Raw genomic sequence first — 72089 nt, 5'->3', positions numbered from 1 at the left:
AAAAAACGCGGAATTTACAAAACTAAAAGTGTCGCAAGATCAAGCACTTACATGCACCGGGAAGAAGCAGGTGAACTTCGGTGCATCTCGGCGCAGCAGCGACACCTACTGGATATCGGGCGCACGACCTTAGTGAATCCCGGCAGAACCCGAATCCTCGTCAGAGAACGCGCCTCGGGATCGCGACTGGACCGGGTAAGTAAATTATCCCCATAGTGTAGTGCATAGTGGGAGCAATTCATGATCATATGATAAAAGACCTCACCTAATTATAGAGAAGAGCTTGTGAGCAATGTTTTGTGGGAAATATATTTTTGCCTGAACAAAGAATGTAAATGGACTTGGTTAGTCAATAGTATCATATTAATGCCATAAAGCTGAAAAGAGACAGGACGTACATCCAAAAGTCTAGTATAAGCGCAGTACATGCTTTTAGTTGTTTACAGCAGCTTTTAAGATGCTTGAACATACAGTTTTCTTTTAACATTAATGCCTTATGTTCCACATTCGTCAAGTTAATAAAACAGATGTGCATAAGACATCTAAAGAGCCCCTCTAAAAAATTGAGATCCTGCCTTACCAATATTCCTTTGCTATGTTGGTATTCTTGTGAGCCACAACTGTCAGGGGGCCATTATATTTAGCTCTTTTTAGTGGTTCTGTCATTAGGGTTGACGCTAACATTTTTACTTCAGGCAAAAACTAAACTCATTCTAGCGGCTGACCCAAGTGCCCATCAAAGAAACTAAATTCCTTAGATTTCAGACATGAAATTGCTTTGTGCCCCTACGTTATTTTCATTTATGTGGCTTTCCAGTTGGTCAGATGTATCTTAGTAGTTTTTACTTTTGACTAAATCTTTCATTTGAGGAGTCATTAGTGAATTTGAAACTTTTTTTAAAAACAAAAGTTGCAAAACTTCCCCAAAAAGTTTCAAACAGGTCGAAGTGATTTCCAAAAACCTAGTAAGGGGCAGGTATGGATCTTCTCCAAAATTTGCAACTTTCACATTTGAAATGGAGAACTTTGAAGGAAGACTGTCTTAGGAGCAAGAAAAGTAGGCATAGACACACGCTCACAAAGAAGAAAAAGCCAAGCCAAAAATTAGATACTCCCATTGACATTGTTCTGTTCCGATCTGCCCCAAATAGATCCCTGACACAATAACCATTGATAACTAACGGAGGCCCATTAATTAGTTAGTGTTTCCTCCATGGTTAAGCATACTAAATAAATACAATACAATTGATTGGCAATCCTTGCTTAAAATTTCTTTTAACAGTGTACTGGGCATTGTCATTGTGCCAAACACTGCCCTGGGCTATAAAGACAATAGTATATAGCAAAACACATTTTCGGGTGGAATCCCCTGCTGTAGGTTTATAGAATACTCAGCTTTGGTCCTATAGTTTTTTCATGTTTTCAATGTGTCCTGATGTTATAAGAATATACTCCATGACCTGTTGGCCGGATACCAAAAGGAATGGGCATGTAGTTCTTCTGCCTGGCCTTACCGTCTGCTGCATTAGCTGTATTCCTTCCTCCCTTGGGCAATAGTATAAAAAATAAAACTTCAGGTGTCTCCCCTGACCAGATGGCAGCACCAGCCTCCCACATTCTGGATGAGTTTCTACTCTAGGAGATGAGGTCTAGATCCAAGTTGGTGCCGGGTGACATACTTGCAGCTTATCCTCCCTCACTAGACCTATCTTTGCCTGATTAACTAAACAGAACGCAGTCTCCAGTCCTGCCCATCGATCACCTGCATTGCCGGACCCACTCAGCCAGCAAAGTGTCTCTGATCTTCAGTGAGCTGCAGTATTGCATCCCCTTGCTACTCCTGTACCCAAAGCACTGCTTATACATGACATTACAAAGCCTTATGGTATTAATTGCAAATTGTAAACTACCTTCCCTCGTCTTAGAGATGTTACAAATTTTAACTAGGATGTTATTGTAGAGGAAGTAAATGAAGTTATCAAGAATTTGCCAAAAGGTGATACACCCAGCCCAGTTGGTCTTCCATATTTATAATATAAGAGATATATTGTTGCCACATTAGGTTCAACTGTTTAATTCCTTTCTGTCAGGCGATGCTATTCTAGTTTATTCTCAAATAAGTAGATAAACGGCCTGGAGTTGATTTGAAGTGGTGTTTGGATTTGTAAGATTTTGCTGTGAAGAAAACATGCAGTCAAAGGAGCTCTCCATGCAGGTGAAACAAGTCATTCTTAAAGGGGTGTTCCCATGAAGAAATAAAATACTTAAATATACTCCTGTATACAAATTCTATCAAATTAATGTCAAAATAACATATCAAGAAAAAAAAATTATTAAAAATTGTTGTTTTGTAAAGCTGTTATTTAAAGGAGAGCAAAATTTGACTCAGACAATCAGACACCAATAACCCTTATTCATGAAAGGAAAGCATCCTTTTTATTCCTTTTTTCTGATCCTCTTTCTTCTACAGTGAACAGTGTATCTAATAGTATTTTGAAATGTGTACACTCCACACATAGAGAATATTTGTCTTAATTCCACTCAGAGGAGATTAGACTATCCACGGTCTGCCTGTAAAGACTTAACCCCTTCCTACCGATGCCCTTTTTCATTTTTTCATTTTAATTTTTCACTCCCCACCTTCAAAAATCTATAACTTTTTTGTCACATGTTGGTAATTGGTTAAAGAAAATCGACCATTTGTTTTTATGCACATTGTGAACCATTGAGAATTCTGTAGCTTCACTGATGCAGTAACATATCTTGTTTAATCCCTGAACTGAGTAGTTCTGATCAAAGAACAATTATAAAATTCAGGACCTTGAGAAAGCTGGGTGTCTACATAAACAAACAACACATGGAGCTTCCTGAACTATCCAGACAGGTCTACTAAACCTGAGCTGGATAACTCATACACAGAAGCTGGGTGATGGTCCAGCGATTGATTACCTCGCTGCCGGTCACAGAGGACAACACAGTGATGACTTATTCTTGGCTTATGCTGGGTGGGACAAGGCTGAAGCAGTGCATAATTATGGTGAGGAGAAGCGCTGAGCCAGCCAAAGGAGTGTCAGAGCCTTATAATCAAAATTTTATAATTATTTTCTGCAAAACCACTCGGTTCTGGGATTAAACAAGAAATGTTTCTGCATCAGTGTAGCTACAGCATTCTTGAGGTATGTTTGGTTCATAATGCAAAGAATCAATGGTAGATTTCCTTTAAGTCATCACATATTTCATCAGATTCTTTTATATCTAAGCTTTCAGTTGTGTACAGAGGGCGAAAGATTTACACAAACTGCTTAAGTAAGGAAGAAAGGCAGAGGAAAAGGACAGAAAAGTATATTACAAAGATCACTATTATCAAAGAGCACTATAGATTTATGGAGAGCCATCGGTATTATATCAGTGCAAAACCATTTACTGTATATGGCATGACCTTACATAAGCAAAGCTTTTATATTTTAAAGTGATTAATGGGGGAGATATACAGTGATTTATGGGATCACATGTGACAGTGATAAGAGGCAATAAAAGGGTCAGAGATAACATTGGACAATCTACCTGATCCTTAACTTCTATTATTTAATGGACCACTATTCCCCTTACTTATTGTTGAGTTTCTGATGATGGTCAGAGATTTTACTGACTATGGATACAGAAAAAGGAAATTTTCATTCAGCTTCTTCTTTTTCTTAAAACAATTACATTTGTTATTTAATCACAGAAAAAAAATGGTCAAGGTACATGACTGTGGATAGAAATGTGAGCACTAAAAACTACAGTTTGCACCAAATTCTTTGAGGCTTGAATATGAAAGAATATTATAAAAAAATCAATTGAATTTTTAAACTTAAAAATATATATTCTAGACCTCAAAATGATCCTGTTTCATGCTATTTGTGGTGTGCAATGCTTGTCATGCAATTTAATAATTAAATAAATGTAAAAATCCCAGATTTTTTTTCTTTAATCACTTTAAAAAAATGTATCTATAGTACAAAATTCCAGTAGTGAAAACTCCAACTCATGTAAATGCAATATATCTAGAGGTATGCTTAATTTAGGATATCAAGTTTCTTTTTATAAAGTAGTACCAGAAAACATGAATAATAAACATCCCTAAATGGTTAACAACAGTGTCTTTGCTATTCTTACTTGGAGCTTGCCATTGCACGACACAACGCAGGAAAATAAGATGTTATAGAGAAGATCAAAAATATGTGGTTTATGAAATCAGATTATACTTCAAAAATAGGTTAATCTCCAAAGATTACATCACAGATGCCAAAGTAATCTCTGGCAGAGTTAAGAATGAAGTTCTATAGTTCAGACGTCATTGAGAAATTCTCATTCTCAACCTATTTTAATACATCTGTCATTGTTACATAAGAAAAGGAATAATGTACTTACAATCTGATGACTCAAACGTAACCATTTATTGGGAGTCTGCAGCTTCCATGGCTCAGTCAGTCTTATGAGTAATGCGTGATTACTAAATTTAACTTAAACTCTATGATAACAAATCTAGAAGTTGCATTGATTTCTCTTCCGCAGATTGAGCAATGTTCAATTGCGTTAAGTTCTGGAGATGTCCTCTGCCAGGCCAGTACCTTTACCCTTAGTTCCTTTGGCAAGGTAATGGATGTCTTGGAGGTGTGTTTGGGGTCATTATCATGTTAAAATACTGCCCTGTGGCTGCGTTTCCAAAGTGAAGGGATCATTCTATGCTTCAGTATGTCACAGTACATATTTGCATTCATGGTTCCATCAGTGAACTGTAGCTCACCACAGCCAGCAGTACCCATAGAGCCCCAAACAATGACACTCCCACCACCATGCTTCTCTGTAGGCAAGACACACTTGTACTCCTTACCTGGTTCCAACTACATACACATTATAACATCTGAAACAAATAAGTTTATCATGGTCTCATCAGACTGCAGAACATGGTTTTAGTAGTCCATAGGGAAGATTTATCATATATGCAGGTGTTAAAGGGGTATTCTCGTATGGACATTTACATTTCAGTTTGATAAATCTTCCATATATAAACATTTCTTCAATTAGATGTTATTAAAAAAAATGTTCCTGTGTGAAGATAATTTCTCATAAATGTAGCCATTTTATCCCTTAGAAACGAGATGGCTTCCCCGGATACGGCCACCTCTGCCTGAGAGATTGCACAGATAAACAAAAAGTTTTTGTATATGAAATGTCCGGGAGTTACTGCAGGTCCTACACGAGTACTGTAGTAATGATTGCTGAATCCTGGTGGTCCGGCAGGACTCTATAGCGCATGTCTGGCCACCGCTGCCAGAGTGTGACGTGGTCGTAACCGAGGAAGCCATCTCGTTTCTAAGGGACAACATGGCTATGTTTTTAGGAAATTATCTTCACACAGGAACATTTTTTTTAATAACATCCAAATGAAGAAATGTTTATATATGGAAGATTAGTGAAACTGAATGTGAATGCCCAGATGAGAATACCCCTTTAAGTGTATAAGCATATGGTGTTACCCCCATCCTACCCGACCTCCTTATAAATTCTGGAGTGCAGCAGCAATGTACTGGGGGAGCAGTTCTTTACCAGTTTTGATGAGGGGTAGAATTGCACCATAGTCTGCGGATGAATAGGCTCAGGTTAATAGGCAGTGCACTCTGCCCACTCCTTCACACAGCTTGTACGCAAGGAATTGTGCTTATTTCTGGGATTGTATGTTGGATTTCAGATATTACAGTCAATGTATTTAAACAAAGAACATTCAGGGAACAGATGACGTTGTTGGATTTGATGTCCTTGGATACAGAGCAGCCCACGCCTGACACAAATTATAATACAAATCAATTTAGAGTAAAAAATTCTAATTTTTATCCTCTAATGTCTAGAACAGACTGTATAGATTTATTCCAGGAAAAAGTAGAGGCAGAACTCAGACAATTACAACACAACGAGGTCAAATCAAAACACAACTTATCCAATTCCCTGAGAAAAGCCCTAAAAGAAATATTAGAATGGGATGACATAGTTGTCCGCATGTCCGATAAGGGGGGTTCAGTTGTCCTTATGGATAAAAATATGTATCATGAACAGATTTTGTCTATTTTAAATGATACCAATACATACAGAAAGGTTGCAGAAAACCCTACACCTCTTTTTAAAAAAAAGCTTGATACAATTCTAAAAGAGGGAGTGAGCTTGGGAATCTTCACAGAAACCCAAGCAGAAAATATGGCAATTGACAAACCCGTGGTACCTATTATGCATGCCCTCCCCAAAACACATAAGGGCATTACACCACCCCGATGAGACCTATTGTCTCGGGCATAGGTTCACTTAATGAACTCCTATGCAGTTGGCTAGACATGATACTACAACCACTGGTTCGAAGAACTCCGGGATATCTCCAGGATTCCAGGGATGTGTTGGCATCGTTAGAGGATGTTACATGGTCCAATGACTTTCATTGGCTCACATGCGACGTGATCTCTCTGTATCCTTCGATCCCTCACAATGTCGCACTTATTGCCTTGGGGTTCCATCTAGACAAATATACAGATTACAACAGGGAATTCAAGGAATATGTTAAGGATGTCTGTTTATACTTATTGACTCACAACTTCTTTATGTTTGACAACTCCTTTTATATCCACTTGAAGGGAGTCAGCATGGGGGCCAAGTTTCCCCCTCACTGGCCAATCTTACCATGGCCTGGTGGGACTAGAAGGCCATTTTCAACCATGACAATCCGTTCCTGGGGGATGTGCACTGGTATGGCAGGTACATCGACGATCTCTTGATCATTTGGACCGGGGATGTGCCTGCCATACCAGTGTTCATTGAGTATCTAAATAATAATGAGTTTAACTTACGGTTTACATCCCTCACACATAAGAACAAAATTACTTTCCTGGATCTTGTCCTGGAGGGCTCCCCAGGTAATAAGATTTGTACGTCAACATTTAGGAAACCCACTGCGGGAAATACCACTCTACATGCAACATCTCAACACCCATCACACACCATTAAAGCAATTCCTGTGGGGGAGCTCACTAGAAGCAAAAGAAACTGTAACATGGAAGATCTATACAATACAGAAAAATACAAAATTTGCAATAGACTTATAAAAAGAGGCTATCCACCCTGGACATTGACCAGAGCGGAGAGTAGAGTAGACAAAAAGGACAGAAAACTCCTTCTAAACAAAAACAAAGGGGCCAATAGAAAAGAAACAATGAAAAGAGCTACAAATGTACCAACAGCAATATTTCAATATAGCCCCCTATTTAAACAAATATCAAAAATCATCCAAAATAACATCCCACTACTAAAAACAGATCCTATTTTGGACAAAATATTATCAGAGGGACACAGAGTTGTCTCACGAAAAGGTAAAACTCTGGGTAATATGCTGTCACCTTCCCTCTTTGAGTCAAAGAAACAAAATACAACTACGTGGTTAGAAACACAAGGATTTTACAAGTGTGCAGCTCCACGATGTACCACTTGCAAATTTGCAGTGAACAAAAAGAAATTTTTCACCAATAGTGAGGGGAATCATGAATTCCCAATAAAGGGTTTTATCAATTGTAATTCACAGAATGTTATATACATCATTCTATGTTCTTCTTGTGACCTCATGTATGTGGGTCAGACCACAAGAAAATTTAAAACCCGATTTTACGAACATCTGTATGACATTTCCCATCCAGAGGGACGGAATTTATCAGCAGCATCGAGACACTTTGTAAATGCCCATGGAGGCAACACTAATGATCTGAAAACATTTGTTATAGAAAAGATACACAAACCAATTAGAGGGGGTAATATCAGTGATATCTTATGTAATCGGGAAGCATTTTGGATTTTTAATTTAAACACTCGTTCTCCATTCAGTTTGAATATGAGAAAGGAAATGATGTATCATTATTGTAAGAAATAAGCTAACCACTAAGTTTGGACACTCAACTGCTGCTCTAATATATCAACACATATGGCGCACAATATATATTCCAAATAGGTGCTAATATAACAATACCATTATGTGTAATAGGAAACATTAAGTGTTTTCTAATTTTAAATATGTACTTTTATCTTGTCTTTGATTTTAGTCCTGTGACGCCGTCCCGCGACGTGATCGCTCCCCACGGGATGAAGAGGTAATCTCCGTCTCCAACCTAAGAGCGACACTGTTGCGGGACATTGGGGCACATTTACTTACCCGGCCCATTCGCGATCCAGCGGCGCGTTCTCTGCACAGGATTCGGGTCCGGCTGGGATTTAAGATGGTAGTTCCTCCGCCGTCCACCAGGTGGCGCTGCAGCGCCGAAAATAATCTTAACGCCCCGGAATGCACCATCCCATAGAAGGTGAATGTGAGCGCTCCCCAAGCGACACATTTTCGGTTTTTAAATGCGGCGGTTTTTCCGAATACGTCGGGTTTTCGTTCGGCCACGCCCCCCGATTTCTGTCGCGCGCATGCCGGCCCCGATGCGCCACAATCCGATCGCGTGCGCCAAAAACCCGGGGCAATTCATGTACAAGCGGCGCAAATCGGAAATATTCGGGTAACACGTCGGGAAAACGCGAATCGGGCCCTTAGTAAATGACCCCCATAATGTTTCCCTCACGTCATCCAATATCAACTAGATACGATGTTTAATAATTTAACCATACTCTAAATAAGAATTTTGAAACAATGTAAGTGTATGGTCACCAGAGTATGGGTACCGGCCCTCCACTCTCATACATATTCATGAACTGACCGGAAGTGATGTAGAGGGAGGGGATAGGATTACGTCACCGGGAGGGAATTTTAAATGTGTGTTAAGATAGTCTGTCATTATATGTTTGTCATGATTAAGAGCGGAGTCTCCGCTCGAAACGCGTAGACACCAAGACGCAAAAAATGTATTGGAACCTTCTTTGATGCATGTAAAATAAAGCCTTGTTGAATTGGAGTTTTGGCTGGACCGTGACCTTTTTTCGTATTTGGAGTGGAACAGTTGCCTGAGCAGCGAGGTGGTCCGTGCCGACCCAACTTCAAGCGCCCACTACCAAGGGAGAGGTGAGCTGGTAATTTTCCTTTTTAATGGATTTCAGATATACAAGCCCTGATAAATACAACCCATGTTTGCATGTTTTCATAGTACTGTTTATTGGCTTTCTTGTTCATTATCTTAAGAAGAGTCTTCAGTCTATCCCCAACTCTAGAAAATTCAGTCTGTGCACCAGAAAATTTAGTTCCTATGCAAACCAAACATTCTGACATAAACTAGACCAACTACAATATGACTCCACAGTTCTACCATATTCAGTACATATGAGAACAGCACAGTGCTACACCTCCTATTCTACATATATATGCTCAGTACTCCTACTCCTTCCCCACCAGTCAAATAGATTTTGGGGGCCCATCTACTGCTATAGGCAAATGTTACCTGTATATTTTTAGGCCATGTTTACAGATTGCATTTGCATTACATTTTATAACTGCAAATGCATCAGACAAAATGCATCCTAAAACACATCATTATTAAGGATGTAAAAATACAGATGTATTTTGAGGTTCATTTTTCCCACATACGGTCACATTTACTAAAAACAGTACAAACTGCACTACGTGCAGTTTGCCTGTGAAGTATGCAGAGGGCACCAGATTCATGAATTGTGTTGTCCGTTCTTCATGAATTTGGAGCTGTTCCAACAGACTGCACCAACTTTATTTTTGGTGCACCTTTCACATAGGTGCTATTTAACTATTTATGATGTCTTTTCAGGGCCGGATTAAGGTTGGTGGGGGCCCCTGGGCGCAAAATCTGGTGGAGGCCCCCACTGAGTGTAACGTACAAACGTCTTCCTGCTTCCTTTCCAATATGCTAGCAGTAACACAGCTACATACAGCCGTCTCGCCCCCAGTAACACAGCTACATACAGCCGTCTCGCCCCCAGTAACACAGCTACATACAGCCGGCTCGCCCCCAGTAACACAGCTACATACAGCCGTCTCGCCCCCAGTAACACAGCTACATACAGCCGTCTCGCCCCCAGTAAAGCAGCTACATACAGCTGCCTCATCCGCAGTAACACAGCTACACACAGCCGCCTCATCCCCAGTAACACAGCTACATACAGCTGCCTCATCCGCAGTAACATAGCTACATACAGCCGCCTCGCCCCCAGTAACACAGCTACATACAGCAGCCTCGCCCCCAGTAACACAGCTACATACAGCCGCCTAGCCCCCAGCAACACATCTACACACAGCCGCCTCATCCCCAGTAACACAGCTACATACAGCTGCCTCATCCGCAGTAACACAGCTACATACAGCCGCCTCACCCCCAGTAACACAGCTACATACAGCCGCCTCATCCCCAGTAACACAGCTACATACAGCTGCCTCATGCGGAGTAACACAGCTACATACAGCCGCCTCGCCCCCAGTAACACAGCTACATACAGCTACCTCGCCCCCAGTAACACAGCTACATACAGCCGCCTCGCCCCCAGTAACACAGCTACATACAGCTACCTCGCCCCCAGTAACACAGCTACATACAGCCGCCTCATCCCCAGTAACACCGCTACATACAGCTACCTCGCCCCCAGTAACACAGCTACATACAGCCGCCTCATCACCAGTAACACAGCTACATACAGCCGTCTCATCCCCAGTAACACAGCTACATACAGCCGGTTCGCCCCCAGTAACACAGCTACATACAGCCGTCTCGCCCCCAGTAACAAAGCTACATACAGCCGTCTCACCCCCAGTAACACAGCTACATACAGCGGCCTCATCCCCAGTAACACAGCTACATACATCCGCCTCGCCCCCAGTAACACATCTACATACAGCCGCCTCATCCCCAGTAACACCGCTACATACAGCCGCCTCATCCGCAGTACCACAGCTACATACAGTCGCCTCCTCCCCTGTAACACAGCTACATACAGCCGCCTCATCACCAGTAACACAGCTACATACAGCCGCCTCATCCCCAGTAACACAGCTACATACAGCCGGCTCGCCCCCAGTAACACAGCTACATACAGCCGTCTCGCCCCCAGTAACAAAGCTATATACAGCCGCCTCACCCCCAGTAACACAGCTACATACAGCCGCCTCGCCCCCAGTAACACAGCTACATACAGCTGCCTCATCCCCAGTAACACAGCTACATACAGCCGCCTCGCCCCCAGTAACACAGCTACATACAGCTACCTCGCCCCCAGTAACACAGCTACATACAGCCGCCTCATCCCCAGTAACACTGCTACATACAGCTACCTCGCCCCCAGTAACACAGCTACATACAGCCGCCTCATCACCAGTAACACAGCTACATACAGCCGCCTCATCCCCAGTAACACAGCTACATACAGCCGTCTCGCCCCCAGTAACACAGCTACATACAGCCGCCTCATCCCTAGTAACACAGCTACATATAGCCGCTTCGCCCCCAGTAACACAGCTACATACCGCCTCACTTCCCCCCAGTAACGCAACAACATACAGACGCCTCATCCCTAGTAACACAGTTACATACAGCCGCCTCACCCCCAGTAACACAGCTACATACAGCCGCCTCATTCCTAGTAACACAGCTACATACAGCCGCCTCTCCCTCAGTAACACTGCTACATACAGCCGCCTCATCCCCAGTAACACAGCTACATACAGCCGCCTCATCCCCAGTAACACAGCTACAGACAGCCGCCTCATCCCCAGTAACACAGCTACATACAGCCGCCTCGCCCCCAGTAACACAGCTACATACAGCCGCCTCACCCCCAGTAACACAGCTACATACAGCCGCCTCATCCCCAGTAACACAGCTACATACAGCCGCCTCACCCCCAGTAACACAGCTACATACAGCCGCCTCACCCCCAGTAACATATCAACATACAGCCGCCTTGCCCCCAGTAACACAGCTACATACAGCCGCCTTGCCCCCAGTAACACGAGTACATACAGCCGCCTCATCCCTAGTAACACAGCTACATACACACGTCTGGCGCGCTGGAGAGGAGGAGAGGTGATCGCGGCTCACCTCTCCCCTCTCCATAGAGAATAGAGCTGCATGGTCGTTCTTATGGCCATAGATAGAGCACGCTCTATTTCTTTTGCGGCCACAGCACAAAACAGTGAGTACTCGTTGTGCTCACCGTACCGAAGCACTAAAGACGCCTATGAGGGAAGTATATCCGGTAGCAAATTTGCGGCCAGATATACGCCCCCCATACATGTTCTTATACTGACATGTTTATACAATTACACACTGATATATACACACCTTTATATACTTATATACACACAAATAAAGTTCTACACTCGTATACTTGCACCCATATATACACACAAGTATATATTTATACACACACATTTATACACTCATATACATTTATACACTAAAACACAGAGTATATATAAACTCATAAAGTATATACACACATACAGCAAATACACACACATTCAGTATATACAGCAAATACACACACATTCAGTATATACAGCAAATACACACACATTCAGTATATACAGCATATACATACATACCATATACCCAATATATATATATATTTAAATGTACACACATATATGCTTATATAAATATATGCGTGTATAAATACAGTATATACGCCTATACACAGTAGATGCATATATACGCTGTACATACATATATACACAGTATATACATATATACACAGTAAATGCATATATACCCATGAACACAGTACAAACACATAAATAAACAGTATATACACATTTACACAGTAGATGCATATATATACACAGTATATACATCTATACACGGTAGATGCATATATACCCATATACACAGTATATACATCTATACACGGTAGATGCATATATACCCATTTACACAGTATATACATCTATACACAGTAAATGCATATATACCCATGTACACAATATATACACATAAATAAACAGTATATACACATATACACAGTAGATGCATATATACACAGTATATACATATATACACAGTATATACACATGTATATACACACTGTATATCCATATATACACACAGATAAATTGATATGTATATACTTACCTTTTAAGGTGACCGGCCATGGCTTCAGACGGGTGCTTGTTCGTGCGGGGGGTGGGTCTTTCGGTTGTTTGTTCGGCCGGGGAGGGGGTCGGTCGGGGGGGATGCTTGTTCGAGCGCGGGGCGGAGGGGGGGGTCGCTTGTCCGGCCGGGGAGGGGGAGGAGAAGGGGGGCGGCAGGTGCTTTTTCTAGCCGGGAGCGGAGGTGGGGGGGGGGCGCGGAGGGGGGGGGGGCGCGGCGGGTGCTTGTTATAGCAAGGGGTGGGGGGGAGGTTGGTGTTGAGCGGGGTTGCTTGTTTGGGCGGGGGTTGGTAGCTCGGCCATGCTGCATGCGGGGGGACGGGCGGGCCGGGAGGCGGTCACCTGTGCTGGGAGGGCGGGCGGAGAGGCGAGCGCAGTGTCACCTGTGCCGGGGCAGGCTGGGAGGCGGTGTCACCTGTGCCGGGGCGGGCAGGGAGGCGGTGTCAACTGTGAGGGGGGATGGCGGGCGTTGAGGCGGAGTTACTGTCACTTGTGCCAATGGAGGCGGGCAGCTCCTCCATGCAGCGCGATGCAGCGGGCATCTCAGGAGGAAGGAGGGGGGACGCGGGCGCGCAGGGGGTGCGATCTGGTGGGGGCCCCAAGGGGGGGCAACATGGTGGGGGCCCCGGGGCTCGAGCCCCGGGAGCCCCTCCTATAATCCGGCCCTGTGTCTTTTATATTTATCTAATATATTATTATCAATGCTGCATTAGCTCTTTAATGCATCTGTCTGCAGTGTTCTTCTGCATTACTTGCGACTAGAGATGAGCAGACCCGACGATGGGTTTGAGTTGGACCGCCCGACCCAGACATATTGCCGGATTGGCATCTGGACGACCAATCTGGTAAATTGACACGCCTAGCAACTAGCCATGGCCCTGATCGTTGGGTCCACTCATCTCTATTTGTGACTTTTTGTCAAAATGAAAAAGTAGCATGTGCTCCACTTGTGACTTCTATAGAGAAGTCAATTATTGTGTACATGATGGTGGTGGGTGCTAGACAGCAACAGAAAATTGGTGTTCAGCAGGTGTGGATCTGTCCCTACCGCAGCAAAAACAAAACTTGCAGAAAGATGAAAATGGATTGCTCTCCACAATTCAAAACAGATTTAAGGCAAAACAGATTTAAGGCAAGCGAGAAGGTATATATGGAAATCTTATAACGTAACCCCACAAACTTCTTATGGGCTATGTGTGGAGCTGAAAACCAATAGTGCCCTTTAACAAAAGGGGGGAATGGAGACACTATTAAATAAATAAAGCTGGACCAATGAAATTAAATGTAATACTTTATTATTTCAAAATTAAAATAAGCTGATAAAAACATCTATGCTTTTAGAGGTATACAGCACAGAACTGTGACACAGATGAGAAAAAGTCGTCACCCCGGACAGGATTGGAGACACAGGTGATCAGTATATATAAGCACAAATGACAAGGAACGGTAGTTAACATGTAATGTGCGAGAAGTATAGGAAAGCAAACAGATTTTTTCTATACTTGACAAATTTGGTCCACAACTAAGTTAGTCATAGACCTTACCAGTGACAAAATGAAAAACCTCCACTGTCCAGGATGACGACAGCCCCGATGCGCGTTTCGGCTCAGAATGAGTGCTTTATACCTCTTAAAGCACCGCATCTAGGGTGCCTATATATGTTTTTTATCGGCTTATTTTAATTTTGCAATAATAAAGTATTACATTTAATTTCATTGGTCCAGCTGTATTTATTTAATAGTGTCTCCATTCCCCCCTTTTGTTAAAGGGCACTATTGGTTTTTGTCTAAGATTATATTGGAAGCACTAACTGGTGCGATTACTATTCCTAAGATGCCAGCACATACATAAATATTTGTCACATTGACTACCAACAGTTATTCACATTGCTCTGGCATCTTTATTTCTCCACCCTCTTCCTGGTTCTTATGTGTTGGATTTATGTATGGAGCTGGTAGACTCCCTTTAACCATTCTCTGCTCCATTACATTTTTTCCAGTCTTACAGGTGATGATTACAAGATGGATATGGGTTACTCTTGGGTTGGACTAGCATGTTGAATGACTATGTGGGCAGTCTGCTTATACATCTGTTTCTGGGCGTGATAGACTTTTATGGTGAAGTGAAAAATGCAAGGTTTCTTTTCCCATTGTTTGGTTGCAAAAGAAAATTTGCTTTCACAGTTTGTTGCCCGATGTTGATGATGATTGGATGATTGCAAGTAACCTGTCCATGTGGATGTAACCTATATGCCACCTGAATAAGACAGTAGTTGCTGATTTCAATGCTAACTGCATTAGCAGTAAAGAAACAACAGAGCCATGTCATTTCTCATTACTGATCATTTGCATAAACTCTGCTGATAGCAGTGGTAATGTTACAATCTCTCTGGAAATAGTTTTCAATTGGCAACAATTTTAATATTTACTGATATCTTTGCTTAAGAGATTGTACATCTCCTACTAGTTTAAATAATTCAAGTTTGCCTACATGTAATTTCCATTTTTCATTTCGGAGTGTTGTCATCCTGCCCTAATAGTGAATAGTTCTGCTTTGTATTCAGAGTTATAAAAAAACCTCAACATTTCAAACGGTTTTATTTACTGGTAGAAAAGAGGAAACTTTCTTCAGCGTTTTGATTTTCTCTTACAGAGAATATATAGTTTTTCTACAATTACAGTTGACTCTAAGAATGAATGACTGATACTCTGAGCATGTGCTGTTTATGGCCCATTAGAGTCACATGCTCAGTGGAATTATAGGATCTGTGATCAATTTTGGGAAAGCAGTTCATGCTCAATCTCTGAAAAATGTTGACCATGTTATTTCTTTAAGTAGATTCTAGGGAATTTAGGTTCTGCTGTTGTTAGTCTCAGTAGAGAAGCTGCTCAAAAATAGAACAATTCCTGCATTTTAGACTTTAGACTTGGATCTTGGGGATCACACTATATAAATGTTTGTACATGTGTTCACATTCACAATTCCTTTGTGAGCTGTGTTTGATAAAATCTATAGAGCTAACATTTTCCAAGGTGTTTTACAATAAGTTATAGGCTAGAATGTCACAAATAGCGAAACAGGTGATTAAAGAGGTTGTACTTAATTTATGCAAAGAATACAATCTGATTAGAGGGGTCCAAATTCTGCAACTCTCACCAATTACATGAATGAGGCGATCCCAGGCTCAATAATTGAATGAGGTGGCAGGTCAAGCATGTATCCCCTAATAATCCATTCAAAATAAGCTGTGCTCATCAAAATGCTCCCATAGAATTGCCCCCACCCAAGGGTGTAACTTGAGGGGGTGTAGAGGGTGCAGTCAAAAACAGGCCCACGAAGCCTAGATTGTCCATATGGAGTATCTTTCCTATATGAAAAAAATAGCACTATAAACAATACATTAAAATTGGGGACCTGGCAGAGATTTTGCACTGGGGCCTGACAGCTTCAAGTCTGCCACCAATCTGATTCTTGCCCTGTCACATGTGGATAGGGAATGCTGTGTAAAGATCAGAAAACTGATTAGTTGATTTGATATGAATTGTCCACTTCTCCCATAACAAATCAAATCCATATCTTTGATGATTTGCTTTGGACAAATCTGTTAAATTGTTGGCTGTCATTCATTCCATAGCGGAGTAAAAGAAAATGAAAAAGTTTCTAAAATATTAATAAATAAGAAAGGAACATTTTATTAATAAAACTACATTTAAGAGGACTAGAGGGGGAAATATACAAATAGAGCTACATAGACTGAACCCATTTTGATTTGGACCAAAATCTATCTATTGAAAAATTTGTTGAAGCTTCAGCAAAGCGAATCTTGCAAGATTTGCTCATCTCTACTGCCATGCATACAAGCTGTAGTTCTTGGCCTGTACTTTCCTATGTATAAATATTCCATCGCAGCACATTAACAGCTATTACATTTTATCATCTAACTACACAATGAATACAGTAATGATAAGTAATGGGAAGCTCACAAAACAGTATTTCGAGGTATTTGTAACTCCCTGAGCTCTTGAATCAAAAGGGACAGAACTCAACAGCTTCAATTCCTCAAAGCAGACTTCCCTAGTGCTGTGTACTAAGCATTGCTATTAGGAAAACGGAATTAGGGCACATACTCTACCGGCTAAACAGATTAGGGAAAACATGGTACAGCATATATATATATATATATATATATATATATATATATATATATATATACACCGGCCACTTTATTAGGTACACCTGTCCAAATGCTCGTTAACACTTAATTTCTAATCAGCCAATCACATGGCGGCAACTCAGTGCATTTAGGCATGTAGACATGGTCAAGACAATCTCCTGCAGTTCAAACCGAGTATCAGTATGGGGAAGAAAGGTGATTTGAGTTCCTTTGAACGTGGCATGGTTGTTGGTGCCAGAAGGGCTGGTCTGAGTATTTCAGAAACTGCTGATCTTCTGGGATTTTCACGCACAACCATCTCTAGGGTTTACAGAGAATGGTCTGAAAAAGAAAAAACATCCAGTGAGCGGCAGTTCTGTGGGCGGGAATGCCTTGTTGATGCCAGAGGTCAGAGGAGAATGGGCAGACTGGTTCGAGCTGATAGAAAGGCAACAGTGACTCAAATCGCCACCCATTACAACCAAGGTAGGCAGAAGAGCATCTCTGAACGCACAGTACGTCGAACTTTGAGACAGATGGGCTACAGCAGCAGAAGACCACACCGGGTGCCACTCCTTTCAGCTAAGAACAGGAAATTGAGGCTACAATTTGCACAAGCTCATCGAAATTGGACAGTAGAAGATTGGAAAAATGTTGCCTGGTCTGATGAGTCTTGATTTCTGCTGCGACATTCGGATGGTAGGGTCAGAATTTGGTGTCAACAACATGAAAGCATGGATCCATCCTGCCTTGTATCAACGGTTCAGGGTGGTGGTGGTGGTGTCATGGTGTGGGGAATATTTTCTTGGCACTCTTTGGGCCCCTTGGTACCAATTGAGCATCGTTGCAACGCCACAGCCTACCTGAGTATTGTTGCTGACCATGTCCATCCCTTTATGACCACAATGTACCCAACATCTGATGGCTACTTTCAGCAGGATAATGCGCCATGTCATAAAGCTGGAATCATCTCAGACTGGTTTCTTGAACATGACAATGAGTTCACTGTACTCAAATGGCCTCCACAGTCACCAGATCTCAATCCAATAGAGCATCTTTGGGATGTGGTGGAACGGGAGATTCGCATCATGGATGTGCAGCCGACAAATCTGCAGCAACTGTGTGATGCCATCATGTCAATATGGACCAAAATCTCTGAGGAATGCTTCCAGCACCTTGTTCAATCTATGCCACGAAGAACTGAGGCAGTTCTGAAGGCAAAAGGGGGTCCAACCCGTTACTAGCATGGTGTACCTAATAAAGTGGCCGGTGAGTGTATATTATATTTCTGCTTTCTTTACTGATTTGTTTTTAAAAACACAACAAATTTATATATAATGCCACTCTCCTTTACTGTCACATGGAAGACAAACTAATTAGATACTATGTTTTACTAAGATAAATTCAATAATTGTCAGAAAACAAGCCGTATGATTAATACGCAACACAGTACAAAACAAGGGTTTCTGTCAATGTGGGGAGAGGTCAGCTTTGCTGTGTACTCCAGACTATCAGCATGGGATTTCTAAGAACACTCCATTTTTCCACTTTTCAGACAGCACACATTCATCACAAACACATCATTTATTAGGTTATTAGTCATTGGATACCTTATATACAAGTACAAGAAAGGACTTTGTATTATAAGAGGAACAAAGAACTGCTTTAAATCGATCTTTGCTCAGTCCCTGGTGATTTTTTAAGTTAAATTCATTTTTAGTGGTGAAAGTCCACTGAGATGTTTAGTCCAGTCCAATGTAGAAGAATCACTAACCTTCGGAAGCATTGTTTTCATTTTATATTAACATTATATTTCATCCTGTTATTCTAGTTTTTAATCCACCACAACTGGTTTCCTGTTATATTCCTGACTATTAATGGAAACCCTAAACAATCTATCATTTGAGTATTTGAAAAAATGCAAGATCGCAAAAGAAACCTTTAAAAAACCTACATTTTGCTTTAACCCCTTTACAACCACGTCTTTTTCTGTTTTTTCACTTCCCATATTCCAAAAGACATATTTTTTATTTTTCCATTTACAAAGTTGGATGAGGACTTGTTGTCTGCACCACATATTGTACTTCCTTGTGGGAGGGTTAAATACTTTGTTCAGTACAATGAGAAGTTTGAAAAAAATTCCAAATATGGTTGAACTGACCAAAAAATGGTTTGACATGTATTTAACAGGGGTTTGCGCAGGGATTGTGTCCCATGTGAACGGATTGTGCCGCAGCTGCGCACAAATCGAGGGGTGTGCCGTCAGATGATCCGACGGATTCGAACTAACCGCGGGATTTTACTTTCAAATTGTGTTGCAAGACAATGCACTTACATACACCTTGAAGAAGAAGGTGAACTCCATTGGACCTGAGCGGGGAAGCAACACATGCAGAATATCAGGCACACAATCTTAGTGAATTGCGGCACAGTGCATGATCATCGGACATGCGAACTCTGGGGGACCGGGTTAGTAAAGGTGCCCTCATTGGGCACATTTACTAAGGGTCCACGGGCCCCATTTTTGTTAGGTTTCCCTGGGGTTTTTAACTGGGGTCTTTGGCGCACGTGATTGGATTTTAGCGCAATCGCACTGACTTTCATGGGACACAAATCGGGGGCGTGGCCGTCGGACAACCCGACTGATTCAGACTAAGCGCGGGATTTAACATTCAAATTGTGTCGCAAGCCAAGCACTTAGATGCACAGGAAAAGATGGTGAACTCCGGCGGACCTGAGTGGGGAAGCGACCCATGCAGGAAATTGGCCGCACGATCTTAGTGAATCGCAGCAGCTCCGAATCCTCATCGGACAACGCACCTCGGGGATCGCGCTGGGATGGGTAAGTAAATGTGCCCCTATGTCTTTGTTATGTCATGTGTTTTCGGTTGTGGAGATACCTAACAAGTTTATGAATTTATTTGACAATTCATTTATACATATACCTTCCAAAGAAAAAGGTGATTTGAATTAATTTAAATTGAATCAATGGATGTCAATGATATTATTGGTGTTATTTGCACTACACTGTACTTTATGTAGCGTCATTGCAATTTTTACTTGATATTTAAATTAGGTATCTGTTTTACAGAGGACCTTAAAAAAGATAAAACAAATTAAAAGCATTCTTAAAGGGAACCTGTCATAAGGTTTTCACCCATAAACCTAACAACAGGGTTCCACAGAAGTCTTCTCACTGTTTCCTATTTAGTTTTTATTATAAATCCATTGCTCATATTTTTATTAAACAATTTTTAAAAAGTAATCACCAGTTTGCCACAAACTAATTAAGTTATAAGGGGTGCTTTCTCTTCTCCAATGTCTTCCTCGGTTCCCTCATTCCCTCGGGAATTTCTTTTCAGCTAGTCACTGTTTGACTCAACCATCATCTCCCTAGATCCCCCATCCTAGAGATGAGGGTCGAGCAGTGTAAGATGGCAATGACCCCCTACTTTCATGAACGGCCGCAGCTTGCGTCGTGGATCTGGCTTGGGGTGCTCAATCCTCATAGAAAAAAACAAGTACTGAACAATAATAAAAGGATGGGAGGGCACTCACCAAAGAAGCAGTTTCTGTTTTTTCCTTCTGGCATATCGTCTTTATTAAATGTCATAAAAGTTACCTACCAAAGGGGAGGGAGTGATGCACGCAGTCCACAGTAAAAACAGTGATGGCCGTTTCGCGTGGTATGCACTTCTTCTGGCTTACCTGTGATCATGCCCGTGGCATGGAGGTACTAGTGGGAGGAGTTAGGTAGGTTTTTTAATTGATTGAACAAAGATGTGAGCTATGGATTTTTATTAAAAAAATGGAATGAGAAACAATGATAAATATAGTTATACTTATATACTTATAATAGTACCAATAAACTGCATCTTACTCAACACAAATCAAGCTCTTATGTAAATCAATGAACAACAAACAAAAACAAAAAGGATTCAGAATACTATGCCCCAAAGCTATTTTAAAAAAAGGTATTTAAAACTATATAAATTTGTTTATAAAAAAATCACCATTGTCATTGTTATTGATAAGAATGCCATTTTTATGTATAGTGAACCTTATGAAAACAAATCCTTCCCCCCAAAAATGATGACATTGAATTTTTTTTTTCAAAATGTCATCATAAAAATGAATGATAAAAACAAAATTAAAACTAAATTAAACATTATGGTTGGAACCAGCCATGTCCACCAGCTTTTTTTTGGCAGATAAGGCATGTAAAAATCCACCCAAAAATTCAGCATGAATGCCCCTTGCCCTCCATATTCACTACAGCCAAAAAACTATTGGAGACTATGGGGGATATTTATCATATGCCGGTGCTCGTGCTCCGGCGTATGATAGCTCCTCCACTACTCTTGTGCAGCCCAACTCATCAAAAGGCAGCAGGGGTCCTGTGCTTCTAATAATCACAAGTACTTGTAATAAGCTTGCATTTGTGATTATTTCAGGGCTGACGTGGCACAGAGGCCCTGATGAATATCCCCCTATAGCTGAAATTTCCGCCAAGTGTATCCTGGCAGAGATTTTATTCTGGCTTGAAAATCTGACTTTGAAGGGGTATTCCTGTTTTAAATTAATTGTTTGTAGGATAAAACATTTAATAATTTTCCAAAATATACTTTTTGTATCAATTCCTCACAATCTCTGCTTGCTGTCATTCTTTAGAAATCTTCTAAGTTTTACTTGTTGTGGACAGAAATCTGACCATGGTCATATAGATGCACAGCTCATTATATCACTGAGTAATCAGAGATTTGTGTAATAATGAGCTGTGCACCTGTGTGATCATGGTCAGATTTCTGTCCACAGGAAGAGAACAATGAAGCTTGCTATAGCAGGATAGCAATCAGAGATCTAGAAAATAAGAATTGTTACAGAAAGTAAATTGGAATATTGTATAACTCTCCATAATCCAAACAATAACGTTTATTTGCTGACATTTGTTGGAATCTCCTTTGAGTTTGCCGGTGGGAGGAGAAATTCAATATGGAACTCTTAATACACCCCCCCCCTATATGTATCGCAAAGTGCCACAGACAAATTAAGGAAAGCTGTGGTTTTAAGATTGTGATGGCTAAAACAGCTAACACAGGTATTTAAGAAGTGTCTGCAGCGCTATTGTTACAGTCAACTCACGTAGGAGCAAAAGTGAAGTTGCCTGTTACCATCCCCTACATGCTGCAGCAGAGGACGGGAGCTCAAAGCCCATGCTCTGTGGCCCTCCATCTATCACATGGGCCTCCCACATGTGGGTACTTGCTCTGAGTAATGGGGCCTTAACATGACTTATGGTGGCATCGCTGTGACTACTTGCTACTGGGGGCCTCAGTGTGACTATTGGATTCTGGGGGCAAGCACTATGACTGCTGGCGGATGGGTTAAAGCACTGTGACTAATGGTGGCATAGCAGAAACTACTAGCTACTGGGCTCAAGCACTGTGACTACTGGTTGCTTGGTTCAAACACTGACTACTTTGGGCAAACTCTGTGACTACTGGAAACTGGCAGCATAGCTGCAAGCACTTGCTACTCAGGGCAGCCACTGTGACTATTTGGGGCAAACACAGTGAATACTGAAGGCCTCACTGTAACTGCTGGCTACTGGGGGCATCGCTGTGAGTACTGGCTACTGGGGGCAAGTACTGTGAATACTGTCTGCTAGGTTCAAGCACTGTGACTACTTGAGGCAAGCATTGTGACTACTGGCTCCTGCGGGCATCACTGTGGCTACTGAGGGCATTGCTGTGACTACTGTGTATTGGTGGCAAATACTGTGTCTACTGTGGGCAAGCACTGTGAATACTGGCTACTGAGGGCAGCACTATGACTACTGGCTACTAGGGGCAAGCACTGTGACTACTGGCTGCTGGGTTTAAGCACTGTGACTACTTGGGGCAAGCAAGATGAATACTGGAGGCATCACCATAACTACTGGTTGCCCAGGGTATCACTGTGAGTACTGCCTACTGGGGACAAGTACTGTGCTTACTGGCTACTGGGGGTATCACTGTGACTACTAGCTACTGAGGGCATCACTGTGGCTACTGGGAGCAAGCACTGTGACTATTTGGGGCAAGCAAGGTGAATACGGAAGGTATCACTGTAACTGCTGGCAAAAGGGAGCATCACTGTGAGTACTGGATACTAGGGGCAAGTACTCTGAGTGTCTGCTAGGTTCAAGCACTGTGTTCACTTGGGGCAAGCACTGTGACTACTGGATACTGGGGACATCACTGTGACTACTAATTATTGGGGGCAAACACTGTTTCTAATGTGGGCAAGTACTGTGACTACTGAGGGTAATTCTGTGACCACTGGGATGTCGCTGTGACTTCTCCCTTCCTCATCTTCTGGCACCCCACGAGGTACAGAAAGGTCCAAATGAAAGTCCCCATGTCTGTCCTGCTTATTTCACCACTCAATTCTGTCTCTGACAAGTGCATAGACTGATAATACTGGTTCTCCTCTTTTTATATCCTACAGAGGAGTGAATATATATTTGGTTTGGTTTCAGTGCTTTTCATTTAAAAGCATTTGTTGTTCATTCAAAACATTATATTGTTGTGACTATTTTATGCCAATTTCAAGTACAAATATGCAATTTCAGTTTCATGCATGTAAAATTTGGATCTGCATTATAGATACATTTTCTTCAGACTCCATTAACTTCTCTAGGCATGATGAAATATCCCTTAGGGAATCATACAGAAACCACAGCATTACATTTCCTGAAGAAGTACATTAAAGGAAAAGCTCTTAAAGGGGTTGACTAGTAATTAACATTAACATGATATACTTATACATAGGTTATCACCCAGCCCATTCACTGTTCACCTGATTGACCTGGCATGCAGATAAAGCAGGAATCATTTAGCTGCATACTTTTTGTATTGGCTAGAAGCTGTAACTACAGCCACAGCAACCATAGAAGTTAAAGGCTATCTGTCAGAACTGAATGAATTCATGCTTCATTCCATTTCTGGCTTTGTGACCACAGCCAGGACTATGCTATGCTTGAGGCTATGATTGAAAGCTTGCTACCTCTCTAAATTGGGGGAGGGGAAAAGGGCAGAGTGACAGCCTTTAGGTTTGAAGAAGGATTGATTCAATCAGCTGTAGGGACGGCGTCTAGGCACTCCATAAATACTCTACTACATGTCTATTTATTGACATTGGATCTTCTGACTACAATTGCTTCTGTGCTCACTGTTTCTTGGTTCCTCTGACTTTTGCTTGTTACCTTATGATGCTCTTGGCTGCTGTTTTGTGCCTTGCCACCATCTTGGTTCTGATGCAGTTTGTTTGTTCTGTCTATCAGTCTAATACCCAACCTCGAAAGCTCAAACATGCTCTTAAAACCCATCTCTTTAGGCAGGCCTATCACATTCCCTAGTTGCATGCAATTATAGCTCTCCTTTTACTAACCCATGTCACAACCTATCCAGTAAACAGCTTAACCATGACCAGACTTGGCACAAGCTGTCAGACTGGTTAAGTAGTGCTGAACTAACCCTGTGGGCTAAGGCGCTGCCTACAGCAGATAGTACCAGCCCGACCAGCACTGACTGGTTCCAGTGTCCATCACTCTAGCCACAGCTGCAGACAAAACATGCTCAAACTCCAACCCAACTTTCCCTAAGGCAAGATCCTTAAAGCTTTCAGTCAACACAGTCTTAGGTGTTATTTTCTAATTTCAAGCATAGAAACACACATTGGGGGTCATTTACTAGGGACCCGAATCACTCTTTTTTGTCGAGTTTCGCGAATATTTCCGATTTGCGCGGTCTTTCCCTGAATTGGGCCGGGTTTTTGGTGCATGCGATCGGATTGTGGTGCATCGGCACGGGCATGTATGCTACGGAAATCGGGGGGTGTGGCCATTGGAACACCCGTCGGATTCGGAAAAACCGCTGTATTTAAAAAAAAAAATGTGTTGCTTGACACACGCTTACCTGCACTCAGGATAGGATAGTGAACTCCGCCGAACTCCAGGGACTTCAGCGCAGCAGCGACACCTAGTGGACATCGGGCGCACTACCTTAGTGAATCGCCGGAAGACCCGAATCCCCCACACAGAACACGCCGCTGGATCATGACAGGACCGGGTAAGTAAATGTGCCCCATTATGTGTACATCTCTCATCTGTTATTTGGCATACACCAGATACTAGGTTACAGGCTTCTCTGCAGCCCCATTAGCCTTGGACTTTGTATATAAGATGGCGGCTGATGACTGGTTCAAGCAGCAGCATTTTTATTCAATAAATTATAATTATTCTATTCCATTAAAAAGAATTATTTTTAAACTTTAAGCTCTTGTGAGCAGGGCCCTCATTCCAATTGTTTCATGTGACAATATTATTACTCTGTAATGTCTTATTTTATTTGTATATCGGTAAAGTGCTACAGAGTTTGATGGCACTTTGTAAACAAAGAATATTAATAACTGTTTGTTTTCATATTTGTCACTCTGAACCAACCAGTTGTCGTCTGCAATTTAGTACATGTCTGGAAAGTAGGCAGCAACAGGGCTCACACTTTTTCATCCCTGTCATGACACCATCAGTGTTCATTTCCTGACATCATCTTTAATCATTGTATAAACATGCTAAATAATATTTTGAAGCTTATTGTAATGGAGAATAAGTAAAAAAGCTAGAAAGGTGAATATTAAAAAGGGTTTTAAAACTGTCTACAATCTTAAATTTGACTTTGAACCAAAGATGTTTTACATATTTTTTTCTCTGTTCACTTAGTAGCTTGTACACACAGACACAAACTTACATCTAAATAAAATTACATTTCATCAGACTCTAAAATATATCTCAGAATCATCCAAGTATGTAGAGTCTGTGGCCAGGAGCTGGAACAATGAACAAAGCAATCAGAGTAAAAGAAGGCATAAACAGTTTTCTTCAGATTAAGTTTATATCTTTTTAGAACATATTCAAAATATAAAAATATTTCATAAGTTTATTCACAAGTTGCAAATGTAATGTATACTACATATAGGAAAGGTCTTGTTTATATACTGTAAATAACTAACTTTTTATTGTATCTGTGTGTTATAGTTTGATATAATAAAAGCGTTTAACTGACAAAACAAGTATGTTAAAAGAAAATGGAAAATAATGTCAAGTTCTAGTGATGAGCGTACTGAACTTCAAAGCATGGCGGGTTTGGCACATATTTTGGGATAGTGAACAGGTTGAGCTGAGCAGCCAATCAACCAACTTGCAACCTCTTAGTAATCAGTTTTAGCATGTCTGTGATTGGCTAGTTGGTACATGTGACCCACGCGGGGTAATATCTTTTTTTGTCATGACAGATATTTGATCAATTCAGTCAGACTGCAAAGGAATTATCAAAAATGTGCAATTTCACTTTTCAGGGCAGTTATGTAGGGAGAGGCTGCTGTAATTAGCGACAGGTGGAAATTTGAAATTATCAACCTTTGCTACTACATGTTGCTACTCATAGCCGAAAACACAACAAGAAGAAGAATGCATTCAAAAGGCTCGTGTATGATACAAGAATAGATCCAAGTTTATTTCAAAAAATATTATTTGTTTGACAAGACAGACAATCAAAGAACAAACATTTAAAATCAATTAAAAATGACTATATACAGAAATACATACAGTCACCCAGTTTGGTGAACTGTAAACACCCTACTGACCAACACTGAGTGAGTGATACCAGGCCTGCCTGACTGTTCAAAAATAAAGGCTGTATTGCTGGATGCCCAAAAAACACAATAACACCAAATAGATGTATAAATGCCAAAAAAGATATATTTTACCAACCTAGAGACCCTAATGTAGAAATGAGGTGAAATTGCTACAGGGTAAGCATGTTGACAAGGGCAACAGGAGGATGGAAAATGCGGGTACCCAGACAGGATGTCAGCGGTAAGCTTAAGAGCAGTCAGGAAAGGTCCAGGTGGTCAGGGGTGGCGGGCTCCCCACGCGTTTCGTCGTATAAAAACGACTTCCTCAGGGGTCTGTAGCCCATGAACAGTGAAGCTCACCTTATATGCAGTACCTGTAATTGATGAAGTGCCAATGGTGGCGTCCTCCCGCACTATCGGCGCAAGACCGGAAGTAAGTATGAGTCACCGGAAGTGACGTATGTGGTGACGGCGCAAAACCGGAAGTGGATATGATTCGCCGAAAAAGAAGTCTACACGCATGCGCAACCCCGGCCGGGGATTTCTTTTGCACAGGTAACCAAGGTAACACTGTGACTCATCCAGACGACAAAGTGAATAATGATGTAAAGATAAAGAGCACTCAAAGAAAAAAATAGAAAAAGGGAAGGAGACAAATGTCTAGATACAGGGTGATGTCCCTTGATATTTAGAAGTCCACAGTCAGATTATAAGAGTGTAGAACCCTAATCTGTAAGTAGTATAGATTGTCAGGATCCTAATCTATAAATTGTATAGATTGTTAGGACCACCCATAAGCAGTTTTAAAAATACATCAAAAAGAGCGAGAGGAAAGGCAGGGACTGCAAAAAGGTGAGCAAAAACCATAATGTAAGTACTCATAGATTCTTGTATTAAATGAGCATCTGTCCATACAAAGTTTTTAAGAATATCAAGTACAGTTCAATTACATGAATAAGTAACAAACAAACATAAATACAAATTTGTCATCAAAGTGTTACTACGAAGTACAATGAAAGGTAAGTATGAAGTAAGGCACGAGAGCGGCCTATGAGTCTAATAGGCTGGTCAGATTGGAAACAAAATACCGACAAAGCACCAGAGAGGAGGTCACATAGATGCAACAAAACTCAATTTGTAAAGGTGATACATATTAATTTGTCAAAATAGACCCTTCGAAGGCACATCATTGGCGATGCGATACACAAACAGGTCTCTGCAGGCGATGGTCAAGCAATAAGGGAAAAAGGTCAGCCAGGGGAGTGGAACTTGATGGATGAATCCCTCAGCGAGGAGAGGTAAGTTTCCGGTCTAGTTGGGAGGGCAAGTTATATCCACGAAATTGGGTCCCAATGAATCAAGGTGCACAATCAATAGGAGAAGAAGGTAAATATATCGCAGGTCCTAAACACTATTTAAAAAAACATTGTATAAAAAAACAATACAAATACATTTGTATAATTACTGAACATAAATAAATCAAGGACTGTGCCCAAACTGCAATAAAGTGTCCAGAATAATAGAGACTGGACGTGGTGTGATGTGAATGATTGATAGAAAAATAGAGCTGTGAAGGTGCACAGAGATGTGTCGTGCAATGAAGAGTGATGAAGAAGGAGTGAAGTGAGATATGTGTGTAAATGGAATGTGACCAGTGAGAGTGATTATATGGGACCTTAGGGGTCCAATCTAATGGGGGTGAAGGACAAGGCAAAAGGAGGATCACCCATGAGCGTGTCAAAACGTGAAAGGACAGGGAGAAGTGGGGGGAAAATAAAAGGGGGGATGTGATAAGAGGAAGAGGAAATACTATGTGTATGTCAGTGAAGTGCTGGGGGCCCGCAAGAACTAGTGTGAATATAGAGAAAATAGATTTCAATAATTGGTGAGATGAACTTACCCATTTCATAATACAGGTACAAGTGCTGGAAATCCCAAACCCAGTCCAGACGACGGAAACGAACCCCTTTATCTCTGTTTGTAAAAACCTGTGTACAAAAGTTCCTCATTAAGACCCTGGGGTGAGAGACATCTCAGTTTAAAAATCCACTGGGCCTCACGCCGTAGTAGCTCTAGACAAATATTACCCCCCCTAATATTGGGGCGGATTTTGTCCAGACCAACCACCCGTAAGCCCCTGGTCTTACCATGATGATGGTTACGGAAATGCGTGGCAACCGAGGAGAGGAGTTTACCTTGTGAGAAGTGGGCACGGGCGTTGTTAATGCTCGATAGGTGTTGCTGAACCCTCTTCCTCAACTCCTGTGTTGTCTGTCCCACATAAACCTTTTGACAGGGGCAGATCAAGGCATAAACGACATTTCTAGTCCTACAGTTAATATAATTCGAGAGAAAAAATCTTTCTTGGTTCAAGGGATTGGTGAATTCTTTCATTACACACACCAGGTTGCATATCGAGCAGTCACCACAGGGAAAAGATCCTTTTAGCTTCAGGCCTCTTCCCAAGGGAATTGTTGGATGGGAGAAATGGCTCCTTGTTAGTTGGTCCTTCAGGTTGCAGGCCCTTTTGGCTATCAGTTTAGGTTTATTATCAATAAACGGCCTCAATTTTGGTTCCGAATTCAAGATATGCCAATTTTTATTTAAAATCCTCCGGATGTCTGTCCCCCCTTTTATTTTCCCCCCACTTCTCCCTGTCCTTTCACGTTTTGACACGCTCATGGGTGATCCTCCTTTTGCCTTGTCCTTCACCCCCATTAGATTGGACCCCTAAGGTCCCATATAATCACTCTCACTGGTCACATTCCATTTACACACATATCTCACTTCACTCCTTCTTCATCACTCTTCATTGCACGACACATCTCTGTGCACCTTCACAGCTCTATTTTTCTATCAATCATTCACATCACACCACGTCCAGTCTCTATTATTCTGGACACTTTATTGCAGTTTGGGCACAGTCCTTGATTTATTTATGTTCAGTAATTATACAAATGTATTTGTATTGTTTTTTTATACAATGTTTTTTTAAATAGTGTTTAGGACCTGCGATATATTTACCTTCTTCTCCTATTGATTGTGCACCTTGATTCATTGGGACCCAATTTCGTGGATATAACTTGCCCTCCCAACTAGACCGGAAACTTACCTCTCCTCGCTGAGGGATTCATCCATCAAGTTCCACTCCCCTGGCTGACCTTTTTCCCTTATTGCTTGACCATCGCCTGCAGAGACCTGTTTGTGTATCGCATCGCCAATGATGTGCCTTCGAAGGGTCTATTTTGACAAATTAATATGTATCACCTTTACAAATTGAGTTTTGTTGCATCTATGTGACCTCCTCTCTGGTGCTTTGTCGGTATTTTGTTTCCAATCTGACCAGCCTATTAGACTCATAGGCCGCTCTCGTGCCTTACTTCATACTTACCTTTCATTGTACTTCGTAGTAACACTTTGATGACAAATTTGTATTTATGTTTGTTTGTTACTTATTCATGTAATTGAACTGTACTTGATATTCTTAAAAACTTTGTATGGACAGATGCTCATTTAATACAAGAATCTATGAGTACTTACATTATGGTTTTTGCTCACCTTTTTGCAGTCCCTGCCTTTCCTCTCGCTCTTTTTGATGTATTTTTAAAACTGCTTATGGGTGGTCCTAACAATCTATACAATTTATAGATTAGGATCCTGACAATCTATACTACTTACAGATTAGGGTTCTACACTCTTATAATCTGACTGTGGACTTCTAAATATCAAGGGACATCACCCTGTATCTAGACATTTGTCTCCTTCCCTTTTTCTATTTTTTTCTTTGAGTGCTCTTTATCTTTACATCATTATTCACTTTGTCGTCTGGATGAGTCACAGTGTTACCTTGGTTACCTGTGCAAAAGAAATCCCCGGCCGGGGTTGCGCATGCGTGTAGACTTCTTTTTCGGCGAATCATATCCACTTCCGGTTTTGCGCCGTCACCACATACGTCACTTCCGGTGACTCATACTTACTTCCGGTCTTGCGCCGATAGTGCGGGAGGACGCCACCATTGGCACTTCATCAATTACAGGTACTGCATATAAGGTGAGCTTCACTGTTCATGGGCTACAGACCCCTGAGGAAGTCGTTTTTATACGACGAAACGCGTGGGGAGCCCGCCACCCCTGACCACCTGGACCTTTCCTGACTGCTCTTAAGCTTACCGCTGACATCCTGTCTGGGTACCCGCATTTTCCATCCTCCTGTTGCCCTTGTCAACATGCTTACCCTGTAGCAATTTCACCTCATTTCTACATTAGGGTCTCTAGGTTGGTAAAATATATCTTTTTTGGCATTTATACATCTATTTGGTGTTATTGTGTTTTTTGGGCATCCAGCAATACAGCCTTTATTTTTGAACAGTCAGGCAGGCCTGGTATCACTCACTCAGTGTTGGTCAGTAGGGTGTTTACAGTTCACCAAACTGGGTGACTGTATGTATTTCTGTATATAGTCATTTTTAATTGATTTTAAATGTTTGTTCTTTGATTGTCTGTCTTGTCAAACAAATAATATTTTTTGAAATAAACTTGGATCTATTCTTGTATCATACACGAGCCTTTTGAATGCATTCTTCTTCTTGTTGTGTTTTCGGCTAATCGATTGTGCATTTGGCTCTATCATTACTTGGTTGTGCTACATCCCCTCTGTTGGTATCACATGTTGCTACTCATAGGCTGCTACACTAAAGGGGCAGTAGTAGTACAATTTGCATTTTTAGTACTATTTTCAGTTGTAGCATTATACGACAATATTTTAAATGACCAGTGTTAGTACTATTTGGTGTTCCGACATAATACAACAATATCTTAAATGAGTAGTTTTAGTACTATTTGTTTCAGTGTCATAAACCAATATCTTAAGGAAACAATTGTAGTACTATTTGCATCGTACAGTGCTAAGTAAAACTACCAGTCTTAGAACTGTTTGCATTAATACTACCTTACAGTACTAGTCTTAGCAGTATATGCATTAGTTTTCCCATATACTTCCATTCTTAGAACTATATGCATTGGTGTAAACCAATGGGTACCTTATACTACAAGTTTTAGAAGTATTTGTATCACTGTTACTTTACACTACCCATCCTAGAACTGTTTGCATCAGTCGTACTTTACAGTACTACTTTTAGTTATATTCCATCACCTTATACTACCAGTTCTAGCAGTAATTGATTCAGTTTTGCCTTACACTACCAATCTTATGTGTATTTTCTTTAGTGTTACCTTACACTACTAGTCTTAGGGCTATTTGCATCAGTGTTATCTTATACTACCAGTCTTAGGTTTATTTGCATCAGTGTTACTTTGCAGTACCAGTTTTAGAACTATTTGCATCAGTGTTACCTTACACTACCAGTCTTAGAAGGATTTTCATCAGTGTTAATTTTGTAGTGCAATTTTCTAGTATTTTTACTAGTCTTAATAGTATTTGCATCAGTGTTACCTTACACTACCAATTTTTGAAGTATTTCTTTCAGTGTTACCATCCTTTGTACTATTTTCATCATACAGTGTTAGTCATGGTACTAATTACATTTATATCCTCATACAGTACTACATTGTGGTGTTGTTGTTATTATTTATTTCACGTATATCCTCATACAGTACTGCGGGTGTTTTCAAATGATGCAAGCAGGAATTAAGGGATGGACGTGACCATGGTGCTGTTGTTAGTGGTAGTGGTGATGGAGCTAGTGCTACAGGAAGAGGACAGAGTCTGCCTGTCTAAATTTCCTCTGATCCAAAGAGGTGCCAGGGTTAGCAGCATACACTGGTAAGTCCCAATAGGCCACACAAAGTTGATAAAGTTGGACCAAAGTCTCAACAATCTGAGCACCTCGTGTATGAACAGACACTTGCACAGTAACCAAAAATCCTGTACACATAAGGTTCCCTCAGTTGCTTCAGTTGGTGGCTGGGCAGTGAACAGGAAGTGTTTTGGCTCACATTCTGCCACCACCCAGTATTACAAGAGAGAGTCAAGTTGCCTCCTACTCTGCTTTCTCCTCTCCTGCTTCCCCATCTAATCAGTGCAGTGCCTGTACCAATTTGTTATTCTTTTGTAGGATGCAGTCAGGCAACCCCACCTTCTGCTGTCATTTTGTTCTGCCCACTCCATACATCAGGCACTCCAGCCCTTCCTCAAAGATCTCCAGATAGCCAGCGAATGACATCACATTTAAGTGGCAGTGCTAGCATGGCAGATGCATGGAGCAGAAGGCGGGGTTACCTGATTGCCTGACTGCATACTACCAAAAGAATAAAATATGATTTTTCATTCATGATGTAACCTAGAAATATATATAAAGGCCTGTAGGAAACGTACAGCGCATGCAGAAAATATTTTTCACTCTTTGTTTCATTGCACCCAATTGGTAAGGGTAAAAAGGTTCTTTTTTTGCTCATTAATGTACACTCTGCACTGCATCTTGACAGAAAAAAACATAAATGTAGATATTTTTGCTAATTAATTAAACAAGAAAAATTGAAATAACACCTGGTTATAAGTATTCAGACCATTGCTCTGACACTACTATTTAACTCTGCTGTCAATTTCCTTCTAATCCTTCTTAAGATGTTTCTACTCCTTTATTGGAGTCCAACTGTGCTTAGTTAAACTGATTAGTCTTGATTCAGAAAGGCACACATTTGTCTATATAAGACCTCACAGTTCACTGTGCATGTCAGAGCACATGAGAATCATGAGGTCTAAGGAACTGCCAAAGGAGCTCAGAAACAGAATTATGGAAAGTGATACAAAAGGGTCATGTGTGAAACATAGGTGTCTCTGACACCTCTTAAATACATGTGCAGGCAGTTTACACATAAAAGATTGTGCAAAGTCTGACACAAAACTGGCGCAGGGACTCTAGTAAATCTGGGCCAATATATGGTGTTACATTCTGTATCCATTTAAGCCAGGGAAATAAAAGGCAGCCTATTGACTAGGCAGAAGTGCTATCCTTTTGGGGTCTCCATTTAAAATAAGGAGATTATAAGATCATTCTGGTTGACTGATATCCTATATTATTGTTACGTACTGGGATGTGATGAAGCACAATTAGTATGAGGATATAATTAGAGATGAGCGAGCACTAAAATGCTTGAGTGCTCGTTACTAGAGTCGAACTTTTCGTTTTGAATAACAAACCCCATTTAAGCATTTTTCAAGGGGACCAAGGCTCTGCAATAAAATGTGAGAAATAAGGAAGTTAGTCCTGTTTCTTCGTTTTTTTATTCAATGGAATATTCGTGGAACTTCAAAAAGGAGAATGACCCGTGTTAAACATCTGCAGTGTGTTCTTCACATACTATTGTGAAGAACACCTTTCTGTATTAATGTCTTCTGATAAGTTAGCAGATGTACGGAAACATCTGCAATGTGCTCTTCACTGAAGAACACATTGCAGATGTTTCCCTACATCTGGTAACTTATCAGAAGACATTAGTACCGAACACTGTTGTCTGATGACTTCCTTTGGTGCCATCTTCTCAGTTTCCCTTATTCCATACATATAACTGTCACAGAAGTGTCATGGATGTAAACATACTGCAAAATATATATTTCTCCATGTTTGCTATCAACTTGTTTAGTGGTGAGTTTAGTATAGTTTAGTCTACATACTTACCACTGCCACAGAGAGAGAATGTAATATATAGCAAATTGGGTCACATGTGGAATATATAGCCAAGGGGATCACATTTCAGGTTTTTCATGTGCATAACAAGCAGGACAGCCCCCTTTCCCCACTACTTTGCACACATGGGCCGGACAGGCTGGTAGTGTTACACATGACCAAAGAGTTAAAGGAAAACTCTGGCACATGATTTAAAAGGGAGTGATGACATAGACCTTGAAATACCCAGAGCCACTTGTGTTGATTGTTGTCTTCTGGAGGGAGATTCATGCTGACCCTCACAAACGGAAGGAACCTGTGAGGAATGGAAGGGCCAGTCCACTAATTGTTCATCTGCAGTCCCATTTATGTCTATTGTGCCCATAACCGCTTAATACCGAGGCCCTTTTTCGTTTTTGCGTTTTCATTTTTCGCCCCACCTTCAAAAATGTATAACTTTTTTATTTTTCCATCTAAAAAGCTGTGTGAGAGCTTGTTTTCTGCATAACAAATTGCACTTCATAGTGATGGTATTTAATATTCCATGACGTGTACTGGTAAGCAGGAAAACAATTCCAAATGCAGTGAAATTGGTGAAAAAAACGTATTTGCACCATTTTCTTGTGAGCTTGGATTTTATGGCTTTCATTGTGCGCCCCCAAATGTCTACTTTATTCTTTTGGTCGGTATAGTCACGGGGATACCAAATTTGTATAGGTTTTATAATGTTTTCATACATTTACAAGAATTAAAACCCCCTGTACAAAAAATATATATATTTTGCCATCTTCTGGCGCTAATAACTTTTTCATACATTCAGTGTACAGAGCTGTGGGTGGCGACATTTTTGCGACTTTTGATGACGTTTTCAATGCTTCTCATGACTGAGACGCATTCTGATCAGAAAGTTAGGCCCTATCCTGTAGATAGAGCCTAAATTGAATTTGTGGGAAAACTTCTTTAAGATCCAAATTCCCAGGGTACTTAAGCAGTTAATACAAGTATTTTATAAACAATGAACAGACTTTCAGAAGCATTCATTAAAATGTACTGGGACAATAAGCACCAGATGATTCACCAACCTTTGGCTACTCTTTTGTTAATTAAGAATTACAAAAAATATAATAACACATGCTAAAGGGCAAATATTTTACTTTGTGAGCATTTTGTATGCTATTGAAAGACTATTTTTCTAATGTCCAAGTAAGGAAATGTTTAACAGTGTATGGGGGTCAAGATAGATGAAAGGGTACAAATAGAAGCAACAGAGTATTTTAAAGCATTTTCTGCAAATTATTAAAAAATATTCAAGCAAAGCAAAAATAAAAATATATGTAAAATAAAAGTATTCTTCCTGAACACAGTGGTCTTCAATTTTTGCTTATTTAACAAAGCTGATCAGATAATTGAATTCTGGTATGTACATATTAATTACTTAGATGAGCACCAAAATAAAAAAAATATCCCCTCATATCAAATAACGATGAGCTGAATAATTAAGATCTATCTTTATAATTGGTATAATAATATCTAAAGCCACCAATGAGGCTTCTATGACTTACAAACCTTGTTAATTATCCTTGAACCCAATTTCATCCACTTATGACATGGCACATACCCATTGTGTTGATGCGTTTGGATGCTGTGGCCATCTCTCTTTTTTTGATGCATTTGGGGGTCCACTGTATTCCTCTGGGCTTTGGCATCTGATAGAAGTATAGATGGTCTTTCATATTGTTTTATTCAGATAGAATAAACCTCACACAGGCATGTGTGCCCGTGAAGTCTCTATGAGCAGGGCTGCATCCAGGGCCGCATCTGCCATGAGGCGAAATTAAAATCTCGCCTCAGGCGGCAGAATGCGGGTCCCTGTAAAGGGCGGCGAAATTTGCCGCTCTAAAGTGGGCGATTCGGGCGTCCATTAACGCCCGAATCGCCCACCAGCTAAATAAATCGTGCCTGTCTCTTTAAAACACAGGCGCGATTTATATGCGGAGTGACACAGCGCCTTTCTGGCAGCTGCGTCGCTCCGTTCATAGCAGTGACACAGGTGTCAAGACGTCATGCCGCCTGTGTCACTGTGCGGAGCCGCACGCCGAAGGACTACCTGCAGGTGAGTATATATTTTACTATTTTTCATGTACTTTAATTATTTAAATGTGGCTAATAAGTGTGTGGGAGGGGTTGTGTTATACTGGGAGGGGGGGGTACTGTATGTATTATATGGGACTAGAAAACGCTTAATACTTCGGGGGGGGGGGCGCTATATATATCATATGGGGCCATAATTATTTTATACTGGGGGGGGATATAAGGAATGCTATATATATTATTTGGGGCTTTAATTACTTTATACTGGGGGGGGGGGTGCTGTATATATTATATGGGGCCATAATTATTTTATACTGGGGGGCATTCAGTATATATTATATGGGGCCATAATTATTTTATACTGGGGGGGGGGAATGCTATATATATTATTTGGGGCTATAATTATTTTATACTGGGGGGGGATTCAGTATATATTATATGGGGCCAGAATCATTTTGTACTGGGGGGTGCTGTATATATTATATATCACTATATCACTAAGCTGGGGGGCTGTATATGGGATACAGTATATTACTAAGCTGGGGGGTTGTATATGGGATACAGTATATTACTAAGCTGGGGGCTGTATATGGGATACATATACAGACAGTCCCCGGGTTACATACAAGAAAGGGTGTGTAGGTTTGTTCTTAAGTTGAATTTGTATGTAAGTCGGAACTGTATATTTTATCATTGTAACCCCAGCCAGAACTTTTTTGGTCTCTGTGACAATTGGATTTTAAAAATGTTGGGTTGTCATAAGAATCAGGATTAACAATAAAGCTTCATTGTAGCCACCATTGATACCGTATATTCCGGCGTATAAGACGACCTGGTGTATAAGACGACCCCCCTACTTTCCTGTTTTTTGTTTTTTTTTTTTAAAGAATTTATTTTGCAGTTTTTTGAAATTTTATACAATTAAAATAAACAAAACCGAAGAACAAGATTGTCTGTCACATATTTCCTTCCCCCTATTACAGGATTATTAAGCAACAGCCATGGTAACAGTCAGGTTCTTGCTGCGTTCCAAAATTAACTGAGGGATATTACACAGTAAATGACAGCAGGATACTGTAGCCAGACATCTTGATACAACACAAATAACTATTGACACATAGACAATCAGTCACACACACATACAAGCACACTCAGTCTCCTTCATCATGGAGAGGAGTATATATCACATGTGATTATAAAGCTGTATGGGGAGTCGCGCACCATCTGGACCAGATGCAATCAAACATTTGGGGACACTTCCTGTTGGCATACAGGGACCGGTAGTGAGGAATGACGCTGTTAATGAGTAATATCCATCTTTTTAATGGAGGGGGCTCCTGGTCCTTCCAAGTCATCACCACCACTTTTCGGGCGTAGTATAAGACAAACCTAAAGAACATTTTGTCATAGTGGCCATTGACAACTTCATTTATGATGCCGAGGAGGCACACAGAAGGAGACAGTAAGCGTGGGAAATCAAAGTGTAGATTTAGGAACTCCAGCACTTTGGACCAGAAGACATGAACCCTAGGGCAGGACCAGACACAGTGCAGGAAGGATCTGACTTCAGCCTGACAGCGAAAGCAAAGATCATTGGGCATTGCTCCCATGCGGAATAGTCTAACAGGGGTGAAATATACTCGATGGAGGAATTTAGATTGGATCAGGAAGTCCCTCGCACTCACTACAGATGTGAAGTAGGACAGTTCGACCTCCCTCCAGTCATCATCTGACAGGTCAGGGATATCCTGTCTCCAGCATTCACGGGCTCTATCAAATGGTCTGGACTTTTGCTCTTGTAGGAGGGCATAGCACTGAGTGAGTGGCTTAGGGAGGTCCGGGGTACTCATCAGAGTCTCTAGTTTTGAAAATTTCACTGTCAGGCCAAAGGAGCCAAATTGGGCTTTGAATGCGTGTCGCAGTTGCATGTAGTGGAAGCTGGCCGTATCGGGTACAGTATGTCTCTCCCTTATCTCGTTAAAGCTGAGTAATTCTGCTTCCGGGGATAAGAGCTGACCCACAAATTTCACCCCCGCCGCCCCCCACATTGTCCAGCCTGGGAGGGAGAGGAAGTGAGAAAGCCATGGATTAAGCCACAATGGAATCCTAGGCGAGAGAGGGGGAGAGCTGCTTAGCTCTACCAGGGATTGTGCCCTACGCCAGAACACCGCTACCGTACGTAGGGGGAGTGGGGTATCAGATGGGGACTTGTATCTGTACAGCAGGTTTGTAAGGGCTTCGTAGGAACCTACCAGGGCCCCAGCCAGTGCAGTAGCTGCATTACCCATGTCTATATCTATCCACCACTGGGCATATACTAGCTGGGAAGCCAGGTAATAAAGATACAGATCCGGGGAAGCCAGTCCACCCCTAGACTTGGGAGCTTGAAGCAGCGCTAAACTGAATCGTGGGGCACCACTCTGCCAGTAGAAGGACCTGAGAATGCCGTCTATGCGTTTAAACAGGCTCTTAGGAAGCAGTATAGGACAGGTATGGAAAAGGTATAGAAATTTTGGGAGAAAAATCATTTTAAATATGTTAATGCGCCCGTACAGAGACAGGGGGAGAGTGGACCAGGCTTTTAGGCGCGATTCGGTTGCAGTTATCAGGGGTGTAATGTTTAACTCCGTAAATGCCTGGACCTTGCGTGACACCTGGACTCCCAGATATTTAAAGGTGGACACCACCTGGGCTGGGACGGGGAGGGAGTGTACCCCTACATCAGATAAGGGAAAGAGGGCCGATTTGTCCCAGTTAACCAGGAGACCTGAGAACCCCCCATAGCGTTCTATCAGGGACAGAAGGGATTCCAGAGAGGGGCCCACATCCCCAAGGTATACAAGTGCATCATCAGCATAGAGAGATACCTTTTCCATAATAGTACCTCTAGCAATGCCCTTAATGCCCTCAGAGTGGCGAATCGCCACAGCAAGGGGTTCAATGGCGAGTGCGAAGAGGAGGGGAGATAGTGGGCAACCCTGTCTAGTGCCCCTGGCCATAGGGAGAGTAGCTGAGATATTAAGATTGGTCCGTACCCTAGCCTTAGGATTGTTATACAGTAGTTTAACTAATGCTGTAAATCGAGGGCCAAAACCCATTCTAGGCAAGAGGGTCCACAGATATGTCCACTCCACAGAGTCAAACGCCTTACAATTGTCTAAGGATAATATAAACCCAGGGTCTGAAGACCTCTCTGCCTCTGCTATGTTCAGGTGTAGTCTTTGTATATTTATGTCAGTTCCCCTCCCAGGCATAAAGCCTGTCTGGTCCGGGTGAACCAAGGATAATATTACTTTGTTAAGCCTTGTTGCCAGAATTTTTGCTAGTATTTTAACATCTGAGTTTAGGGAAATTGGACGGTATGAGTCGGGAAGCAGAGGGTCCTTGCCAGGCTTAGGAAGAACTACAAAAGGGGCCTCTCGCATGGAGTCAGGAAGGGAACCGCTGTCAAGTGCATCGGAGTGAGAAAGAAAAAAAAAAAAAGGACAACCGAAGAGGACGGCGCCTCGTGTGATGGGGTGCGCTTGTAACCCAGAGAATTTTTACCAAAACACGGATTGGTATAAAAGCTAATTTGTATTTATTATAAATGATTAAAATTTGGTTTCAAACATTGGTTACGTGTTTCGGGATGACCCTTCATCAGACCAATACTATAAAACATGATAACAAAAAATAAATAAAATAGATAAATACAATTCACATGAAATGTGTATATATATACAATAAAGATATGAATGATTAACAGACAAAAAGTGCATGGATATCTTTAGAAAGGATGATACAACTTAGTTGGAGTAGGGCACAATGTATAACCAGACAATGTGTAACAATATATATAACATAATTAAAATTAGATAAATAAGTAGTTAAATTGATAATTAGTATATATATATATGGGGTAGGTGAAAAAGATGTAAAGGATGAATAAATGGATATGTAGAGCTCAGTTAATTAAGAGATGAATAAATGGATGATGAGACAACGATCGTGAGTAAATTTATATAAATTATATAAAAGATGAAAAGGTGGCAGAGGTGGATATATATTTAATTTAAACCTCTGAGGGCATAGTGGGGTCGGGGCAGGTAGTACTTACATGCTACAGCGTGAAACTTGGTGAGCGGTGGCTGTAGAGTGAGCGCGCGCTGCAGCGCCGACTGAATATAAACAGTACGGAGGCTGGTGCGCGCGAGATCGTGAGTGTGCATGCGCACTAGCTGTTTGCAGCCACAGGAAGGTAGCACGTGCGCAGAGATAACCAGGCTGGTTATCGGGAAGAATTTGTAAGTGGCGCATGCGCAGGAGGCGCTGCGCCACCCAGGCCGTATATGGCCGATGTTACATTTGACAAGGCTGTAAATGAATATAACAGAGAACGCTATGGAAGCGGTGCATATTGGGAACATAAACAATAAAATGAGTATTGGATATTTATAATGAAAACTGTAAAAAATCAATTGATAAATTGTAAATAAATAAATAAATATATGAATAAATGAATGAATGTACATGGGGACAGATAAATACCAATGCAAATGCAGATGCATATATAAATAATTAAATAAATACATTTGGATAAATAAATAAGGATAAATAAGAATACAGATAAATAATAATGCAAATGATCTGAAAAAATAAAAAAATTTAGATATATGAACATAATGAGTAGAAAATAGCAATGCCTATGGGATAGGAATAATAATATTAATAATAATAATAAGGGACATAAAAATTGGAGATGGTGCTATGTTGAAGGGATACAAATAATGATGGATGTTAAAAGATGTTAATAGATGTTTTCTAGTGACTCGTTCAGACCCGCTGGTGTTTGGAGTTTACAAATCCAATACATCTCTCATTTAATAAGATGGTTGTATCTCTGTGGAGTGGACGGGGGAATGTGTTCTATTGGGGTGATCTTGAATTCTTTATAGTTACTTTTGTGGAATTGTGCTGCATGTCTGGATAGGCTGTGTAGAGGGAAGGCGTTATTGATGTTGCTTCTGTGCTTGTTGAGCCGTTCCCTCAGGGGTTGTATGGTGCGGCCCACATATTGTAGTCTGCAACTACATTCGATCAAGTAAATTACATAATTAGAACCGCAATTGAGGAAGTGTCTAATCTGGAAACATTCACCCGAATTGTTGGATGTGAATGACGATTTTCTGTGACAGATAGTTTCACAGCATTTACACATATTATGGCCACATTTAAAACTTCCTAGAATTTTAGGAAAAAATGAGGTAGTCTTGTTTTGGGGCATGCGTAAACGACTGGGGGCAAGGAGGTTTTTGAGAGTCCGGGATCTTCTAAAAGTAATTCTAGGGTTACTTGGCAGGATATTCTTAAGGTGCGGGTCATGGAGTAGCAGGTTCCAATGCTTATTAAGAACCCTCCTAATTTCACCACCATTGTCTGAGAGAGTGGTGATGAAGTTAATCTCATTTTGTACTTCTGAGTCATTTTTTGCCCTTGGTTGGAGACAATCTAATTGGCTCAGGGTGCTTGCCTTGGAGCATGCGGAAGAGAGTAGGGGAGCAGGATAGCCTTTTGCTCTAAAGCGTTTGCACAAAATTTTACTTTGTGCTTCGTAGTCCTCATCAGTCGTGCAGTTACGTCTAATTCTTTTGAATTGGCCATATGGAATGTTAGTTTTCCACTTTTTGAAATGGTTGCTAGTGAATTCCAAAAAACTGTTGCTGTCTACTGCTTTGAAGAAAGTTCTGTTGTTGATTTGTTGGTTGTTGTGGTAGACAACGACATCTAAGAATTCGGTTTCTTTTGTTGATATGTTTGAAGTAAAATCTAAACCCCAATTGTTATCATTTACACTATTAATAAAGCTGAGGGCCTCCTCCTTGTTACCCCTCCAAATAATAAAAATATCGTCTATATAACGTTTATATACTACACATCTCTCGAATAGCGGATGAGTAAAAATGTTGAGCTCCTCAAAGAGGCCTACATAAAGGTTCGCGTAGCTAGGGGCAAATTTACTGCCCATAGCTGTACCCCTCTGCTGTATATAAATTTTGTTTTGGAAGGAAAAATAGTTATGAGTGAGAATAAAAAGAATGTCTCTAAGTATAAAGCTGCTCTGAGTGTTTGACATGACTGAGTCACTTCTTAAAAAATGGGATATGGCGTGTGTGCCGAGGTTGTGTGGGATAACTGTGTAGAGGGAGGAAATGTCCATAGTTATAAATAGGTAAGAGTCCTCCCATGGTATGGGGAGGATGTGTCTAATTAAGTCTGAGGTGTCTAACGTGAAAGATTTCAGATTACGTACATATTTTTGTAGAAAGAGGTCCACATAATGTGACAGGTTGGCCGTAAGGGAGTTGATTCCTGAAATAATGGGACGACCTGGTGGGTTTTGGGTATTCTTGTGCACCTTTGGCAGATAGTAAAAGATGGGGGTGGAGGGTTCCTCTATTTTCAGGTACTGCAATTCTTTTTTGGAGAGTACACCTAAACCAAAACCTTCGTCTTTTAGGGCATGTAATTCTATTTTGAACTTCATAGTCGGGTTGTGGGAAAGCTGGGAATAAAAATTGGTATCAGATAGTAAACGGAGAGACTCTGCGATGTAATCAGAGCTGTTGAGTACAACAATCCCCCCACCCTTATCAGCCGATTTGATGACGATGTCTTCATTGTTAGAAAGTTTTTTCAGAGCTTTTCTCTCTTTGGGTGACAGGTTATTTTTTCGATACGTATTATCCTTATTTTTGTTTCTGGCTTCTGTATTCTGAAAATCGGTGGAAACTAACGCATAGAATGTATCGATATAGTTACCTTTGTGGTGGGTGGGGTAGAAGGTGGACCTGGGTTTAAGGTCTGTATGGATAAATGGAGAGGGGGTTTGTACTGATGGTTTCGTATTGTTGGTTGGATCAGTAGAATGGTTGGTGTTGATCATATTAAAATGACGTTTTAGAGTCAGTTTCCGAATAAATTTGTTAAGATCCACAAATAGATCGAAATCATTGGAAGTGGACGAGGGGCAGAAAGAGAGACCTTTCTAAAGTGTCTTAATCTCTATTTCTTCTAACACATAGTTAGATATATTGAATATTTTAACTCGGTCTGTGGATGGATGTTTCTGAGACAGACCGGGAGAGGGAAGTGGGTCTTTAATTTCAGAACAGTCTATTTTTGCCTTTTGAGTTTGGGAGTTCCTGTTAATAGGTCTTCCTGTGCGGGTGGAGTGTCTGGATCTGAGTCTTCCTCCTCTGCTTCCTCTCTTGTGTGGTTTTTTCTTTTTAAGCCTAATGGGGGTGCTAGGTGGACTACTTCCCTTATACTTGGGTTGGGCGAGTAGTGGAACGTGGGAGTCCTTTTGACTTCCCGAGGAAGCCCTAAAAAAGAATGACCAGACTCATTTGATAAGGGAACTAGATGCGAGGACCCATCTTGAGTGGTGGTGGTGAGTGGAGTGACCCTAGGTGTGAAGAAGGTGGCTTCTTCATGGGGGCTACTGGACAGGGAGCCGTTACTGTGTGTGGTGAGAATCGAATCATTGAGATCTTTAAATAGACCAGATGGCAGGTTTGGTCTTTGGAGGTCGAGATCTAATAAACTGTGAGTTAGAGAAGTGTTGGAAGAAGTCTCAGGGAGTAGGGTGGTGGTGGTGCTCCTAGTAGGGATGGTTTTTGGTAGTGTTGTACCATTGAGTTTGGCTCGTAGAATGGGGGCTGATGACAGTGTATTTGAGGATATGAAGGTTCTACTGGAGCGGGCAGGTGAGTACCGTGGGCGTGGTCTGTTACCCTGGTATCTAATATCATTATTAGTGTCACTAGTCACTAGAAAACATCTTTTAACATCCATCATTATCTGTATCCCTTCAACATAGCACCATCTCCAATTTTTATGTCCCTTATTATTATTATTAATATTATTATTCCTATCCCATAGGCATTGCTATTTTCTACTCATTATGTTCATATATCTAAATTTTTTTGTTTTTTCAGATCATTTGCATTATTATTTATCTATATTCTTATTTATCCTTATTTATTTATCCAAATGTATTTAATTATTTATATATGCATCTGCATTTGCATTGGTATTTATCTGTCCCCATGTACATTCATTCATTTATTCATATATTTATTTTTTTATTGATTTTTTACAGTTTTCATTATAAATATCCAATACTCATTTTATTGTTTATGTTCCCAATATACACCGCTTCCATAGCGTTCTCTGTTATATTCATTTACAGACTTGTCAAATGTAACATCGGCCAAATACGGCCTGGGTGGCGCAGCGCCTCCTGCGCATGCGCCACTTACAAATTCTTCCCGATAACCAGCCTGGTTATCTCTGCGCACGCGCTACCTTCCTGTGGCTGCAAACAGCTAGTGCGCATGCGCACTCACGATCTTTAGTTCGCGTCCGTACTGTTTATATTCAGTCGGCGCTGCAGCGCGCGCTCACTCTACAGCCACCGCTCACCAAGTTTCACGCTGTAGCATGTAAGTACTACCTGCCCTCAGAGGTTTAAATTAAATATATATCCACCTCTGCCACCTTTTCATCTTTTATATAATTTATATAAATTTACTCACGATCGTTGTCTCATCATCCATTTATTCATCTCTTAATCCACTGAGCTCTACATATCCGTTTATTCATCCTTTACATCTTTTTCACCTACCCCATATATATATATACTAATTATCAATTTAACTACTTATTTATCTAATTTTAATTATGTTATATATATTGTTACATATTGTCTGGTTATACATTGTGCCCCACTCCAACTAAGTTGTATCATCCTTTCTAAAGATATCCATGCACTTTTTGTCTGTTAATCATTCATATCTTTATTGTATATATATACACATTTCATGTGAACCTATTGTATTTATCTATTTTATTTATTTTTTGTTATCATGTTTTATAGTATTGGTCTGATGAAGGGTCATCCCGAAACGCGTAACCAATGTTTGAAACCAAATTTTAATCATTTATAATAAATACAAATTAGCTTTTATACCAATCCGTGTTTTGGTAAAAATTCTCTGGGTTACAAGCGCACCCATCCGTAGCGCCACGTTCTTCCTTCTACTCATACTCAAGCGCATCGGATTACAGGCTAAGGAGATGGGGGACCAGAGTCTCACAGTTATCCCTATACCACTCACTACCCAGCCCGTCAAGTCCAGGTGTCTTACCGGGGGGCAACGATTGGATGGCCTGTTCCACCTCCTCCGCCGAGAGCGGGGCATCAAGCTCCAATGTCTGTGCCGGTGTGAGTCTCCAAAGTAGAAGACTGTCAAGGAATCTGGAGATCTCGACGGAAGAGGCGGACAATCTGGAGCTGTAAAGAGAAGAATAGAATTCATGAAATACCATGTTAATGGCCCGGGGTTCTGTGATCAATGCTCCATTACCATTGATAATAGAGGGAACGGAAGCACAGGGGCGTTCAGCCCGCGAGAGATACGCAAGCAGCTTCCCGTTTTTATCTCCGAATTCAAAGATAGACGCCTCCCTGGCTAGCAGGCGCTTGCTGGTGCGCTCCTTCACTACAGCTAGGTGATTTCTCTGCGCTTGAGCCCAAGTCTTTTTATTCCCCGGAGTAGGTTTCTCTAGATAATCCTTTTCTGCGGTCACCAGTGCAGCGGTCAGCCTTTCCTCCTGCGCATTTAAAGACTTTCTATGGCCAGCTACGCCCGACATGAATGCTCCCCGCACCGAGGACTTGTTTGAGTCCAAGACTAGAAGGGGATCAGGATGGGTTGAGTGTACGTCCCAGAACTCGCTGTGTGCTGCCCTAACAGTACTCTGGACTGCTGGGGATAGGAGCCAGGCTGGGTGCAGACGCCATAAGCGGGAGTCGCTGGGGGGGCCTATAAGGAGACTGATGAGCAAGGCGGAGTGGTCTGATGCACTGCGCGGGCAATAGGATACTTGATCAACGTGCTGCAACATGTCAGGGGAGACAAAGGCCAGATCAATCTGAGAGAAGCTCTTATGCACAGAGGAATAGAATGAATATTCTCTCTCTTGAGGGTGTTTACTACGCCAAACATCGGCGAGGTCTAGGGAAGTGAGCCACTCATTCAGACGGACTACTTTCCTGTTTAAAATATAGAGTTTAAGATATATTCGCCGTATAAGACTACCCCTTTTCCAACGCATACAAAACACCGGTAAAAATAAAAAAAAAAACAGATTTGAATTTAACATGGTCCTTTTTTTAATTTAAATTCTTATGACATGCAGGTATATAGCAGGAAAACTGTCGCTCATAAACATAAGGCATACAACAACAACATTACCATTACAGCACAGCCCCCAGTAGTATACAGCACAGCCCCCAGTAGTATACAGCACAGCCCCCAGTAGTATACAGCACTGCCCCCAGTAGTATACAGCACAGCCCCCAGTAGTATACAGCACAGCCCCCAGTAGTATACAGCCCAGCCCAGCCCAGCATTAAAAAAAAAAAACTTATATACTCACCCTCCGCTGGCCCCGATGTGCTGCGCTGCTCCCCCGATGTCCGCGCAGCTCGTCTTCAGTGTTCCGCGCCGTCTTCTTTCTTCTGCTGGGTGCCGCCATTGATCTTTTCCGGCAGGCGCCTAGTATGACGCGCCGCTGCTGAGAAAAACATGGCGGCGCCCAGCAGAAGAAAGAAGACGGCACGGAAGACTGAAGACGAGCCGCGCAGACATCGGGGCCAACGGAGGGTGAGTATGCGCCCCGATGTCTTTTTGAGGCTGCCGGCAGCTTTTTGAGGCTGCCGGCAGCCATCGCTGTGAAAACACCTGCGATCGGTGCTAGCTGCAATATGCAGCAAAGACTTAACGGCTATGGAGAGGGCTCAGCCCGTGAGCCCTCTCCATGCACCGGGACCCGACCGCCGCCGTGAATACACGGCGGGCGGTCGGGATTACCGGCGTATAAGACGACCCCAGAGAAGACAGAAGATTTTTCTGTCTTCAAAAGTCGTCTTATACGCTGGAATATACGGTAACTGTTACAGCTGATCATTGTAGCCTAGGACTAAAGTAGAATAAATTACAAATATCCAGAGGTCCGTTTGTAACTAGGGGTCGTATATAAGTCGAGTGTTCTTAAGTAGGGGACCGCCTGTATTACTAAGCTGGGGGGCTGTATATGGGATACAGTATATTATAAGCTGTGGGGCTGTATATGGGATAAAGTATATAGCTAAGCTGGGGGGCTGTATATGGGATACAGTATATTACTAAGCTGGGGGGCTGTATATCGGGTACAGTATATTACTAAGCTGCAGGGGCTGTATATGGGATACAGTATATTACTAAACTGGGGGGCTGTATATGGGATACAGTATATTACTAAGCTGGGGGGGGTGTATATGGGATACAGTATATTACTAAGCTGGGGGGGTGTATATGCGACACAGTATATTACTTAGCTGCAGGGGCTGTATATGGGATACAGTATATTACTAAGCTGGGAGGGGACTGTATATGTGGGGCAAGATTTTATTTAAGCTGTAGGGGATCTGTATATTGGAGCTGTATATAATTTAATTGGGGGGTGAATAAATATATGAGAGCAGGGCTATATAAAAATAAAAATAAACTATATATATATATATATATATATATATATATATATATATCTTCGTTAGGGGGTGCTGTATATTTGATCAGGTTTGCACTGTATGTAAAATCATGTAACATAATAACAGGGTTGGATATATTAGTTATAGGATACAATAGATTACTTTGCATCATGTAAACCAAATGTTGGGGGGGTCTGTTTTAATAAATTGGGGGTGTTGTATATTGATTGGTGCTTAGCATGCTATAATTCCAGTAGACTATATATATATACACTCACCGGCCACTTTATTAGGTACACCTGTCCAACTGCTCGTTAACACTTAATTTCTAATCAGCCAATCACATGGTGGCAACTCAGTGCATTTAGGCATGTAGACATGGTCAAGACAATCTCCTGCAGTTCAAACCTAGCACCAGTATGGGGAAGAAAGGTGATTTGAGTGCCTTTGAACGTGGCATGGTTGTTGGTGCCAGAAGGGCTGGTCTGAGTATTTCAGAAACTGCTGGTCTACTGGGATTTTCACGCACAACCATCTCTAGGGTTTACAGAGAATGGTCCGAAAAAGAAAAAACATCCAGTGAGCGGCAGTTCTGTGGGTGGAAATGCCTTGTTGATGCCAGAGGTCCGAGGAGAATGGGCAGACTGGTTATAGCTGATAGAAAGGCAACAGTGACTCAAATTGCCACCCATTACAACCAAGGTAGGCAGAAGAGCATCTCTGAACGCACAGTACGTCAAACTGTGAGGCAGATGGGCTACAGCAGCAGAAGACCACACCGGGTGCCACTCCTTTCAGCTAAGAACAGGAAACTGAGATGTGTCTATAAGATGAGATGTAATTGACAGGCAGACCGGTACAGCAGCCATCCGTCTGCACCACTTTAAATGATAACACAGGATGGTGTGACATCATCACGTGTGCCAGGCTGTGCCACTACAGAGAAGACGTGCGCTGCCAGGAGAAGAGGAGATGCAGGATATACAAAAATGTCACAGCACAATTAGAATTTGTCAAAATAAATACAATTGGTAAAAAATATATACAAAGATAATAGAGAGAAATCCAAAAATTGCCAACATGAGATGCAAGAGAAAATACTAGGAATATACTGGCGTGCTACTCTGTTTTGTTCATATGATGATTTTTATATTTCAACAGTGGGCAGGCAGCTCCCTTTGTCAGGTCCAAGACACAATGTACAAACTAAAATAATACATAAAGAAATAAATAGTGTATATAAGGAGTCTGATACATAAAAAATAAAATGAAAATTCCCTAAAAATGAAACTGTCTAAAGGTACATATTTCATAGGTAAGATGTACGATACTGAGAATAAAAATTTATGGTACTGAGAATAATGCTGTCTGAAAGTACATATTTGATAATTACCTCAGTAATTAGTTACATTAATGGTATATATTACATTGACATACTTAGAAATGTGTCACTTACTAGGCGGGAACAAAGCTTCCTTTCCCTTCTCTTTTTCCTTTTTTATTTTTATTTTTTGGTACATAGCTGGGTCACTATCTATGGGGGTCCTAGCTGTATATACTATGGGGTGGTTCCTGCCTATATATACACTATCTATAGGGGTGCTGGCTGTATATACTTTGGAGGATCCTTCCTATATAAATACACTATCTGGGGGGGTCCTGGCTGTATATACCATTTATGAAGGACCTATTCTGTATGGGGGGTCCTTCATGTATATACTCTGTATGTTAGGATCAATCACACATCCTAGGTTTAAAGTACCCCTAGGGGTATGAAAAATAGTAAACCATTAAATCAAGTTAAAAAAAAAAAAATCATTATAAATAATTCAAATCACCCCCTTTCCCTATGACTGATATTAATATAATCTATATTATATAATATAATGTAAAAATCATAAACATGTATTGCCGCATCCCAAAATGTCCGATCTAATTGCTGCATTCAAAAATGTCCATTTAATATGAAAAATTCAATAAAAAATTATCAAAAGGCCGTACAGTCCTCAAAATGGTAGCATTGAAAATTTATCAAAAGTCAGAATATGGAAAAATAAAGACGTTTTTTTTGTACAGGAGGTTTTACATTTTTGTAAATGTATGAAAACATTATAAAGCACATATAAATTTGGTATCCCTGTGATTGCACTGGCCCAAAGAATAAAGTAGACATGTCATTTGGGGCACACAGTGAAAGCCATAAAAACCAAGCCCACAAGAAAATGGTGTAAATGCATTTTTTCACCAATTTCACTTTTTTCCCACTTCCCAGTACACAGCATGGAATATTAAATACCATCACTATGAAGTGCAATTTGTTACGCAGAAAACAAGCTCTCAAACAACTCTTTACATGAGGCCTTATCAAGGTAATAGGACCACTACGATAATCCATTACAAATGAACATGGGTAACATTATTCATAAGACTGGTCAATGACAAAAAGAAACAAACTATCATGTCTGTGTTTAGATAGATAACAGTATTGTCAGTATTATCAGAATGCGTGCAACATCCAAATTGTTAATAAGTTTAACGGAACAAGACAATATTGATGTTTAAATATATTACATATATAGGATTAGGATATAGGATTACATATAGAAGGATTCATATTGATTATAGTAATAGAACAGTGCAAGGAAGTGTTTAATATTTCTTTCTTTCTCCAAGGGGTTAGTCTTGTCAAGCAGAGCGCTGATCTACAGACAACAGCCTATGAATCAACGGAAGGACATTGCTCCACTTTTTCCTTCATATTGATTCTCTGTGTAACCTTAACATGAAAGAATTTCACTGCTGCTTCTAAGGAACAGAAAGGGGAAAACAGAACATAAAAATCATAAATTATACAGACAATTTTCTTAATACATTTTCAGTATAAATGCGATATTAGAGTATAAATGCGATGTTATATTTGTAAAGAGCTCGGAAAAGCCATAATAGATTTATAGATGCATTGTCTGTATTATGAGCAGAAAAGGAGCAATACACAAAGTGGTTTCCTAATGTTTCCTTTGCTGTAGTATTTGTATTGCCATTGTTTGATGGCTTATTTATAGATCAGATATAGCAATGATTCTTTATCCAAAAAAGAAGTAATGTAGCTATGGGGTAGTCTATGGGGTTCATTTACTTACCCATCCCCGGAGTTCACCGAAAGTGCATTGTCAGAGGATAAATAATAATAATAATTCTTATTTATATAGTGCACACAGATTACACAGCGCTGCACAAAGTTTGCCAAATTGGTCCCTGTCCCCATGGGGCTCACAATCTAAACAACCTAACAGTATGTTTTGGAGTGTGGGAGGAAACCCACGCAAACACGGAGAGAACATACAAACTCTTTGCAGATGTTGACCTGGGTGGGATTCAAACCCAGGACCCCAGCTACTCACTCAGCCACCATGCCGCCCTAGGATAATGCACTGTGCCGCGATTCACTAAGATTCTGCACCCAATATCCTGCAAGTGTCGCTTCCCTGCTCAGGTCCGACAGAGTTCACCTTCTATTTTGTGGTGTATGTAACTGCATTGTCTTGCAAAACAATTTGAATGTCCAATCCCGTGCTCCGTTCGAATCAGTCGGATCGTCGGACGGCGCGTCTCCCAATTTGTGTTGCATGGAAGCCAGTGCAGATACGCCCAAAACTGATCACGAGCGACACAATCCCAGCGCAGACACCTGTTAAATACCTTTCCAACCCGTGCAATCCCCAAAAATGGAAAACAGTTTGACGAAAGTGCAATCTGCGACCCTTCGTATATAAGCCCCTATGATTGGTCAATGATTGATCAATACAGATTAGGCATATACTTTTTAAAAACATATGGAATGGAATATATTAATGGTTTTGTGCCAGGTTTTTTTCAGGCAACCCCAGTTTTTTCTTTGTCCGACAGATTTAAAGATGCCTCAATTTTTCAAGACACAGGAAGGAAGGTGCGACGTTTCAGCCCCTTGAAAATAGCTCCATTGAGGGGCTGAAACGTCGCACCTTCCACATTGGGTGAATAAACACCTAGCCTTTTCCAGGAGTGCTGCCTCATCTCTTTTGTTTCCTTTGGTAATCATTCACCTACCATAAGTCCGGTCAGCGGAGGCTTGCACCCACACTGGGACCCTAGTCCCCTCCTTCACAGTGCTGCTCTACCTTCACAGTTGTACTCACCATCAGTATAGTGATGTAGATCTGCCCTTGGAAGACGTGTCTCAGGATTTCTTTTATTATAACCGTATATAGAGTCATACAACTGCAACACCCTCGCCGATGCAATGGCGAAGGAGTGTTTGCGAATACGTCCCACCTGCATGTAATCACATCATACTACATGGTCCTTATAGGACATAGGGGATATTGCAGTGGTGAATCCTGCCTGGCAAGGCAGAAGTTAAGTATTTTGTATGATGTAAAATCTATCATCCAATGTCTTTTGTTACATCCTGTCCTCTGTAAGCTGAGATGTGATTGGAGGAGCAGCCACCACCTGACCAAGGGGAAGTAATAAAACCCACTGGCCAGGAATGTTCTGGGTCTCAGATCTCAGAGAAGTCTCTCTCAAGAGAGGAGAACACTCAGAGAGATTCCAGTGTAGGAGAATCTTAGAGATCAGTGAGTGAGTGAGCAATCTCTGTCTAGCCCATACCAGAGCAGGAAGAGCCTAGCCCCTGCCTCTGAAGAGTGGAGTATAAGACTAGAGTTAGTATAGTGAGGAAAGGGGTATCATCTTACCCTTAAAGGTGATACCTGAAGCCCTACAGGACAAGCTGAAGCTTCCTATCAGGACACAGCTGCCTCCCAGCCTGCCCTATACATCCAGGCTGGTGAACTCCTGAGGCTCCCTCCAAAAGCATCTCAGCACTCCATCTACCTGTTAAAGGCACGTTGCTGCGGTTCCTGCCGGTTCAAATAAAGAACTGTAAGTTGTTTTCTTCAACTTCTGTCTCCGTCTGGTCCCTGCTAATACGGCTGCCTTCATCACCGGCACCCTGTCCATCACCCAGAGACTCACACTCGGGACATTAAGGGGTTGCCCCAGGGAGATCCGCTATAGCCGCCTCTCCCTCATCATTTCTTGCCAACCCCACCCTGCTGGAGGCCTGCCAGGCTGTAGGACAGCCCTCCGGTTCCCCATACCAAGCACCGTGACTCTAGCGTGCCTAGGCCGCAACCGCCAGCCACTCAGGTACTGCGGGCCCCGGCTGACTCCAGGCCCCGAGAAAAGGCTAGGCCCCGGTGGGGGATGTTGCAAGTGGCGTCACGAACAGGATTGATACTTCTGTGCCTTATTACGGCATTAAAGACTTTCCTTTATTGAAAAGACTGTGCTGCCTAACCCTGCTGCCATCCGGGTTTAGGCCCAAGTAATTGTGTGTTTCTGGATTGAACTGTGTTATACTGCTGCCACATGCTGTCGAGCGCCGCTCCAGCACTCAAGAGGTTAATCCCTGCAAAGAACTTTGTCAGCTCTGCTACATCTGGCGCTGCTGCGCCTGAAGCATTTACCTCAGAGGCGTGTGGCGCAGCAAGTATTTCCAGCCCGCCAAATCCTCACTGGTGGGAACTCCAGAGTCGTCACTAGGCTCCGCCCCCTGCGCGAGTGGCGCAAACTACCGTGGAGGAGGAGCTGGAGCGAGTGCGGCCGGCAACGAAGAGGGTTAATCGGCCATCTTGGATTTCGGCGCAGGCCGCGCCTGAAGCCTGCCAGCAGTGTGCGCCTCATCCGGAGTTCCGGCGCACGTGTCCTGCGACTGGAGAACACCGCTGAGCATCATTGAGCCCTGCTGTTTGCCGGACATCGGGAACGGAGACCTTCGTGCACCGGAGCTGTCCTGTCACCGCGGCTGATCCTGAGTGAGTACCGCTGGGGAAGTTAAAGGGGGGTAGAGATTGTTTCCGACGCTAGGTTATTGGCTCACCTCCCAGGGAATAGTGACTGTGTCTTAAAGTGCCCACGTCCCATTCTAGCCATCGCCCATAGCAACGGACATTGTGTAACCCTGCAGACTTCCCTCAGCTAGGCCAGTCATGTCCGCCCAGGACGAAGATACGGGACTGGAGCAAGTCCCGTCTCCTGGTCCCTCTTCAGGGTACCGGAGCATGTTAAGTCCTCCAGAGAGTCCCTTCAGCCCTGCTACAGCTAGTGTCCCTGGGACTCCCACCATGATGCCTCTGACTATGCCCTACTATCTGGGGGCCCCCTGGTTACCCTACTACGAGGGAGAATCACATACTCTCCCTAAATTCAGGGACAAGTTGTTAGCCACCTTCGCCTTGCTCCCGTTCACAGAAGAACAGAAAGTGGGCATCCTCATCGGGCAGTTGAAAGGACCCGCTCTCCGGGAAGTCAAGTCTTGGCCCCGAGAACAGTGTCAGAATGTGGTCCAAATTCTTGATAGGCTACGCAAAACCTTTGACAAGTGTACCGTCTCTGAGTTGAAGCAGAAATTCTTCGGGAAAAGACAGAAGCCCCAAGAGTCCCTCCGAGACTTTGCCCTCTCCCTACAGGAGACATGGAAGGCCATCACCTGCCTTCAGCCCAAAGACGCTTAAACCTCTGATCAAACCTTAAGGGAACAATTTATTAATGGACTTGTTGATAGAAATCAAAGGTGTCAGCTAAAGATCATCTCTTCTCAACATGCCCAGGCCTCTTTCCTTGAGTTTAAGGAAATATCCATTGACATATTAGGAGACCGACCGCCTACTGGGCCGCAGAAAGAGCCTGAATCAGTGGAAATTGAAGAATCTGCTCTCGCTTGCCATCCCACGCAGTCAGCATCACCTACTCCTGCGGCTATGGAAGTTACTGGCATAACAGGACCGGTCCCTAATCTGGCGGACACCCTGCATCAAATCCTTGATCGGTTGACCCAGTTGGAAGTAACTGTCTCCGCTATGAGGAGGAAACCTCCAGAGAACCCGGTACGGTCAGCTACTCCTCGTGAATCTCCGACTAAACAACGCCCAAAAGAAGCGAAGTCGTTAAGCACCTGGAGTCAGAAGAAACCCCGCCAGTGGTGCAGCTACTGCCATAAATATGGGCATGAAGAGAAGGGTTGTCGTCAGTTAAACGACAAACCCTTGGAGCTAAGGGACGACCTCCAAGGGAAGAACTTGTAAGTCCCCGAGATGCTAACTGGATGGCCAGGTTCGTGGGGACTCGCCCCATGGTTCATGTAACCATCAATGGAGTTACCCTACCGGCCTTAATTGATACCGGCTCTCAAGTGACCACCCTCCGGAGTGCTGCCTTCGAGAAATGCCGAGGAGGAGCATCCTTAGTCCAGCCTCCAAAGGCTTACTTGAACATTATTGCTACGAACGGGAAACCCGTACCCATCCGCGGCTACTGGGAGCCCACGCTAACCATTGGAGGCACTGAGTTAACCAGACAGGGCGTAGTGGTGACACGAGTGCCCGAAAACGGTAACTTCTCCCTGGTACTGGGTACCAATGTCCTCCGCAACTGCTACCCTGAAGTGCTGAAGGCTCTCCACGACTCCCTGCCAACAGTGCCCAACGGTTCCCGGAAGGTAATTCATGAGACTATGCAGGTTCTAGCGGCGCAACAGAAGTTTGCTGGCCCTAATGGTGAAATCTGCAGAGCCCGGATCCAGGATCCCCAACCTGTCCGCCTTCAACCTGGGACTGAGACGCTAGTATGGTGTCGAGCCTGCATGGGTGTCCAAGGTCAAGACTACCAGGCAATAGTATAACCTCTACCAGCTGATGAAGACCTGCCCATTCTAGCCGCCAGGAGCCTAGTCACTGTATCCCGAGTACAAGTACCCATTCGATTACTAAATGTGGGAGACTCCCCAGTGGATCTGAGAAAGTACCAAGCCGTAGCCACTCTCTTCAGTGTCCATCCTGAAGACTTGGTGGAAACCTCTCTGTCTGCCTCCCAACAGTTGGAAGTGAAGCAAGGTGCTGAAGATGAGCCTGCCGAGCAATCCTGGTGGCTTGAGCTCAATATTGGAGACGACGATTTTACTCCTGCAGACCAAGTACAAGGTGTCCTGGATGTCGTTATGAAGCACCACCAGGCCTTCAGCAAACACCCACTGGATTTTGGGCAGACTACCCTGATCCAACATACCATCCCTACTGGCTCTCATCCCCCTATCAAGGAGCGATACCGGCCCATACCTCCAGCCCGCTACCAAGAGGTGAAGAAGCTGGTACAAGAGATGAAGACAGCCAATGTTATCCGGGAAAGTCACAGCCCATGGGCTGCCCCGCTGGTCCTTGTGAAAAAGAAGGATGGAACCCTTCGATTCTGTGTTGACTATAGGAAGATCAACAATATCACCCACAAGGATGCCTATCCTCTGCCTCGAATCGAGGAATCCCTCGCAGCTCTAGGGTCAGCTGCCTACTTCTCTACCCTGGACCTGACCAGTGGTTACTGGCAAGTGGCCATGGCGCCGGAAGACAGAGAGAAGACGGCTTTCACCACCCCAATGGGCCTGTTCGAGTTCAACAACATGCCGTTCGGGCTATGCAACGCCCCAGGCACATTTCAACGGCTGATGGAGAGATGTTTGGGTCATCGCAACTTCGAGACCGTCCTGCTATATTTGGACGACATCATCATCTACTCCAAGACTTATGAAGACCACCTCCACCATCTGGCTGAAGTCTTCCAAATCCTGACCCAACATGGGTTGAAGGTCAAGCCATCCAAGTGCCACCTGCTACAACCTAGCGTCAAGTACCTGGGACATGTGGTGAGCGCTCATGGAATTGAGCCAGATCCAGAAAAGATTGCAGCTGTCTACGACTGGCCTACCCCATCAACCGTACGGGACATCAAAAGCTTCCTGGGATTTGCCAGTTACTACAGGCGTTTCATCCCGAAGTTTGCCCAGCTGGCGGCTCCTCTGCAAGAGCTTCTAAGGGGCCTGCCAAAAGAGAGCCAACGTTCCCGCGTATCCATTGAGTGGACGGCCGAACGAGAAGCTGCCTTCCAGATGCTCAAGCAACGGTTGACTGAGCCTCCGGTGTTGGGATATCCAGACTATAGTCTGCCTTTCACCCTATACACTGATGCCAGCAAGCAAGGTCTAGGGGCGGTATTATCCCAGCTCCAAAACAGAACTGAAAGGGTCATAGCCTACGCCAGCTGTTCCCTCCGAGAACCGGAGCAAAACGACCAGAACTACAGTTCCTTCAAGTTGGAGTTTCTGGCGTTAGTCTGGGCTGTGACCGAAAAGTTCAAGGACTATCTAGCTGCATCATCTTTCACTGTCTTCACAGACAATAATCCTTTGGCGCATCTGAACACCGCACGTCTTGGAGCACTGGAACAACGGTGGGCCTCCAGACTTGCCAATTTCAACTTTACCATCAAGTACCGGGCTGGTAAGACCAATGACAATGCCGACGCTCTGTCCCGTCTCCCTGACCAGTGGGAGGGACCCTCCACAGATGCTCAGTGGGAAGATGTCGAGATGCCAGCATTCTATGCCCGGTTTGTGCGTCAAGATGCCCAGAGAGTTTACTCCCTACCGACAGAGGCAGCGCCAGCTACTCCTCAAGAAGAGTCAGAGCCCCCTGTGGAAAAGGACCTCTGGATGAGTCTTCAGGCTGATAGCCGTGCCATAGGAGAAGTAATGGACTATCTCTCTAGTGGGCGAGTGCCTGAAAGAATCCGGCGCAGAAGAGCTGATGGAGAATTGTCTCAATTGTGGCGCCAGAGAAAGACTCTGAGCATGCACCAGGGTCTGCTAAAGAGAAGAACTCTGGACCCTATCACTTATGACCGGCTATACCAGATTGTGATTCCCAGGAGGGACGCCAAGATAGTACTGGAAATGTACCATGACCAGTCCGGACACTTTGGCGCTCAGAAGACTGAAGCCACCCTCCGAAGGCGATTCTACTGGGTCAACATGAAGTCCGACATTGAAGCCTGGTGTCGAGAATGCCCAGCCTGCGCCATCGCTCGAGGAGAGCGACACAATCAAAGGGCCCCTCTACGTCCCATTGTGAGCCAACGGCCCTTGGAGATCCTGGCATTGGACCACGTGAAGTTGGAGCCCAGCAGATCCGGTCACAGTTATGCTCTCACGATCATCGACCACTATACCAAATTTGTGGTTGCAGTACCTGTCAGAGATCTATCTGCAAGGACCATCCTCCCCTATGGCTGTCCGGACCAGATCCTTACAGACCAAGGAACAGCATTTGAGTCCCAAGTCTTCCAGGAGCTGTGCACTCTATATGGCTGCAAGAAGCTGAGGACCGCAGCCTATCATCCCCAAGGCAACGGGCTTTGCGAAAAGATGAATCAGACTCTAATCAACATGCTGAGGACTCTGACCCCTGCAAAAAGGGCTGACTGGCCAAAACTGTTGCCCGAATTAGTGTACCTGTACAACAATACCACTCATTGCTCCACAGGATACACCCCGTATTATCTGATGTTCGGGACACACGGCCATCTCCCTGCTGATATGACCTGGGACATGGAGTCCCCTGATTCCCAGTCTTTACTCCCCCAGACTGACTGGGTTCACGAACACCAGAGGCGCCTGGCGGATGCCAGAGAAGTTGTGGATCTGCGGTTGGAAGAGGCCCGAGAGAAACAAAAACGAGACTTTGATCGTAATGCCTGTGCTGAGCCTTTTTCCCCAGGAGATTGAGTGTGGCTGCGCAACAACCATCCCACCAGTAAGCTAGATGGGCGTTGGGAGCGTGAGCCATACCTAGTTAGGGACAGTCTCTCCCCTGAAGTCTACGAGATTTCAAGAGGAGACCGTCCACTATTCCGGGTACATAGGAACCGGCTGAAGAGATGTCTACTTCCTTTTGCCCCTATGTCCACACCTCTCACCTCGACCCCCAACTTACAGACCTCCTTGTGTTCGCCTACCCCCAGTTTCTTGAAACTTGTGACTGTGCCTCAATTCTGTTTTGTTTCCACTCCAGTAAGAGGTACCTCGGAGAGACCATCATCCCCACCGCAGTCTCCAATACTGCTGCCTGTGGAGGATGATCCGGCTTCACTGTCTGCAAACCCTGAAACATCAGGAGCCAGCTGAGACTCCGACTCCAGCGCCTGAATCAGAGGAGGACGATAAGGAGATTGTTATCTTCTCCCAGCCGGAACTGCGGAGATCTCAAAGGGAGACAAAAGGTAAAGCTCCTGCGTACCTGCAGGAGTATCAGCTGGTGTCACACAGAAGGAGGAGGCAGGTACGTTTTTCTGACACCGAAGTACTTACCACCGAAGAAGATGCAGAATAACCCCTGAAGGGCTGTAGCCCACTTCAGGTACTGTACCATGTGTATATATGTGTATTTATCTCCATTTTCCCTAAAGAGCCAGAGACTTTCCTGAGACTCTCACCCTTATTTATCTCAGTCAAGAGACATACCTTGAACTGATTATTGTCCTGTGCTATGATAGCACCCCTTCCTCTGCCACAGCAGAGATTCCTACCAAAGGACTCTGTCCCTCTACACATAGAGGAGACCCTTTGCTACTTAGTGCACTTTTCCCCACCTCAAGGGCTGTACCCAGAAGATGGACTTTGCTATTAAAGACCTTCTGTGAGACTTTTGCCAGATACTACCAGGAAAAGTTGCCATCTAATTTATTATCATTTTGCACTTAATGCCTTCCTTTTTAGGTATGGACATTCTGTTTGCACTCTTAATGCCTTTCCTTTTCAGGTAAAGAGACATTCATTCTGCTACCCTGAGTAGCCTACCTCTGTAACGTTTGTAACGTTTTAAGATGTGTACCCATTGGGCTCCTAAGCCAATGTGAATTTACAACATGTTTGCACACTGTCATATATGCCAGTAGTCTGCATTAACCCTTTCATAGGCTTTACAGGTTGTAGTGTGGCTGTGTCGGACCGTCTTTTTGTTAAACACTGACCGCTACCTTATCCCTCAAACCGAGGTTTGCACATGGGGGTAGTCCGTAAAGTGCGGGTCCTTAGGGGACCGGGGGTGTTACACAATTAGCACCTGGATGCCACCCATACTATGGGTAAGGATGCCAGTCAGGAGGTACTCGTGTCGCATATGCTAACGCAATGCAGATATACACACTATATAATTGCCGCCAGGGAAGAAGCGTTGACCTAACAAATATACAGGCCTTGGTGCAAGGAGTGGATTACAGGACATGACACCACACCTTTCCTACTGTACAGTTCGGTTTAATGGCGTCAGCGACCAACTGTCATACAGCTATATGTTTTTGTCTTAGTCCGACACCAACCCAGGTGCCTGTCTCCAGGACCATGGGCGGTTTGTCCCTACACCTCACATAGCCTGCACTTCCCAGAAGTGCCTTTATCCACCTCTGCCCCCTCAAGCCATCTGTAGTCGAGCCGATGGCGGCTCTTTCAATTGCCCCCGGGGTATGCAACACCCTCGCCGATGCAATGGCGAAGGAGTGTTTGCGAATACGTCCCACCTGCATGTAATCACATCATACTACATGGTCCTTATAGGACATAGGGGATATTGCAGTGGTGAATCCTGCCTGGCAAGGCAGAAGTTAAGTATTTTGTATGATGTAAAATCTATCATCCAATGTCTTTTGTTACATCCTGTCCTCTGTAAGCTGAGATGTGATTGGAGGAGCAGCCACCACCTGACCAAGGGGAAGTAATAAAACCCACTGGCCAGGAATGTTCTGGGTCTCAGATCTCAGAGAAGTCTCTCTCAAGAGAGGAGAACACTCAGAGAGATTCCAGTGTAGGAGAATCTTAGAGATCAGTGAGTGAGTGAGCAATCTCTGTCTAGCCCATACCAGAGCAGGAAGAGCCTAGCCCCTGCCTCTGAAGAGTGGAGTATAAGACTAGAGTTAGTATAGTGAGGAAAGGGGTATCATCTTACCCTTAAAGGTGATACCTGAAGCCCTACAGGACAAGCTGAAGCTTCCTATCAGGACACAGCTGCCTCCCAGCCTGCCCTATACATCCAGGCTGGTGAACTCCTGAGGCTCCCTCCAAAAGCATCTCAGCACTCCATCTACCTGTTAAAGGCACGTTGCTGCGGTTCCTGCCGGTTCAAATAAAGAACTGTAAGTTGTTTTCTTCAACTTCTGTCTCCGTCTGGTCCCTGCTAATATGGCTGCCTTCATCACCGGCACCCTGTCCATCACCCAGAGACTCACACTCGGGACATTAAGGGGTTGCCCCAGGGAGATCTGCTATAGCCGCCTCTCCCTCATCATTTCTTGCCAACACCACCCTGCTGGAGGCCTGCCAGGCTGTAGGACAGCCCTCCGGTTCCCCATACCAAGCACCGTGACACTAGCGTGCCTAGGCCGCAACCGCCAGCCACTCAGGTACTGCGGGCCCCGGCTGACTCCAGGCCCCGAGAAAAGGCTAGGCCCCGGTGGGGGATGTTGCACAACTATGTCACCCGAATACCTCCGGGAGCCTAGTATTTTAATGTATACACACCACCCGTTATGCAAACTTGGTTACGCAAATCCACCCCCCCGCATAGATAGGTTGACAGGGAGTGCTGCTAGCGCTACAGGGTTGTGCACACATTGATATACTAGGCTCCCTTAGGTGCCGGTTTATGTAGCCTGAACTCTTCAGGCTGAATTGCATAACTTTTACAACTCTATATTTTCGCGGGATATGCAGTTATAATAAACGAAATCCTGAGGAATGTCCTTTTAGAACACATCTACCATCACTAAACTGATAGTAGATGTCCTTTAATAAATGTTCCCCATAATGTCCATGAATACAGAGATATTTATCTATTTAAAGGATGCACTTTCTAATAGGTATGCATTTATGGCTTTAAATGCTGAAGCACTGCAATCAGAGTCAATACTTACCATGGCTGTCAGAGCATCTCTGTCAATGCCAGGCTCCTGCTGTTTTATCTATGGGCACTACTTAAGTGCTGGTATGATCAACAGGATGTTTGTGCAGTTAAAATACTGTACTGCCAGCTGTATATACATCTACATGTCAGCTATACTGGACAGAGCTTCTAAATACAGGTATACAATTACCATGTATTAACAGTGTAGTTACACAATAAATGTTATACTCATACTTGGGGTAGGCACATCACTTAAAGGGGTAAACAAGGTGATGAAGCGGCATTCACCCGGTTAAATCTTCAATGTTCATTGACAAATGCATGGACAGTACAGGACCCCGACATGCTGCAAGGCGACGGGCTGTTTCACACTGAACAGCGCTTCCTCTAGCCTCTTGTCAGAGGCTTGAAGCCAGGTTCCAGTAGATTGATGAGGGACAGCGCAGCGACCAACTCATGGAAGCTTGAGCATGCAGCAGCAGTGCTGGCAGAGACATGAGATCCAGCATACACTCTCCTGCACCGAGCACTGTACTTCATCCCACAGTGGCAAGGACTAGGTGGGCACAGGAGGCTTTGGAGAAAAATTGTGCTGCCCTAAATGACAAGAAAAAGAGTAGACCTCGGGACTCAGGACCACTCGCACTCACCGTGTGCTCCCTGCGAAGATACTTGCCCTCCTACAGAGCAGAGGCAGCAGTAGGTGTAGAAGAAGGGGACAGAGAGGGGACGGTTAGAGGAGGTAAAATACAGAGGCGGGGCTGCTGCTGCCCTCTGTACCCCCAGGCCCCAGACATGGCTACCATAAGGGACCATTCATGATAATGTCTATAGCACCGGCATATACTGCACTGCTATATAATACCCTTTTATATATACGATATAAACTTGTGTATAAGACAAACACCACCTCAGCTTATACACGAGTGTATAAAAAAAATAAACTTCTGTGCTCACCTTCCGGCGCTGCTCAGTGCTTCCCGATCCTCTTCTTCAGCTCTTCATCTGTTCCCCAGCAGGCAAAGCGCATGGATGCCCTAGGGGCTGCAAGGCATTTCATCAATGGGGGGGGGGGGTGACTGCAGGGCATTTCATCGGTGGTAGGGCTCACTGCAGGGTATTTCATAGGTGGGGGGGCTTGCTGCAGGTCGTTTCATAGGTGGGGCACTTGCTGCAGGGCATTACATCATTTGGGGGGTTGGCAGCAAGGCTTTCTATTCTAGGGGCTCTACTGCAGACCATTTTATTACTTGGGGTTCTGCTCCAGGGAATTTTATTACTAGGAGCTCTGCTGCAGGGTGCAGGGCATTTTATTACTAGGGGCTCTGCAGCAGGGCATTTCATTACTAGGGAGGCTGCTGGGAATTTCAATATTCGGGGAGGCTGTGAGCAATGCATTTCCCACCCTCGGCTTATACTTGAGTCAATAGTTCTAAAAAATTAGGGCCTCGGTTATACAAGGGATATTACATAGCTTTTCAGTATATAGGTGGTGATGTACACAATTATTCACGCTTTTTTGTGTTCACTTCTTCACTCCACATCCATCCCATTTCCCTGTATGATAGCCTGCATACGCAGCAAGAGGCGTGCCTAATTATGTAATGAACACCAAACTTTTTGAGTTTACACAAGGTAATTGAGTATCACAAGGCAAAGTATACAGTATACAAATAATTTTTATTGTGTAAACAAACTTTCAAATATAAAAATGACAGACATTATTGGAGCAACACACAGATAAAACAGCACACACTGCCCTGGCATAAATATAGTAATAATCATATCATTCCTTCTATATATAGAAAAAGTGTTAGATATCCCAAAAAAAATGCAATGAGGCAAGTATAAAGGTGATCTTTATTCACCCATGGCAAAATAAGGTGCAACGTTTCAGCTCATCCATGCTTGATAATGGCTCTATGGATGAGCTGAAACGTTGCACCTTATATTGCCAGGGGTGAAGAAAGATCACCTTTATACTTACAGGAGTGCTGCCTCATTGCATTTTTTTTTATATCTGACCTTACAAACGGGTGGACCGGGTTTGTCGGAGGCATGCACCCACCATTGGACTTGATCCATTATACTCGCTGTGCTGCTCCACAATCGAACTGTCTGCTAGAAAAAGTGTTAGATAGAGTAAAGGTTATGATAAGCCATAAAAACAATTTTTGTAACTCCAATTATGTCCCGTATGAGGAAAATGTACCTGCAACCATGGCACCCCCCATGGGTCATGAGAGTGACAACTGTTAGAAAAGGTACCAAAATTAGGAGACAAATAAATTAATAAAGATTACCGACCACAGGCAGTGAACCATGTTCTATGGGGGAGGTAAGCTTACTAGTGTTCTTACTGACTGAGTTTGTTACTGTGTTGCTTTCACAATCTTGCTGCTCATCATTAGTGATGAGTGGATTCAATGGGTTTTGGATCCGGCGAGTTCGGCCAAACCTTGTGTAAAACTTTGGTTCGGGTACCTGAATCTGAACACACCACTATAACCTCTGATAAACGTTAACCCTTTGAATGCTACTCGCAAGACATTTGAATGCCAGTGGCATGGGCTTAAACTCTTTAAATGCAGCTGGAAAAACCACCACATTGCAATCTTGACAGCAACAGCGATGATCCTAGGGTTTGGCTGGCCTCAATTGGTGTTATTAGTGGCTGTGGAAAGCTGGTTAATTGGCTACTCAGCTCAGATTTTCTGGTTGAGTTTGACTGACAATCTGGAACCCCTGGCTTAAGTCTGTAGTTTGGGGACTGCTCATCACTGCTCATCACCTCTTGTTATACAACCCCCCCCCCCCATAAAAAAAATCCACCTTTATTTGCCAGCTTTTTAATGAGCAAGAAAACCCTTTTCATCATAATTCCTGGGTCCGATTGAGCTAACTGTCAACATTTTCTTTTGGTTTTACATTTTCATATGGTCTCTTTCCTTGTATGAGAAAATGCACATTTTATCCCATACTGGTTATTTTTCGTTTGAGAGAAACTCATCTTGTGATAATTTAAGAGGACACTTTAAATGCTTTTTTCTGTCTGAAGTTTTCAGTGGATATAAATTAAATTAAAATGACTAAAGTTAGAGGAGACGTAGATGTCTTAGATGTAGAGCATGAACATGTGTCAGACCTCCAACCCTACTCTATGCATACATTGAGTGTCCACACCAACAGCAAGGTACTCTCCAAAGTGTCAAGGACAAACAAGGGTCCTTCTACTATTTGCTACCATTTACTTTCAGGGGTTTTTGAAATTAGGGGTTATTTGAATCACTAGCACTTGCACACTTACCAAGCTAGTACAATGGATTGGAGTTTTAATGGACCTCTCCTCTACATCTGCAGTGCAGAGTTGTAGACAAATCTTACATTGCAAATGCTGTCATTCTGCAGGCTGTGATGCCGACGTCGCTGTATCCTTGGGTGCACCCTACCTCTTACTTCTTTTGAAGGGTGAGGGGCAAAAGCAGCTGAATAAACTTCATAGATATAAGATACAATAGAAAGATTTACACCTGTTCTGTATGCAAAAAAACTGATGTGAGCAATTTTTTGTTTTTAAAAGTACTAAAACTTAACAAAAGGTATATAAATTATATGTTATATACCCATCACTGTGCTCATCAAACGAATAAAAGGAATATGCAGAGAAAACCGTAAAAATCAAAGCCATTTGTTCCAAGTTTATTGCAAGGAATATTAAACAGGGCAACTAGGACCAACAATTCAAGCTTCAGTCTGTGAATTGAAAACAGTTTTGGAAGGTAAGGAGTAAAAAATGAAAACTCAAAAATATGTTACTTCCTTAGAAGGTTAACTGCTCTCAAAATGCGTTAAGATTCTTTGTATTTTCTCTATCCCAAAACTCACAAATAAATGGAATGAACTTTTGCAAAGTTACTATAGGTCTGATGAAAGCATCATTAGCTATGCTATGCCATTCCATTGACACAGAACCGTACATCACCTCTACAGACTGGGATAATTAGTGCTTAACATCTGGCATATTAATATTTCATTGCTTAGTTAGTTACAAGTTATTATCTTTTACGCTTTATGCAATTTACAACACAGTCATCTGTAATTGTAACACAAGTAATAAATGACCATGGAAGCTGGAAGCTGGGAAATGATACATATGTGTGGAAGCCCAGACTTTTCATTTACAGTAAATTACATACCTATCATTTCTCTCTGCTTCCTACACAACATATATTAGCAGACCGAGGACATTAGTCGCTGGCAAAAAGACAAAAGAGCAAAAGTCATCTGACAAACATTTAATCCATTCTGAGATGCACAACAGATAATATTGTATGACAAGAAGCATATATAAAACACATAATATAAAGGATGTACAGTAACTTTGCTGGTTTAGTTATAAACTAAGAATTGTGCCTTATTGACTAGTGTTGCAATCACTTTGTACTTTGTACCCTGTGGCAGAGCAGTAATGGAAGCAGGGCACCTAGGTGTCATGCTGTCATGGAACTATGGTACTAAGATACCAACACACCAACAGCATTCAATTGTATTCCCGCCCCTAGGATCAACATTTAGGGGGGAATTGATAAGGGCCATGCCCCCCACCCCATCGTGGTGGATACATCAACTTATGAAGCATCTGTCGGCATCCGGGCCGTCAGGCAAATTATGTCAGGTCCGACCCAGTGTTGTTTTGCGTAAAATTGTGCGAACGAACATCGGCAGGCTCTTAAAAGTTCCCACAGGCTTGGGGTGGAAACACACATGCAAGAAATGTTTATTATTGAAGCATTGAAGCACTGATAAATTCCTCCCATAACTTAAAGAGCACCTGTTAGGTCAATGTGGAACCCTAAACCAACTACAGGTCCTTATGGAACTGTGGTTTAAGGTCCCAAATCAACCTTTTTGAAGTCTTTGCATGCTGAAAAGTAATAATAATATACTTTTATACCCACCTTGATGTGAGTATGATGAGTCACATTGGACTCTCATCAGAAGATCTTGTGCCAGTGACCCCTCTATAATGAGGCAAGTAAAACCGGGTTAATGCATTGCTTGCGCAGTGAGACTGGGGTGTACTATACCGGCTTCACTTACTGCATTGCGCAGCCGCCAAAAGGAGGAAGGGATGAGGCGAGTAAAAAGTTTTTTGTTTTTTTAAAAAATATCTAAACCATCAGTCCGTAAAGGACCTGTGGGTGGTTTATTGTCCCAAATTGCCATGACAGGTTAGTGCCAGATGCAAAGGTTTAAGGTTCCATGGCACATTGACATAGAGGGGCACATTTACTTACCCGGTCCTGTCCCGATCCCCGATCCGGACGGTCCAGCGAAGATGAAGTCCGGAGCGATTCACCAACTCAGCTCAGGTCCGCTGGAGTTCACCTTCTTCTTCCCAGTGTGAGTGCATGTCTTGCGACACAATTTGCAATGTTAAATCCTGCGCATTGTCCGAATCTGTCAGACGGTCCGCACCCAAATTTGTTTCGCGTGAAAGCAGGCGCTGATGCACCAAAATCTGTTAAATGCAGCCCAACTTGGAAATTGTAGGGAAACCTGACGAAAATGCGGTCCGCGGACCCTTAGTAAATGAGCCTCAGAATCTTGCATTGCATTAACTTCCTCAAAGTATTATAATTGTAATGTCTTTTTCTGTTAAGGAAGAAAATCTCACACTTTTCTGTTATTAGCTATATAAGATTCACACTGATGTATAATACTGGCAGTGTGTCATTCATACGTGCTATATCACCTGCCTTTGGTCATTTCCAAACTACAATCAGAGGTTTGTTTCTAAATCAGCGCAGATTCTATAACTCTTTGTGTGGTCTTCAGAACGCATTGTACATAACTATTCAGTACACACAGAACACTAAAGTCTTTCCCATCAAGTCTCTCATCATTGTTCTTATCTAAAAAGAAATCATAGCTGATCTAACTGGAAATATGTTATTTGTAATCATCTCTATGTTATGAGGACATTGCTTTATATCTAATGAGAAAACAAAATGCTTTATGTGTTCCATAAATTTTCTTGAGAGCCACAGCTACAATTTGTGCTTTCTACTACACTAAGATAATACATTATCACCACCAAACATTAACAGTAAAATTTCAAATTTGAGTGAGAAAAATTACCGTATATACCCGAGTTTTTCAGCACAAAAAATGTGCTGAAAAGCGTCCCCTCGGCTTATACACGAGTCTATAACAAAAAAATTACCCACTTAAAAAAAAAATAAACTTAAATACTCACCCTCCGATGTCAGCGCGGCTCCCCGATGTCGGCGCGGCTTACCGATGTCCCCAATGTCAGCGCGTCCTGTCTTCTTTCTTCTCCGCGGCTCCTCTTCTCTCTTCTATCTTTCGGCATGGAGGCGGCCATGGTTTCTTAGTGGTCGCGCATACTATGACGTCAGCAGCGGCCGTGTCATAGTATGCGCCTGCTAGAAGAAGAGATGGCCGCGTCCATGCCGGAAGAATGAAGAGGAGCCGCGGAGAAGAAAGAAGACGGGACGCGCTGACATCGGGAAAATCGGTAAGTCGCGCCGATATCGGGAAGCCGTGCTGACATCGGAGGGTGAGTATATAAGTTTATTTTTTTAAGGGCCGTGGGGGCAGGCTGGCTGTATACTACTAGGGGCTTGCTGTATACTATTAGGGGCTTGCGGTATGCTACTAGGGGCTTGCTGTATACTACTAGGGGCTGCTTTATAATACTAGGGGGCTGCTGTATACTACTAGGGGACTGCTGTATACTACTAGGGGGCTTCTGTATACTACTAGGGGCTGCTGTATACTACTAGGGGCTGCTGTATACTACTAGGGGGCTTCTGTATACTACTAGGGGCTGCTGTATACTACTAGGGGGCTGCTGTATGCTACTAGGGGCTTGCTGTATGCTACTAGGGGCTTGCTGTATACTACTAGGGGCTTGCTGTATACTACTAGGGGGCTGCTGTATACTACTGGGGGGCTGGCAGGCTGTATACTACTGGGGGCTGGCAGGCTGTATACTACTGGGGGCTGGCAGGCTGTATACTACTGGGGGCTTGCAGGCTGTATACTACTGGGGGGGTTTGACCAATGCATTTCCCACCCTCGGCTTATACTCGAGTCAGTAGTTTTTCCCAGTTTTTGGTGGTAAAATTAGGGGTCTCGGCTTATACTCGGGTCGGCTTATACTCTAGTATATACGGTACATTTTATTTTAAGTTTTATGTTGGAGATAATGGAGCGGAATCAGCAAATATTTTCTCTCTATTATATAAAATAGGTTCTATAGGTTTGTTCCTAAGTTGAATTTGTGTGTATGTATGTATTTTTTAATTGTAACTCCAGACAAAATTTTTTGCTCTCCTGGGTACAAGGAACAAGGATTATCAATAAATCTGCATTACATACACATTAGAGCTGATTATTGCAGTCTGGAACTAAAGTAAAGCATCCAGAGAGCTTCACCAGAGGTCACAGTGGGCTGAGAGGTCTGTCTGTAAGTCTAGTGTCCTTAAGTATGGGACCGTCTATACTCTCTTCCTAAAAGTACAGCATATAAAAATAAAATGATGTATAATTTGTAAAGAACTATTGTCTTCATCTCCTCTCTCATCTCAGACTCATCACAGAGGGAAGGGGTATTAGGATATGTGAAAATGTAATTGAAAATGCACAAGTGCACTTGTGTCCTAAAACAGATCCAAAATTGTTTTAAGGGGTCGCTGACACAGAAACAAGAGAGGTATAAGTCCCCTTTTATATGAGTGTTCCATCAGAGTTTCCTCAGAGTGGGTTTTCCTTCAGAGTAGAGAGTACAATCTGTTTTCAGTCAAAGTTTGTTCTGTGTATCCATTTTTCATGTGCGTTTTTGATCAATTTTTACTAAGGACTGTAGTATATGAGGAACATTTATCTTTTCAATTCTGTTCTATGTTGTTTAGTCTTTGCTGCATATAGTAGGGTGGCATCCCGTTCATCGGCGCGCCGGCAAAACTGCCAGCGGCTTAAAAAATATGGTGGCGCATGACATCATCAAGGAGATGCAATTGGTTGCCATGACAGCCTTGGGTCTTCTGAAAAACCTGAGCCTGTCTCGTTTTAACCCATGTATTACAATGTGCGATTTTCACATTGTTATGAATTAGTAGGAAAATCCCCATTATGGCAGTATATGGTAGGATCAATCAGACAACCTAGGGTTAAAGTATCCTCGGGGTCTGAAATATAGTAATAATTTAAAAAAAGTAAACATTTTTTTTTAAAAAAACCTAAAAATTCTAATTTCCCCCCTTTGCCTAAAAGTCATATAAATAACCAGTAAAAATCACAAACACATTAGATCACCGCCTCTGAAAATGCCAGATCTATTGAAATATAATAATTGTTTTTCACCGTGTTTAACCCCGTAACAGAAAATACTGCCCAAAGTCGAAAATTTCACTTTTTTGCCATTTTAAAAAATATACAAAATTCTATAAAAAGTGATCAAAAGGTTGTACAGTCCTAAAAAAACATCAAAAGTAACAAAAAAATTACACCACCCACAGCTCTGTACACTAAAGTATGAAAAAGATATTAGCACCAGAATATTTTTCCCACGCTTCCCAGTACACGGTATGGAATATTAAATACCATCACTATGAAGTGCAATTTGTTACGCAGAAAACAAGCCCTCACAGAGGTCTTTACGTGTAAAAATGGAAAGTTGTAGATTTTTGATGGCGGGGATTGAAAAACGGACATGAAAAAACAAAAAAGGGTCAGGTTGTTAAGCGTTAATTTCACATCAGCACAAATGATGGTGAAACTGAAGCAAAGATGTTGCTTTACCGATAAAAAAAACTGATAGCAACTGATAAATGTGAAAGATCCTTAGTGATAAATTTGCTCCAATAAATATAATTAACATGTAAAGCAACACATAGATGGAGATGCAACCAGAGAATATCAATCTATAATTTGCAACAAAAAGTATCTTGAATGCCTTTGGCAAAGACAATTTTGAAATACATTTACTACTTGCATAATAAAAAAGACATGATGGGTCATTTATTTTAGGCGCTTCTCTTTTTTTTCCTCTAATTTGCAAATAAAATATGTAACTTTCCGACCCGCTTGGCAGAGTTAGAGGTGCAAGAATTTCAGTATTGTGCCTGATATATCTCTAAAATCCAGATGTGGATGTATACAAATGGCACAATTTTGGCGCATATCGAGTTCAAAAAGTCAGAAATAAACTTCAGTCCGGATCATGGGTAGGAAAAACTTTAGAAGGGATTGCAGAAGAGTTTGCAACTTTTGTGCAACTTGAATAAAAAGTTTAAAAAACCTGCAGATTTAGCTGCCTGATATATCAACCTTGAAGATAAACCAAACAGGTCCAAAACTGGGAAAACTCAAAAAAGACACACACAAATGTCCTGATTAAAGATAACCTCATGGTCCTTGAAAAGAGGGCATGGCTTTGCAGGAAAAGGGCACTAAAAATTATACAAATGTACCAGAATTTTAACAGGTTTTTCTGTTGCGTCTTAAGCCACCTGGTTACCTGTGACTCAGGAGATGGAGCAAGCCACGCTATCCCGAGTAAATAGAGTACCTAGACATTTTTTTTACAGCAGTACAGATCTAAATTGTTACGTGTAGTGTGTCTTTGTTCTATATCCTGTTTTACTATACATGAGGATTAAAATCTGCCTCAATGTATATAAGGTTCATGAAAATTGTTAGTCTGTACATAGAATGTTTTACCAGTGATACTTGCTAAATTCTTAAATTAAATTACCTTCCATTAAATGGCTTGATGCAAGTCAACTATATAAATATTTAATCTGCTGCTGCTTTGAACAAAGACAGGTATCTTATTGTTTTGTACTTGTTAAATATTCATTCCCCAGCCTATTCCATTGAATCTTATAGTCCAGGGAACTACTTCTGCAAACTCAATTTACAACGTTCACAGCTTTGAACTTTAGATCCTTGGAGAGTAGTAACCACTTATCTTGTTGAACAGCCGTGCTCCAGTTCTTGGACAG

The sequence above is a fragment of the Engystomops pustulosus genome, chromosome 1, assembly GCF_040894005.1.
Source record: "Engystomops pustulosus chromosome 1, aEngPut4.maternal, whole genome shotgun sequence".
Taxonomy (NCBI): Eukaryota; Metazoa; Chordata; class Amphibia; order Anura; family Leptodactylidae; genus Engystomops; species Engystomops pustulosus.
This window is presented reverse-complemented; position numbering follows the sequence as displayed.